The following is a 72,089-nucleotide window of genomic DNA, read 5'->3' as shown; positions in this document are numbered from 1 at the left end:
CGCTTTTAAGCGAGAACACCAGCATTTCATTCTCTCGGAGGTGCACACCATCGCAATCGGCGTGGTCTTCCCTATACTCTTGACATTTTTTAGGAAGAGAATTTTATAGAGGTACGCAATACGCCGAAAGGGGAAGCTGTGGCCCATCTCAAATTAAAATGGTTTGGCAATACTGTGGCAAAACAGTATTTACTAGAATAGAAGGAAAAATTATTAGAATGACTTCAATGCAATTTAATATACTTATTTACGCAGCACAGCACATCAACACCTTTCATGCATTTCTGCATCAGGTTTTGGAGACCGCTAAGGGAAATACAATGTTTAGGAAGATAACACTTTCTTAAAAATCAGAGCGCAAGAACACTGTCGCATCTGTGAGATCTGTTATTAGATAACCCTGATATGAAGTGCGAACAAAAATACCATCTGCAAAAATAGTAATTACTTACTGTGTACAAACTACACTGCTTATTCCACGTAACGCATGCTGTGTCTCGACAACATCGAGTTGTTCCTTTCACGTAACCAAGTACCATCAGTGTAGTCAGCTCTCGGTGATATTGAGCGTGACGTTAAAAGTAGGGTTATCGGAACTTCTTTAGGATTAGTGAAATTACTTTTACCTGGACAAGATATTTTGGTTTCGAAGTTGTTTGAAACAATGGATCAGAAGAAATGAACATGTCAGCCTGTTATATGTTAAATGAACGGCTATTGCTACATAGTGAATGAATAAATGAATAAACCTTTATTTGAAACGGTGAGTTAGTTGGCAGTCGAGGTGGGAGGGTCCCTTATTCCAGCAACCCTCTGGCTTGGATCGCCCTCCGGGCCCGGGCGACGAGTACATAAGGAATAATTTTTCCGCAGCTAAAGGAAAACTTATGTGACCTTATTACAAAATATGAAGCTCTCACCAGCAAACGCTGTCCTTGAAAAACTTCGCAAAGGCAATTTCAAGAAACCACACAGCAGTTCAGTCATTGCAAATGTAACAGAGGAATATTTTTCTGCGTTTCAAGTTTAAGCATGGATTGAATGAATCCTGCATTTCTGGAGTATAATTACAATGAAATTGCGCAAAATGTTTTAGCACTGTACGCAGATTACTTCCGGTGCTGTTCTCGCTTGGGACCATGGATTGTGTATATATAATTTTCGAGCAAGAAATGTTAATCATGTTTAAATGTTCAACTCACACTTGAAGTCCCTGAATGGCCCAGGTGCTAACGGGGTATCCCGTTTCACCTTTACAATGACCATACTTAAATCCACTTACGCGATTCTACCACCAACGGATGCATCTGGTCACCAATAGCAACTTCAGATTAAAGCTGCTTAAACTAATGTACTCTTGTCTCTTTTTTAATTATCAGGTGACCGCTTGCACTTATCCGTGTGCCATGACTTCTGCAATAACAGATCAACATGTTTTCTTTCTTCATGAGCCAAATTGGACGCCATGCATGGTAAGGATTGGTCTTGAAGTTGTTAATATATTTATGGTAATAATTGGTATAAAGAAACAGAATCGAGATACAACCGTCGACACCAGTGCAGTTGACTTCTCTGTGTTTGCTCGAAGCATCCGGTTATCAAAATATTGCTTTTTCTGAAATATTACCGCTCGCAAAATCCAGATACACCAATATCCAGAAGCAGCTTTGTAATAGCCCTAAAACGCCGCTTGCAATTTCCAAGGCACTGAGACAACGTAAAATCATCGTATGTTTTCCACTACACTGGCAACGTTTCTGCTCCCAGCCCTCCTGATCACGTGTAATCTGCGAATTGTAGGTGTAAGAATTCATGAAATAGTTCCCTCTGTTCTTTTTTTAGGCCCTGTCTACCTCCTTGTGGGCGATGATATACTGTAGCAGGTGAAACAACAATATGGAAAAGCAATCACAAGTAAACAGCAGGACACGTTTAAAAGTTAAGATGTGTTGCAGCTTTAACGTACATGCACAGGTACCAGTAAAATGTGAATTTGCAGTAAAATGGCAAACGTGGCACTTCCCATTTGCGGTATTGCAAACGCCTATAAATGAAAACGCGGTTCAGCCCCTACTCTGCATTGCCTAATGATTGCAAGCGACACGATGCGTTCCATGCGTTGCGCCCTTGGCCCAGGAGCATCTCTCTATTCGCAGCATGAGTTGCACACCGCCGACGGAACGTCAAGGTCACTACATATGTGCTTCACGTTACATGTCAGCCAAGTGTCTTCCCGAGTGTCACCGCTAACAAGCCCGTGCATGCTGAATGCATTTCAGTACCATGACCTTGTTGCATTCATGCGAGGCAGGCACCAGAACATGACAGTATGAATATAAAATTCTTTCAGCGCTTGGAAAGTTTCGGATTATTTCTTTATTTAGTTGGTTATCCTGCACGGTATAAGGACAGACCACGCAGGAGCCATGCATATAAATGCTGTGAGTAATAGCCAGTCCACAAGTGGCCAAATCAGGCAGGAATATTGCGGATTTGTTTATGCATTCAGCACCACTATGTGCTGCTGTAGGTCGCCAGCTATATAGCGTCCTGTTATCGTGCAGGAGATCGCGGGTTTGATTACCAGCCACTGCGCCTGCGTTTTAATAAGATCTTCGGCGTCTCTTCTTGAGTGGTGTGTGCACGTTAAAGAAACTTACGTGGTCAAAATTAATCCGGCGCTCTCCACTTCAGCGTATCGTGTGGTTCGCGTGTTGCTGTGAGACGTGAAATCGCGACAGTCAGTATTAAATACCGCATAGATGTGGTCTGTCTGAAATGACCACTGATTCGACTATTTGACTCCAATGTTGCTCCACTGGGTGCAAAGGCCTAGGCGTGTGAAGAGCGGGGGTTACTGAAACTGGCTGTTCTTCAGGAGCTTTCCGTAGATCCGAAATTAAGGAGCTGTTGAAACATTGGCGCATAAGTTTTGTGCTACTTGTCAGGTGCTTTAGTGCGGCTCGCGAACAGCTGGACGAAATACATGTATTCGTTGCAGGAAATAACCAGCGCCTCTACAATGTAGCGATTCATTTAACTCGATTATATTGCATAATTATCATCGACTGATGACGACTGGCAGATATAGATAATAACGCAGGACCAAGTGCCGCTCACGGTATTATGAAGCACAAATATAAAACTAGTTATGGATAGAATTGTTACCTATGCGCAGCCCAAGCTGTCGATCTGTTCTTGGTAACCTGTAATTTTTCTGTCATGTATGGCATTCTTTTTATATTTTTTGCCAGCCCCAATCTCTTCTTCTTCTTTATGGGGTTTTACGTGCCAAAAGCAGTTCTGATTAGGAGGCACGCCGTAGTGGAGGGCTCCGGCTTAATTTTGACCACCTGGGGTTCTTTATCGTGCACTACAACGCAAGCACACGGGCGTTTTTGCATTTCGCCTCCATCGAAATGCGGCCGCCGTCGCCGGGATTCGATCCCGCGACCTCGTGCTCAGCAGCGCAACGCCTTAGCTGACTGAGCCACCCCGGCGGGTCTCGTATCACATAAGCTTTGGTTTAAGAACCAACACTTCCTGTGTCTCTTTTTCTGCCATAGCGCCACAAGCAAAGATGCACTTATTTATGGCATATTTTGTTAAGGTTAAAATAATTCATCTTATATTTCAGGTGAAACTGTCTGCCAAACCAGATAAGAGACTTACGCTTGAGTTTATTTGAAAGTGTTCAGTGGATTCAGCAGTATCCAAAAAACCGCACGGGACAATTGATCACTGAATACCCATGTTCACGCTGAGATAAAGTTCACATACATTTCCTATATTTGAGCTAATCTACTACGAAATAAAACTTACCTCAACGTTTCCATCTTGTTTCCCCAAACGACTGTGTTTAATGACAACGCTACATCGATCCGCCGTAGCTGACAGCTAATGCCACATATGCTGGTAAATTGGAAGTACCATGAAATATGTTGAAAAAAATATCAGTTGAAATATGTCTCTTATGCCAGTTGACGTATTGTTATGATTATTCACTTGGAACAATCGCGTAATCTGTACTGCAAGGTCTGCTCGCGATTTTTATTGCCAATTTTTATCGTCTTTTATTCCAGTATGGCTATTGCTTCGATGGACACTGCCACACAGAAGAGAATCATCATGCATGAAGCGCAAAAGCGGTCACTCAAGCCATTCTTCGCAGGATTGTATTTAGGAGACGCTGGGAGAAGCACGAGCGAGACGACTTTATAGGTTCCATAGAATCTTTGGCAGGCGTTAATTCAGTGGCGCAATCAGATGACAATGGTGAAAATGTTTGTCTGGCGTCAAAGGTCTTCAACAGCTGCAAGAGTCTTTGGTACACTTGAGCCGTGGATTTAGTCAGTCATGCTGGTGGTGGTTGCAGTGGATTGTGTTCGTGTTCTGACCAATACGTAAATACTCTAGTCATTTCCGCTGGAAAAATGTTCTTTTCTGCCCATACTTACTTCTGTTATAAAGTCAAGAGTATGATGTTGAACTGCCTGTGTATTAAATTTCTGACTTCTATAAGCACTGCTGAAGGACAGTGATTTCCACGTATGGTTCCACGTAGATGGACATAAAAAATTGAGGCGACACTTAAGGCTGCTTACGTGTAGGAACCCTTACAAAAATGAGTTTAGACTGTCTGTAGAATGTTTATAGACTACTTGTAGACAACTTTGCCTTTTTATAGATTTGTTCTTTTGTTGATAAATAATCTATAGACTGTCTATAGACAAAATTGATAAGATTTTATTTTTTTTGTCTACTCACATTCTCTAGACAGTTATAGAAAAAAGTCGATAAGATGTTTGTTTTTCTTGTCTACTTCCTCTCTATAGACTAGCTATAGAAAAAAGTCGATACAGTTTTTATTTATTCTTGTCTATTGTCTAGATGTCTAGACAAATTGAAAGATTTTTATTTCTTTTTGTCTACTCCCATTCTAGTCGGTCTACAGAAAAATTGATAAGTTGTCTGTTTATTTTGTCTACTTCCTATCTATAGACTATCTTATAGAAAAAAGTCGATACATCTATTTATTCTTATATTCATTGTCTATAGACTGTCCATAGACAAAGTTAACAATTTTTGTTTCTTTTTGTCTACTCCCATTCTATAGTGTCTACAGAAAAAAGTCGATAAGATGTTTGTTTATTTTTGTCTACTTCCTCTCTATAGACAACCTATAGAAAAAAATTCGATACGGTCTCTATTTATTCTTGTCCATTCATTGTCTATACACCAAAATTAATAAGATTTTTATTTCTTTTTGTCTACTTCCATTCTATAGTCGGTCTATATACAGAAACAAGTCGATAATTTGTTTGTTTCTTATTGTGATCTTCCGCTCTATAGACTACGTATAGACCAAAGTCGATACCGTGTCTATTTATTCTTGTTCATTCTGTGTCTAAGGACTGTCTATAGGCGACAATCGATAACGTGCTGATTATTTTTGTATACGCCCGGTTACCGATTTTCTATAGGCGAAAGTTGATAAGGTGTCTTCTTTTATCTATTCCCCATCTATAAATTCAGTCTAGACAAAAGTCGTTAAATGGTGTTTTTTGTCTATATTAGCGGTCTATACACCATTTATACGCAAAAGTTTTTCTGTTTGCTATTTCTTTAGCCGATTGCCAGTTTATAGAATGTCTACAGAGAAAAGCAATAAAGGTCACCATGGCATCTCTATCGTTGAATTACGCAGTTCTTAATTGTAATCTCTGTCGTTGAATTACGCAGTTCTTAATTATTATTTTACCAGATAATTAGGTGTTTAAGAGTCTGCTCGCCGAGTTTCATCCAGTATTGCACTGGTTTTTAACATGTAACCTCTGGGCCCGGACCCTATAGTTAGTCGGGAATGCATCCCCGACGATAATTCTTCCTTGCGAACCACACGAAGGCGGAATATATACTTCTATGTGATTGAAATTATTCTTTAATGGTTTCCCATATCCCTCCCCCCCCCCCCCCGATGAAGGCTATAGGGTGGGACATCACCAAAGATCATGTTAACTCGAGCGAACAGACCGTATACCGATTGCGGTAAGCTGTGAGATGAACTAAGGACAGCCGATATTGTACAGTCTTATTGCTCCCGTTTACTTGCCGCCTATAGAAAAGTCGTTAAAACTCGGCCCAACCCGTGTACGCTGAACCTAGTGGAGGTACAGGCGGATAATAGGAGCTACGTTTGATGTAAGCCACTGGGATTGCATATACTGCTGACATTTCTTTAAAGCCTTTTTGTAGAGTTTTTATAGACACGGTGTATAACTTCCTCATTTGTTCACCACATTATATGACCTCCGTAGTCGCTCTCGGCAATCCTAAGACAGTCTTTACAGTTGTTTTTCATTGCATTGCTTTTGGGGCAGGAAAATAAAGAAAACAAACTGCCCATCCAATCTGTAAATAGAGGTTATGAATGCCAGTTTTAGCAAGAAGCGGATTACAAACAGGCATCATGCTAACAGCACAGAGACTTGTAATGTGTATAGCTGACAACACAGAATTTGCTACTGTGCGATGAACCGATGTCGCGCATGTGGTGTGCGCCTTATGTGTCGTCTGATTCTCAGGTACTCTTTAGGTTCTCCCCATATCTAGGCTGCATCACTAATATCGGGTGGTTTTTCGCAGACTGATATCCGCGCTATAAATTCATTAAAGTTTCCCGTTCACTTACAATGTGCGCCAGATACTCTGAGCCCACCCAGTCCTTTCCAGGCGATATATGCTTCTGCGGCCGAGCATATGCGTACGTCATTAGTGTATTGATTGCTTTGACATATCACCGGAACAGACAAATGTGCACTAACATGTGCGCAGGTATCCCATTTGGCGGTACGTTGGAAGCTATGCTAGAAATGCACTGCATTACTTATCGTCGTTGGCCATAATGCTAGCGCCTGACGTGCGTGCTAACGGTTTTTACAAACACTGCGTTCATCCAAATGTGCGCTCTTGCTCCATGCGATAGCCCACAGCATTTGTAATACAGCGCGCCAAGGCATTTCCTTCTTCCATGGAAAGAACTGAAAAATGGAAGGTAAAAGCAACCGGTTTCGCGCGCATGGAACGGAGAGAGAGAGCGCGCGCGACAATAAAAAAAAAAAAAAAGAAAAGAGAAGGGCAAAGGCGCTCCGGTTTCTCGGAGCACGTACGCCGTCGGCGATGTCAGCGCCTGCGCATGCGCAGCGGCAGCAACGGCGGCGCGCCATCTCTCCGCGTCGATTTGAATTCTCAACGGCTGCGCCAGGCAAGTCAACGCTTGTTGCTGCTGCTGAGCTGCCTGCACCTTTGCGTCTGTGTATTCGTCTCGACTTTGTGGCATCACACGTCAACTACACTGAACGGTAAGTTCGTCACTAGCTCATGACTAGGTGAGCGTATTTCGTAGCGCGAACCGGCTGCATGTAATGTAGGCGACTCGGGGTACTGTCGATTTGTCGTTTGGTTTGTAAACGCGCTCGGGTTCTCGATTCTACTATAGGGAATGTTTAACGGCAAGCGATCGCTCGCGCTTGTTCATTTTACCGTCATTGTCAATGTCCGTTAAAAAGGAAATACAGCATGTTTAACGTGAATACTGAGCAGAAATAAGCGCGGATTGTGTGTGAAGCGGCGTACTGTGGGCAGGTCTCGTTTTGTGGCGCTCGATCGGCGGCCATAAACGCTGCGCTGCCTGTCTAATAAAACTCATCTAAAGCGCTTTATGTATATACCTCGAAATTGTGCTAGAGTGACGAATTGTCTAAAAGAGACCTACAGTTTAATAAATGCTAGCGTACTCAGATGAAAGGCCGTGTTTGCGGGTCATGCATCAGCAGCGTGTGCTGCCGTTTTCGTAAGTCAAAAGTAGGAGTATTTATGGGGTTCCTGGCAACCAGTATAAATATATATAACCGCAAAAGCTTTCAGAGCAGGAAACTTGCGATAAGCCCAGTCAATCGCAGCTTCGCAACTTAACCGAAAGAATTGGAGAACAACAAATTAGTGACTCGGGGAAGCACCCTTTACACGTTTGAAACTGAAGCCATTGGTTTGAGGAGAGTTTGAATATTTTCTGTGCTGTGCTCGTGTTGCCATGAATTACGAACTTGGACAAGCCCTAGTCAGCTTTATTAAACAAGTGCTTCAATTCAGATGAATCTAATAGTGCATTCGAAGTGACTGACGTGTTATTCGTTATAATTACAATTATGTACTGGCAGTAATTTGTCAAGCATTAAACCACAATATTTTATTGCCCCTAAACTGCGGGTGTCATAGACTGCCAGGGAATTTTCATGAAAACAGCCAGGGAAAGCTTGGAAAAACATCAGGGAAATTGAAAATGTCAACATAGGTATGCTGTCTTGTTATTTCCATACAATGTTTCCAGAGAATCGCTGTCTTAAACATATTTTGAAGCATTTCACCTCCCAAAAAATTACAAATTGGTACGATTTTCTGAAAAAGAAATGAAAGGGAAGCATGCTGACATGGCATTTCTTACTCAATCTTTTTGCATTACGTAAGTGTCCTGAACCTCGAAACTCTAGAAAAATACTCTAGAAATGTTATCGAGCGCCTTCAATTATTTACTGTGATAGCATTCATTGTAATGACATTTTCAGTTTTGTTTCCCAGGAGGTGCATATGTATCGTGCCACAACACAGAAAGTGCTCACGGGGTATTTCTGGTGCTCATGGGTATTCCTAACTTGCAACCGTGTCAGCATTCCCAAAAGATATGATTATCTATAGGAAACTACGTGACCTTATCGACACAATCAATCCATCTGCCTTCTATTGAAGTTATGGCCAATGATGTATCAGTTAAGAGTACGAGAAAGACATTTAAGTGTGTATTAAGGAAAATAAATTACAATCTTTGGCATGATACGTTCAATACTCCAGTCACTCTTCTGAGCATGTCATTCCGCGCGGGTGTATTTAATTACCAACCAAAAAATGTAAGCAGTCCAACTGGGTAGCCTAGTTTCAGCAATTAATACAGAGGTCATTTGGGTTAATTAAGTTCATTAATGTGTCATATGGCCTTGTCATAAAATGTAACATACTGTTTCTGGCACCAGCAGCAATTGTAACAGTTTAATTGTTCATCATACGGTAGAGCGAAACATTATGCGATGGTACTGTTTTGTACTGACAAGCAGCCATTAGGCATACTTAAACCGTATTAAGGATTGACTTAAGTGGTTTGAGCGAATATATTAAGCTGCTTAATGAACGTATAAATAATACACATTTGTTAGTTTTGCCTCACATTGTTGTATCTACATATTTGCAGCATGCACCGGCAGCACCTTCGGAACGGCTTACACGAAGGTCAAGGCCAGCCTGGCAACCATGCTTGCCAAGGGGAAGCAGCTGTAAATATGTAATATTCTCTTTTGATGATAGCATAAGACATGTATTTTAATAAATTAATGTATTATATCGTTCAATAAAAAACAGTTAATTCAATATCGGTGCACTTGTTTTCTTTGTTGCGCTGCATGAGTCTGCACTAGTGGAATTGCTTGAAATATTTGTGTCTGCAACATATGAGTGCAGCTGGTTCAGGATCATTAATAATCTATTAACATGAATGCATAAATGCAGATGGGAAGCAACAGCTGCACATGCATAATATACGTTGAAAATTTTGTTCCTGCCATATGTAAAAAAATTTTTAACTAACTTGCAGATAGTAGATTTCATTCAAGCGAATGCATTGCATGCGACTAAACTTTCTTCAATGTGCAATTACACAAATGCTCATGCAGCTTTACATAATGATTCACGGCTGCATACATTTTAGATTTTTGACTGCTTCCATCTGCATGCATGCTTTTCTATGTACAGTTTCCCTATCTATGTTCCCATATGCATACTGGGTACAATAAATTTTTGTAGACATTTCCAATAAACTGCTTATTAGCAAACCCCAGCAGCGAGTGTTTTAGAATAACATTGCCTGCCGAAACATAATTGGCAAAATGTGGTGTATTATCTAGTATATATGGTGTCCCACTAATTTTAGCCAAGCTGGTCAAGGAAAATGAAAGGTTAAAAAACAACACGGTGCAAGATATATGATCATAAAAAGACCTACAGGTCACTTCTGATTCACGGCCGAATGCACGCCATAGGTCTTAAAATTGTATCTTACTGCAGCGTCTTTTCTTAATATTATTTTTCATTGAACAGCTTCACTAAATTTAAGTTAGCTGGGACACCCTGTAAAATTCTAAGGCTGAAGTCTTTAGATTTAGCTATAGACTGATCTACAGGAACTCTCTGTAGGCAGACTGTACCACATTCTACAAAAAGTGTAAGGGCATAAGTCCATATACAGACTATACTGGTATAGGAATAGTTTATAGTCTATAGACATTTCATAGACATGTCTACAAAAGTAAAACTACATAAGCCTATAGACTTTTGCCTATAGACACTCTGCAGACATTGTCTACAAAATGAATTTTTATTGATCTATAGATCGTCTATAGTCAGTCTATAGAATCAGACATTTTGTAGACTAGTCTACAAAAGTGTATGGCCATAAGTCCATATATTGTCTTTAGACTGGTCTATAGGAATAGTCTATAGATAGTCTATAGACGTTTGCAGATAATTTATAGACATGTATACAAAAGTAAACTAAATAAGCCTATAGACTTTTGTCTGTAGACATTCTGCAGACATTTGTCTACAAAAGTGAATTTTCATTGATCTATAGACCGTCTATAGTCAGTCTATAGACTCAGACATTTTGTAGACTAGTCTACAAAAAGTGTACTGACATAAGTCCATAGACTGTCTATGGACTGGTTTATAGGAATAGTCTATGGATAGTCTATAGACATCTGTCTATAGACATTTTATGGACTTACTTCTACAAAAGCATAACTATATAAGCCTATAGACATTTGTCTATAGACATTCTACAGACATTTGTCTACAAAAGTGAAACTTCATTGATCTATAGAAAGTCTATAGTCAGTCTATAGACTCAGACATTTTGTAGACTAGTCTACAATTAGTGTATGGCCATAAGTTCATAGACTGTCTGTAGACTAGTCTAAAGAAATGTCTACAAAAGTCTGTTGACTTCATAGACAGATGTCTACAAACTTTATATAGACTTTCTACAAAAAATTTTGTAAGGGAATGAGAAAGGATTGCAGTTCCTTTGGTGAAACGTTTTTGATTGATGTCTTCGACATGCATTAAAGTTCTTTCTGCTGATTCGGTGTGAGGTTTTGCGTATACGTTTGCCACAGATCGGAAACATTCAGACCATTTTGCTGCAGAACGATTTCCTTTATTTCGAGCTGTGCGATCCACTATGTCTAATGTCTAGTGGTACGTCTGTCGTGATTATGTCATATCCCTCATCATTATGTTTAACAGTTGCAGCAGAGACAGACGCTTCAGAGTGCATCGCAGTAGAGACAGCACAGATGAAATCTGAGTAGCCAGTGATGCGCGGGAGCCAGCTCGCTCAATCTATACACTCATAACGCGGCGTCACCTCGCCCCATTGTCTGCTCCGTCACGTGGTCAGTGACGCACGCGCTAGGCCACACCTTAAGTTACCCAGATTGCTGCGACGTGACGTGTGCAACGCACGCACTAGGAACGCCTTTAGTCAGCCAGAACCATGGGGTGCAATGGCGTCGTGGAAGCGTGGTCGTCTTGTGCCCTGGAGGCCGGGTTCGATTCCCACCCAGACGCAAAAGTACCAAATTTTAATTTCAAAGACATTAATTTACTTTGTTTACAGGACCTCCCGTAAAAATACGACCTCAATCAAGCATTCTTTATTTGTTTTCATCAAGGCGAAATCCTTACATGGCTGATGTGTCGAAAATTTGACCGTCCGGAAAATTCAATGGCAGCGAAATTCAATGGCAAAAATTAGGGATCGAACCCACGAGCTTTAGTGTAAAACAAAGCTGATTAAGGTAGAGTTAATTTGGTACTTTCGCTACCATCGCTTGGTCACGCCGGAATGTCTGCCTCATGGGACATATGATGCTTTCACATTAAAAAGAAAGCGATAAGTTCTTCACATTTTGGGATCGGCAGGAGCAGATTTACTGTCTCTTCGACCACCTTCTCTTTTCTAACGTGCCCTTGAGCCGGAGCGCGCGAGCGTTTTCTGTTTCACAACCATCAAAACGAGGCACCTGTAGCTTGGAATCGAACCCGCGACATGGTGCTTGCCAGCAGAACGCCCTAGCCACCATGGCGGGAGTGGGAGCAGATTAGAATTACACCGAATGACTGAGAATGTGTTGAAACTGACTGACTGTTTAAGACTTTAACAATATAAATTCACTGGCTGTATTTTACAATGACAGCTTTGATTGGGCGGTGAGCGTCAGCCACATAAGAACCTACCAATATATAACGGAGATCTAAAGATGCGCGCGTCACGTGCCCCTTTTCCTTGTTTCTTCGCGACAGCTCGCGCTTTGAGAAGCTGATGATGATGTGTGGCGTTTTATGGCGCAAGGGCCAGTTATGACCAAAGAGCGCCATGCCAGTGTTTGTGAGTGTGCAGTGGAGCGATGAATTCTGAGAAGTAGATGAAGCGTGGCTGTAAAGGGGCCTAAAATAATCCCTGTAAAGTGCGTAAAATATAAATGTACTAAAATCATGGCAATGACTCATGAGTGTACTATGAAATGAAGAATGCACTGAGAAAGAATGACACGGTATTTAAAATATTTAGGATGCAGTAATTGGCAAGAAGCACTACTGCCTATACAGAGCCCTTGAACCACAAGGGCCTGGAGGCATGTGAAATAAAAGTGGTCGCAGTTTCACCTGAAAGGCGAAGCATGAATTGCGATAGCAAACTTGTAGAGAGCTATACGGAGTAATGATATTAGCTTTATCAGCTGTATAAACTTGGACATGCAGCAGCATCGGCAACACGCAGAACTGTTGTCGACGCCATCGGCGTTTTGCCCGCGTTCGCTCAAAATGCGTGCGGCGTTGGTGACTGTTGCCGGAGCCTGTGATATAGATAGGCACTGCGTGCCGCAGCTAAACGTCGCCTCCCTTCCCTCCCCCTCCCCCACGGCTTCTCGCGCGTCGGAAGAAGGTGCGTTTGCTCTACATATATGGTGATCGTAAAGGAGAAAAGAGACGCCTACTTCTGCAGCCCTTAAGCAAGCACGGCGCGGAACGCGCGTTTGTTCTCCGCCGTGCGTTCACTCCCCGTGAAAGACGCGCCCCTCGCGCCCTTTCACTCGCACATACAGCGTTCGGCGCGCGGCGCGACGATTTCTTCTCCAAATGACGTCATACGGAACCTCACGGCGACGGCGACGGCGACGGCTACGGCGACGGCGACGCCGACGGCAGAAATCTGCTTTTGAGTGTCCATATAATTGCTATCGCAATAAAAACTACTATCACAGCGGCATCCTCTGGAGAGAGGATGCGCTACGACCTTAATGGGCCAATAACATGCAGGACCACATCGTTCAAGAAATCGATGACTGCTTTGGCGTTAAAAAGCGGTTCTTCACCAAGAAACATGATGGGATAAAGAGGCACATGATACCGGTACGCTTGAGGAAAATATTTCTTTCTCTCTGTTTCGGCTTCCCGACACTCCACGAGGACATTGATGACGGTCAGCCTCTCACCACATCAACCACAGGTTGGCGGTTCATCACCGGTAAGCAAAAATTGTGGGTGCCATATGTATGTCCTATTCTTAAACGACAGAACAGGACATCAGTGCGTCGTGTTTTCGTTACGAGGGGCCAGAAACCTAACTGTGGTTTTGATGATATATGGGGTTTAACGGCGCAAGGGCCAATAATGGCCAAAGAGCGCCGGGCCAGTGTTAATGAGTTTAAATTGATGCGATGGATTACGAGTGGTGGATATGACGTGGCTGTAAAGGGGCCTAAAATTGTCGCTGTAAAGTGCATAAAATCTACAGGTAATAAGATTATGGGAATGACTAATGGCGTGTGCTATGAACATTGAATATGCTTTGCAAATAAATATTACTATTTCCAAAATATGTCCGATGCGAAAATTGGCATGAAGCACTATTGCCTCAACAGAACCCTTGGACATAAAGGCCTGGAGACATGTGCTATACTAAACACTATCGCAACAGCATCCTCTGGCGGGAGGATGTGCTACGAATATCTAGGGCTAATTACATGTAGTACCACGTCATTCAAGAAACCTAGGACTGCTTTGGTATTAAAAATCGGTTCTTTGCCAAGAAACATATTGGGATGGATAGGGATATGGTATCGGTATGCAAGAGGAAAATGTTTCCTTCTCTCTGTTTCGGCTTCCCGGCACTCCAGGAGGACATGGAGGACGGTCAGCCTCTCCCCACATCTACCACAGGTTGGTGGTTCATCACCTGTCAACAAAAAACTGTGGGTTGCGTACGTGTGTCCTATTCTCAGCCGACTGAATAGGACGTCAGTTCGCCGTGTTTTCGTTACGGGGGGCCAGAAACCTAACTGTGGTTTAATCAAGTGAAGCTTATTACTTGTTTCAGCATCCCACAAGCGTTGCCAGTGGCTTCGCAGTTTCTTTCGCAGGAAAGGTTTCAGATCTGTTACAGGGACAGCAGCTGTAGGGTTAATAGCGTGTGATGTTATTGACGTAGCCATTCGGTCAGCTAGCACATTACCCTCAATGCTTCTATGGCCAGGCACCCAGCATATAATGACATACTGGTTACATAAATACGCCTGACAGAGAACAGAATAGAGCTCAGTAAGTACAGGATTTTTTTGTTTACCGAGTGACATCAATGCTTTTACGACGCTTAGGGAGTCCGTAAATATAATTGCCTTTTGAAGTTTTGATTTCCTTATATGCTTCACAGCCGACAACAGTGCATGGGCCTCAGCCGTAAAAATACTCGTTTCCGGGTGGAGTACACCGGATTCCGAGAAGGATGGGCCAACGGCTGCATAAGACACCCCGGCATGTGACTTGGAGGCGTCAGTGTAAAGCTCTGTACACGAGTACTTGTATTGAAGCTCTAAGAAATGCATTTTAATGTGTGCCTCTGGTGCGTGTTTAGTGACCTCTACAAACGATGTATCGCAATCTATGAGTTGCCACTGCCACGGCGGTAACAGTTTCACTGGAGCCATAGGACGATGATCAAGCAGCGGAACACCCATTTCCTCACTGAGGTTCCTCACACGCAAGGAGAATGGCTTTCTCGCTGCAGGTCGATTATGGAAGAGTGTGGCAGCAGTAACGTCATTTATGGTTGAATAAGAAGGATGTTCATTGTTTGCTTGTACTTTCAGAAAATATGTGAAACTGCGATATGAACGCTGCAGATGGAGTGACCACTGGTTAGACTCTACATAGAGGCTTTGGATCGGACTTGTTCGGAAAGCACCGGTCGCGAGGCGGATACCCAGATGGTGAACGGGATCTAGTATTTTTAATGCACTTGGCGTTGCAGAATTAAATTATAGACCCGTAGTCAAGCCGGGAGAGGACAAGACTCCTATACAAGTTAAGCAAACATTTTCGATCACTGCCCCATGTTGTGCGGGACAGAAGTTTTAGAACGTTCATTGTCTCAGGCATTTTGTCCTCAGATACTTAATATGAGGAATAAATGTAAGCTTGGAATCTAAAATGATTCCTAAAAACTTATGCTCGCTGCTCAAAGAGAGCGCATCTCCTTTGATTTGTATACTTGGGACAGGCGTTACGCCTCTCTTATTTGTAAAGAGTATGCAAGTGCTTTTCTGAGCGTTAACATTAAACCATTCTCCTCCGCCCATTTGGACAATCTGTTAATTCCCAGCCGTACCTGTCGTTCGCAGATGGCAATATTACATGACTTAAAGGCTATCTGCACATCGTCGACATAAATGGAATAAAACATTGTGCGTGGGATGACTGTACGCAGCGAATTCATTTTTACAATAAATAGTGTGCAGCTAAGCACACCGCCCTGCGGCACACCAGTTTCTTGTGTGAATGACCTAGACAAAGCTCTGCCCACCCTTACGCGAAATGTGCGATTAGTGAGGTAACTTTCGATTGTGTTAAGCATATTGCCACGAACACCCATTGCCGAAAGATCTCGGAGAATTCCAAAGCGCCATGTGGTGTCGTAAGCTTTCTCTAGGTCTAGAAATACAGACAGACAGAACTGCTTATGTATGAAAGCATCTCTAATATATGCCTCAATGCGGACAAGGTGGTCTGTAGTAGACATACCTTCTCGAAAACCACACTGGAAGGTGTCCAAAATTTTGTTATTTTCTAGGAAGCATATTAGGCGCCGGTTTATCATTTTTTCATACAGCTTGCACAGGCAGCTTGTTAGAGCTATTGGCCTGTAGCTGCTGGCCAAGGACGGGTCTTTGCCTTGTTTAAGTATGGGGATGATTATGGCTTCCTTCCATGAAGACGGAATACAGCCAGCCGCCCACATGGCATTAAAAAGAGACAAGTGTTTTCAGTGTTTCGGGGTGTAAGTACCTAATCATTTCGTACATGATACGATCCCCACCTGGCGCTGAGTTGTTGCAACAAGCGAGAGATGCTTGAAGCTCGGCTAAAGTAAATGGGGAATTGTAGGCCTCACTCGATGAGCCTTTGCGATTTAGGGGCCGCCGCTCTTCGCGTTCTTTGATTCTCAGGAATGTTTCGGTATAGTGCGATGCACTTGACACATATTCAAAATGTTCGCCTAGACAATCCGCCTGATCTTCGAGGCTATCACCTTGTGTACTTACTAAGGGTAGGGGATGCGACTCCCGACCTGTTAGTTTATTTACCCGATTCCAGACTTTTCTTTCATCGGTGTACGAATTTATACTGGTGATGTACCTATCCCAACTTTCCCTCTTTGCACGTCGACGTGTTCTCCTACCTTGTGATTTTATCTGTTTAAAATTAATGAGGTTTTCAGCAGTTGGAGAATTGCGAAGCAATCTCCAAGCTTTGTTTTGATTTTTGCGCGCTTTCCGACATTCGTCGTTCCACCATGGGATGCGACGCTTATTAGCTAATCCGCTAGTTTGCTTAATACATTTAGCTGCAGCGCTAATAATGAAACCTGTTAGGTATGCAACAGCGTCTTCTACATTAAAAACAGCAATTTCATCTCCGCCTAAATACGTAAGCTCTCGGAACATTTCCCAGTCGGCCGAGTCCATGTTCCATCGAGGAAAATGTGGCGAGCATGTATCTTGTTTTGTTAAGTTTAGCATAACTGGGAAATGGTCGCTCCCAAAGGGGTTCCTGAGAACAGACCACTCCAGATACGGAATTAGAGTACTCGAGACTATACTTAAATCAATGGCTGAGTATGTGTTATGTGTAACGCTGTAATAAGTTGGCTCTTTCTTGTTAAGTATAGATGCACCTGAAGAAAACAGAAAATTTTCTATAAGGCGTCCTCGCGCATCTAAACGAGAGTCGCCCCATAAGGGGCTATGAGCGTTCACATCACCGACAACTATGTATGGCGGAGGAAGTTCATCAATGAAGCTTTGAAACTGTGTCTTGGAAAGTTGATAACAAGGAGGGACGTAAATCGAACTAATTGTGACTAGCTTACCGAACAGTATTGCTCGGACAGCAACTGCCTCAAGGGAAGTTCGGAGGTTCAATTGCTGACAGGCAACACCTTTATCTACTATTATAGCGACACCGCCCGACGAGGCGGTAGCGTCGTCGCGGTCCTTGCGAAAAATGGCATAGTGCCTTAAAAAGTTTGTGTGCTCTGCTTTGAGATGCGTCTCCTGGACACACAGCACCCTCGGACTATATTTAAGAAGGAGCTCTTTGACATCATCAAGGTTATGAAGGAGACCCCTAACGTTCCATTGTAATATTTGCGTGTTCATATTGAAAAGGAGTTTGTGCTGTGTGTTCAGAAGATGAAGACTAGCTCACGGTGCCCTTTCCAGGCGCCGTGACGCGAGGTTTCTCTTTTCTGGAGCGGTCGAGAGATTCCCGCCGCTCCTTAGGCGCAAGTGGCGCCGTCTGGCTAGTTGTATCCATAGCCTCTTGTGAGGCGCTGGACATGCGCTCTTGCGAGCGGTTGGTGTGTCGTGACGGCCTCGTCTCGTGGGACGAGACCCTTGAGGCCACCAGCCCGGAGGTCGATGGCCCCTTGTTCTGAGATGGCGGAGCAGCACTAGCTGCAGCCGCCGAGGGGGCGGATGGCGTCACCGCCGGCTCACTGTGTGTGGGCCTGACAGCCGCCGGAGGCCGTTGTGGCGCTGCCCCCTGACGCGCCACTTCGGCAAAGCTATTCTTCGGCAGGTAGGACACCCGCCTTCGCGCTTCTCTGAATGATATGTTCTCTTTGACTTTGATCGTTACTATTTCTTTCTCCTTCTTCCAAGATGGACAGGAACGCGAATACGCGGCGTGCTCCCCATCACAATTTACACAGTGTGGCGCGTTCTCACAAGATTCAGATGGATGTTCATCGGCACATTTGGCACAGGTTATTCGGCCTCGGCAGTTCTGAGAACTGTGGCCAAACCTCTGGCATTTGAAGCAGCGGAGGGGATTTGGGATATAGGGCCTGACTCGGATCTTTACATAGCCTGTCTCGATAATCTCGGGAAGTACACTTGAGCCGAATGTTAGGATTAGATGCTTGGTTTGAATCTCTTTACCATCACGCCTTATCTTAATTCTTTTCACATTGATGACATTCTGGTCACTCCATCCCTCCAAAAGTTCAGTCTCAGTTAGCTCCATTAGATCATCATCGGAGATGACACCACGAATGGTGTTCATAGAACGGTGTGGGGTGACACTCACTGGAATGGCCCCGAAAGACACAAGATTGAGTAGCTTTTCGTATTGCAGTTTATCACGGAGTTCAGAAGTAGATCACCGCTTGCCAATTTGGAAACTTTGTAGCCTGGGCCAAAAGCCTCCATCAGTGATTTCGCAACCAGAAAAGGTGAGACTATTCTTGCTGACTTTTCTGCTTTCTCGGAATGTATAACATGAAATCTTGGGAAATTATCAACTTGGCGGCCAAAAAACTTAAAAACTTCTTCGGTGCGCCCTCGTTTATGAGGGCGATCAGGGAGTCGGGGGAATGACGAAAAAGCCATAAAGGTAACGATGATTTCGGCAGCTATGCCAGCCACCACCACCGAGCCCAACAAGGGGACGCTACGAGACCCGAAGGAGACGCAGACGCCAGCTGTACATAGCCACTATAACCTAATATAATAGACCCAAGGTTGGATAGATTACACCAGGTTAACCCTTGCTGCCTGGAAAATTGGAAGTAAAACGAAGCGAAGAGAAGACAGGAGAGATTGAAAGTGAGAGAGAAAGACGAAGGTTGGAGGGAGAGAGACAGGAAAAGGCAACTACCGATTTCCCCCGGGTGGGTCAGCCCGGGGGTGCCGTCTACGTGAAGCCGAGGCCAAAGGGGTGTGTTGCCTCCGCCGAGGGGCCATAAAGGTCCAAGCACTCAGCATTGGCTCAACCCCCAGGATCCCCTTTTCCCCGGACACGGCTAAGCCACGCACGGTTAAGCGTGGGAGGGTCCGACCCCCATGTGCTCGGGTCCGTGGTGTCGCAACCCACCAAACGCCTGCTTGCGCAGACGCCCCTGCGGGGAACTGTGGTTTTATCAAGTGAAGCTTGTTATTTTTTGCATCCCACAAGCGTTGCCAGTGGCTTCGCAGTTTCTTTCGCAGGAAAGGCTTCAAATCTGTTGCAGGAACAGCAGCTGTAGGGAGATGTAATGCCTGAGATGTAACTGATGTGGCCATTTGGTCTGCTCGAACATTAGCCTCAATGCCTCTATGGCCCGGCAACCAGCATATAATCACATGCTGGTTAGATATATACGCTTTACACAGAATGGAATAGAGCTCATTAAGTACAGGGTTTTTGTGTTTACAGAGTGATTGCAATGCTTTCACAACAGTTTGCGAGTCTGTAAATATGATAGTCTTTCTAAGTTTGATTTCATTATATACTTCACAGCCGATAATATTTCATAGGCCTCAGCCGTAAAGATACTTGTCTCCGGGTGCAGTACACAGGATTCCGAAACGATGGACCGATGGCTGCATAAGATAACCCGGCATGTGACTTGGAAGTGTCTGTGTAAAACTCGGTACACGGGTATTTAGATTGGAGTTCTAAGAAATGAATTCGAATGTGTGCCTCTGTCGCGTGTTTAGTGACCTCTACGAACGATGTGTCACATTCTATCAGCTGCCACTGCCACGGCGGCAATAGTTTCGCTAGAGCCATAGGACATTGTTCAAGCAGCGGAACACCCATTTCCTCATGAGGTTCCTCACACGCAAAGAGAACGGCTTTCTCGCTGCAGGTCGGTTACGGAAGAGTGTGGCAGCGGTCACATCGTTTATTGTTGAATAAGAGGGATGTTCAATGTTCGCTTGAACTTTTAGAAATATGTAAAACTGCTGTATGACCGCTGCAGATGAAGCGACCACTCATTCGATTCTACGTAGAGGCTCTGGATAGGACTTGTCCTGAAAGCACCAGTCGCGAGACGGATACCCAAGTGCTGAACGGGGTCTAGTATTATTAACGCACTTGGCGTTGCAGAAATATAAATTATTGACCCGTAATCAGGGCGTGAGAGGACAAGACTTTTATACAAGTTAAGCAAACACTTTCGATCACTACCCCAAGTCGTACGCGACAGAAGCTTTAAAAGGTTCATTGTATTCAGGCATTTTGCCTTCATATGCTTAAGATGAGGAATAAATGTGAGTTTACAGTCTAAAATGATTCCTAAAAACTTGTGCTCGCTGCTCACAGAGAGCGCATCTCCTTTGATTGCAATACTTAGGACTGGCGTTACGCCTCTCTTGTTAGTAAAGAGTAGGCAAGTGCTCTTCTGGGCATTTACTTTGAAACCATTTTCATCAGCCCATTTGGACAATGTGTTATTCCAAGCTGCACTTGTCGTTCGCAGATGGCTATATTGCGTGACTTGAAGGCTATTTGCACATCGTCGACATAAATGGAATAAGACATTGTGCGTGGAATGACTGTGTGCAGGGAATTCATTTTTTCTATAAATAGTGTGCAACTAAGCACGCCTCCCTGTGGCACACCGGTCTCTTGGGTGAATGACTTAGACAGAGCGTTACCCACTCTACGCGGAAAGTGCGATTAGATAGGTAACTTTCGATTGTGTTAACATGTTGCCACGGACACCCATCGCGGAAAGATCTCTGAGAATGCCGTAGTGCCATGTCGTGTCGTAAGCTTTTTCTAGGTCGAGAAACACTGAGAGGCAGAACTGTTTATGTATAAAAGCATCCCTGATATAAGACTCAATGCGAACAAGGTGGTCTGTTGTGGACATACCTTCCCTGAAACCACATTGCAAGGGGTCTAGTTGTTTGTTATATTCAAGGAAACAGATTAAGCGCTTGTTTATCAATTTTTCAAATAGTTTGCACAGGCAGCTTGTTAGCGCTATGGCCTCTAGCTGCTGGCTAGGGATGTGTCTTTGTCTCTTTGCACGGGGAATATAGCTTCCTTCCACGAGGACGGGATATACCCATCCGCACACATGGCATTGAAAAGATACAGGAGTGTTTTCAGAGTTTCAGGATGTACGTACTTAATCATTTCATATATGACACGATCCCCGCCTGGCGCCGAGTCATTGCAGCAAGCGAGGGATGCCTTAGTTCAGTTAAAGTAATGGATATTGTAGGCCTCACTCGAACCTTTACGTTTAAGGGGCTGTCGCTCTTCGCGTTCTTGAACTCAGAAATGCTTGTGTGTAGTGGGACGCACTGGATACATGTTCGAAGTGTTCGCCCAGACAATCTGCCTGGTCTTCCAGGCTCTCACCATGGGTACTAACTAACGGTAATGGGTGTACCTCCCGGCCTTTTAATTTATTTACTCGATTCCACACTTTTGTCTCATCCGTGTAGGAATTTATACTGGAGATGTACTTCTCCCAACTCTCCCTTTTAGCACGTCGACGTGTTCTTCTACCCTAGGACTTTATTTGTTTGAAACTAATCAAATTTTCAGCAGTTGGGGAGTCGCGAAGTCGTCCCCAAGCTTTGCTTTGATTTTTCCGTGCTTGTTTACATTCTTCATTCCACCACGGGATGCGACGTTTATTCGCTAGTCCATTAGTTTGACGGATGCATTTCGTGGCAGCGTTAATTATAAAGCCTGTAATATACGCCACAGCGTCTTCTATATTAAAGGAGGCAATATCATCCGTGCTTGAATACGTAAGTTCTCGGAAACGTTCCCAGTCAGCGGTGTCAACCTTCCATCTGGGAATGTGTGGTGAGCTTATATCTTGTCTTGTTAAGTTTAATATAATAGGGAAGTGGTCGCTCCCAAAAGGGTTCTTGAGAACGGACCACTCGAGGTACGGCATTAGTGTGCTCGATACTATAGTTAACTCTGTGGAGGAGCATGTATTATGCGCCACACTGTAGTATGTTGGCTCTTTCCCATTAAGTATACATGCTCCTGAGGAAAAGAGAAAGTTTTCGATTAGGCGACCTCTCGCATCGCAACGAAAGTCTCCCCACAATGAGTTATGTGCGTTTAAATCTCCGACAACTATGTATGGAGCCGGAAGTTCATCTATGTAGTTTTGAAATTCGGTTTTGTTAAGGTGATAACTGGCAGGGATGTATATAGAGCTGATAGTGACTAGCTTGTCAAACAGCACCCCTTGGACAGCAACTGCCTCTAGGGGCGTACGAAGTTTTATTTCCCGGCAGGCAACAACTCTGTCAACTATGATGGCTACACCACCGGATGACACGACAGTGTCCTCGCGGTCTTTGCGAAAAATAGCATATTGTCTGAGCAAATTTGTTTGTGTATGTTTGAGGTGTGTTTCTTGAACACACAGCACCCTGGGACTAAACTTGCGGAGGAGTTCTTTAACGTCGTCAAGATTTTGGAGGAGACCTCTGACGTTCCAATGAATTATTTGAGTGCCCATATTAATAAGAGTTTGGAACTCTTTTTAATATGGGCACTCAAATAATTCATTGGAACGTCAGAGGTCTCCTCCAAAATCACGATGATGAAGAGGTAGAACAGTTTATGAAGATGTGGAATTGGCAATGAGAAAGGTGCAAACTCAGTATACTGTAGTCATGGGCGACTTCAATGCAAAAGTGGGCAAAAAGCAGGTTGGCGAGCAAGCAATTGGAAACTACGACATCGATTCTAGGAATGCAAGAGGAGAGATGTTGGTGGAATTCGCGGAAAGGAATAGGCTCCGAATAATGAATACATTCTTCAGGAAGCGCACCAACAGAAAGTGGACCTGGAAAAGCCCTAATGGAGAAACAAGAAATGAAATAGATTTCATACTCTCTGCTGATCCAAGCATAGTGCAGGATGTAGAATTGTCAGGTAAGGTAAAGTGCAGTGACCATAGGTTAGTGAGGTCTAGGATTTCTCTCAATTTGAAGAGAGAAAGAGTGAAATTAGTCAAGAGGAATCAGGCCAACCTAGACGCAATAAGGGTGAAAGCAGACCAATTCAGGCTGGTGCTCGCAAACAAATATGCAGCTTTAGAACAGGAAGATGAAGATAACATAGAGCTAATGAATGAAACCGTAACTAGGCTGATCTCAGAAGCAGCAATTGAAGTGGGAGGTAAGGCACCAAAGCAACCTGTAGGGAAGCTCTCCCAAGAAACAAAGGACCTAATAAAGAAACAACAAAACATGAAAGTGTCCAACTCAAGAGATCAGATAGAATTCGCTGAACTGTCAAAACTGATCAACAAGAAGAAAGTAAGGGATATTCGAAATTATAACGTGGGAAAAATTGAGGAAGCCGTAAAATATGGATGCAGCCTGAAATCCGTAAGAATAAAACTAGGCACAGGACAAGACAAGATGTATGCACTGAAAGATAAGCATGGTAATATCATCAGCAATTTCGATGACATAGTAAAAGCAGCAGAAGAATTCGATACTGACCTGTACAGTAGCCAAAACAGCCAAGCTACTTTCATTCGAAATAGTGATGAACCGGATACAGAAGCTCCTTCTATAACTAGCGATGAAGTTAGAAGGGCCTTGAAGGACATGACCAGGGGAAAAGCGCCTGGAGAAGATGGAATAACTGTAGATTTAATCAAAGATGGAGGAGATATCATGCTTCAAAAGCTTGCGGCCCTTTATACGCAATGCCTCACAACTTCAAGTGTACCAGAGAGCTGGAAGAACGCCAACATTATACTTATCCATAAGAAGTGAGACGTTAAAGAATTGAAGAATTACAGAAGCATTAGCTTGCTTTCAGTATTGTATAAAATATTCACCAAGATAATTTCCAATAGAATCAGGACAACACTTTACTTCAGTCAACCAAGAGAACAGGCTGGCTTCAGGAAGGGATATTCTACGATAGACCATATCCATGCCATCAATCAGGTAATCGAGAAATCTGCGGAGTACAATCAACCTCTCTCTATGGCTTTCATAGATTATGAAAAGGCATTCGATTCAGTAGAGATACCAGCAGTCATAGAGGCATTGCGTAATCAAGGAGTAGAGGAGGCATACGTGAATATCTTAGCAATATATACAAGGATTCCACAGCTACCTTGGTTCTCCACAAGAACAGTAGAAAGATACCTATCAAGAAAGGGGTCAGGCAAGGAGACAATCTCTCCAATGCTATGCACTGCATGCTCAGAAGAAGTATTCAAGCTCTTAGACTGGGAAGGATTAGGAGTGAGGATCGACGGCGAATATCTCAGCAACCTTCGGTTTGCAGATGACATTGTCCTATTGAGCAACAATGGAGAGGAATTACAACAAATGATAGAGGACCTTCATCGAGAAAGTGCAAGAATTGGGTTGAAGATGAATATGCAGAAGACAAAGATAATGTTCAATAGCCTGGCAAGGGAACAAGAATTCAGGATCGCCAGTCAGCCTCTAGAGTCTGTAAAGGAATATGTTTATCTAGGTCAATTACTCACAGGGGACCCTGATCATGAGAAAGAAATTTACAGAAGAATAAAATTGGGTTGGAGTGCATACGGCAGGCATTGCCAAATCCTGACTGGGAGCTTACCACTGCCGTTGAAAAGAAAAGTGTACAATCATTGCATTCTACCGGTGCTAACATATGGGGCAGGAACTTGGAGGTTAACATAGAAGCTCGAGAACAAGTTAAGGACCGCACAAAGAGCGATGGAACGAAAAATCTTAGGAGTAACGTTAAGATACAGGAAGAGAGCGGTGAGGATCAGAGAACAAACGGGGGTAGACGATATTCTAGTTGACATTAAACGGGAAGAAATGGAGCTGGGCAGGCCATGTAATGCGTAAGATGGATAACCGGTGGACCATTAGGGTTACAGAATGGATACCAAGAGAAGGGAAGCGCAGTCGAGGACGGCAGGAAGTCATGTGGGATGATGAGGTTAGGAAATTCGCAGGCGCAATTTGGAATACGCTAGCGCAAGACAGGGGTAATTGGAGATCGCAGGAAGAGGCCTTCGTCCTGCAGTGGACATAAATATAGGCTGATGATGATGATGATCATGATGATGATGATTAAAAAGAGTTTTGTGCTGTGTGTTTAAGAAAAGAAAGTTAGCTTACAGAACCCTTTAGAGGCCCTGTAATGCGGGATTTCTCTTTTTTGGAGCGGTCGAGAGATTCTCGCCGCTCCTTAGGCGCTGGCTGCGCCGTCCGGCTAGAAGATGTGTCTATCGGCTCTTGCGGCGCGCTGGACACCCGCTCTTGAGAGCGGTTTGTTCGCGTTGAAGGCCTCGTCTCAAGAGACGAGACCCTTGAGGCCACCAGCCCGGAGGTCGATTGCCCCTTCTTCTGAGATGGCGGAGCAGCACTAGCTGCAGCCGCGAGGGGGCGGATGGCGTCACCGCTGGCTCACTACGCGTGTGCCAGACAGCCGCCGAAAGTCGTGGTGGTGCAGCCCCTGACGCACCACTTCGGCAAGTGGTTTCTGGCTGGTAGGACACCTGCCGACATGCTCTTTGAATGAAATGTTTTCTTTGACTTTAATTGTGGACAATTTCCTTTTCCTTTTTCCAGGATGGGAGGACGCTAGTATGCGGCGTGTTCCCATCACAGTTAACACAGTGGAGAGAGTTTTCACAAGATTCAGAAGTGTGTTCGTGTGCACTGCATTTTGCACAAATTTGCCCACCTCGGCAGTTCTGTGAGCTGTGCCCAAATGGCTGGCACTTAAAACATCTCAGAGGATTTGGCACATATGGCCTAACACGAAGTTTGATGTACCCGGCCTCGATGGACTCGGGCAGAACACTTGAATTGAAGGTGAGTATCAGGTGCTTGGTCTGGATTTCTTTTCCGTCACGCCTCATCTTAATTCGCTTAACGTTGATAACATTCTGTTCACTGAAGCCCTCCCAGAGTTCAGCTTCTGTGAGTTCCAACAAATCGTCGTCTCAGACAACGCCACGGGTGGTGTTCATGTTGCGGTGCGGGGTTACAGTTACTTTTTCCCCAAAGGACACTAGATTAGGCAGCTTTTCATATTGCTTCTGATCATGGAGCTCCAAGAGGAGATCACCACTGACCATCCTCGATGCCTTATAACCTGGCCCAAGAGTCTCAGTTAGGGATTTAGAGACTAGGAAAGGAGAGATTGTTCGTACTTGTTTTCCTGCTTTTTCAGAGTGAATTACATGGAATCGTGGGAAGCTCTGTCTTTGTCCAAAGAATTGGAACACGTCTTCGGTGCGCCCTCGTTTCAGACGGCGATCAGGGAGTGATGGGGAGTAATTAGCCATAAGGATATATGGATTTTTCGGCAGCAACGCCAGCCACCCACCACGGAGCCCAACAAGGGCTCCGTGGTGGCCTGTACACAGGTCCTGCAGACGCCAGCCGTACGTCACCACTATAACCGAATATGAAATAACCTAGGTTGGCTACTCAGACAGGGTTAACCCTCGCTGCCAAGAAGATCGAAAGTAATACAGAAGGGAGTAGAAGACAGGAAAGATGAAAAGGCGAGAGAAAGACGAAGGTTGGAGAGAGAGACAGGAAAAGGCAACTACCGACTTCCCCCGGGTGGGTCAGTCCGGGGTGCCGTCTACGTGAAGCCGAGGCCAAAGGGGTGTTTCTCCGCCGAGGGGCCTTCAAGGTCCAAACACTCAGCGTTGGCTCAACCCCCAGGATACCCCTTTCCCGGACACGGCTAAGCCGCACACGGTTGGACGCGGGAGGGTCCAACCCTCGCATGCTCGGGTACGTGGTGGCGAAACTCACCAAACGCCTGCTTGCGCAGACGCCCCTGCGGGGTTGAGAAGCTGTGTTAGAGAGGACGACCTCCGGAGCGGCGCATATTCACCAGCTCTTCTTCGTGGCAGCTAACACTACGTAGGGACTGTGCGACGCTTTACCGCCTTCATGAACAGCCATGTGTAGAACAGCTTTTAAAGTTTCATTGCTGGAGTGCAAATGTGATCATTGTATTAAAAGGCCCCTAAACCACCCAGAGGTCGAAATTTAGTTGTGGTGTTGCAGTTGTGCACGACTCTAGAACCAACCGTAGTCGCGAGAATTTTCCGAAATGGTGCCGTAATAGCGGAGTTACACGCGTTTGATGATCGAAACACGGCCCTCGCTCGTTTCGCTCTTTCCTTCGCTACTCTCTTCGTCGGCTGGTCTCTCCTCCTCACCGAGCGCTCCTCCAAATGTCACGTGACATACATCATCGCCAACGCGCAGTCCATTTCCGGTTAAGGCACGTCCACGCTAGCGGCAAATATACCGATGGCGAACCGGCCTCCAGTGCCATAGAACGTCTACCGCGCGAGAGGTGTCCAAAGTAGACAGCAGTTCGGCCTGCGCACCGCCCGCAGCACGATCAACGGGCCAATCGACAACCGCGAAGCTGCGCGCCTCCGCCACCGGCGACGAAAACAGCTGCAGCTCTGCTGCAGTGCACGGCTACCGACGGGAGACGACCGGCTCGGCTGTGCTCGCATCGCAGCCGAAGGCGCCGCTAATATCAGCGTATTTTTCTTCTTTGTGTACAATTATTGCGAAGAGCGATAACAACGATAAGAAAATATTGCGCCTTGTGAGCGTCGGTAATTCATTGCGAAGCGCCGTCCGCTTAAGCTTTGAAGGGAACCGGAAAATTCCTGCGACGATTCGGCGCCGTCGAGCCATCAGCGGCGGTGAGGCTGCCGCACAAATGAGTCCCGGTCTCATCCTCTCTACGTACGGCAAGGAAATCTCGCCGTTCGCGAGCAAAACCGCTGTCGAACGGCGGCCCGCGAATGGCAAACGGCGTGCGGTGAGTTACCGTGCCGGTAACGTGCTACCCGCTGTGGCTACCCACTGTGGCTGCCGTGCCGGCCCGTGTTCATGCGAAGCGCGCCGCTATGTACCCTGTGTTGCGCGCACCTCTAAAAGGCCAACACTGTCACACTCTGTTCGCGCAGATAATCACACCGGTAAGCACGATTGTTGGATGGAACGCGAGTGATTTGGCACTTCCCTTGCGGGCTGTAATTACCGATTCGCAAGGGCACACAAGCGAGCAACACGACGAGGAAGAGCACCGAGCGCGCGCACCTGCTAGCAGACAAACCGGAAGTCGTAGGTCCTTGTTCGACCAATGGGCGTCGTAACCGCAGTTGACATCACCAGATGCACCCTGCTGACATCGTGACGAACGCTGGGGATACCGGAAAGGCCAGGAGAGGAGGACGGCATCGTTTTCTTTATTTCGTAGCGCGCCCGCGTCGCGCAGCGCTGCCGCGTTTGGCATTGTTGATCATGACGGCATTCTGAACTCGATGCGCTTGTTTACTTGAAATGTTCAAAAAATATCTGAGGTGGTTTAGGGGCCCTTTAAGGTACAACATATGAAACATGCGTAGGTTTTTAGACCACGGCTTTTAAGCGCCCGTAGCCGCATTGAGCGTCGGCGTGCCTCATCGTTATTTCTCGCCGAGCGAACGAGCGCAGCGAAGGATGAAAGAGTGAGCGCGCAGCGCAGCTGGGGATGAAAGACTGCGAGAGCGAAGAAGCACGAAGAGAGAAGCGGAGAAGGAGGGTGTAGTGGAAGCATGATGAGGAAAGCGGAGGAGGGGAGTATGGCGAAAGGGTGAGGAGGAAGGCGGAGTGCCGGTGGCGACCAGGCACGCGGCCAGGGCGGAAACAAAGCGCTGGCGTAGGTTTCGGCCCAGTGCACATGCGACGTCACCTGCGGCGCCGCCGCTAAAGCATGCGTTCCGCGCGAGTTATGCATTCCCGTGTTCAAGCTCTCTTTCTGAACAATGAGCGACACAGCCGGGGGAAATGCATTGTCTGCTGCTGCTGCCATATAGTTATTGTAACCAACTCTAGAGGAAAAGCCCCCCGTAGCGCCCATGTATTGAAATCGGGAAGCGCAAGGGCGCTGCCATGTTGCTGCCGTATGCATGCGCAGACGACCTGATGCGATTCAGACGAGGCGCGCAATCAACTTGATCCCGAGCCTCCGTCAGTATGGTTTCACCATCTAGTTAAGGCGCCCGCAAATCCAGCCTTTTAGACACTGTAAATTTTACATCAAGTTTTCTAAATAACCATCCAATTTTTCTGACAAAAATACGCAATGAACTTGAAACGTTGTCCGTGCCTACGTGTAAGTGCTTGCTTTTTCTTGTAAGTACGTGTAAGGCTTCCGGTTTACCGCCCGGCTTTTCCACTAGAATTAGTATACTAACTCTATGGCTGCTGCTAAACGAGCTGCCCGAGCAGAGTCTCAGCGCTGCCGCCGAGAGGACGCCTTGGTGCAGAATCAAATTATTTCCTATAATATATCACGAATTCAAAACACCGAAGCAGCTGTGCTTAAATGTCGCATTAGGGAGTGTCGTCATCGTCGGTTACTGTTTTGTTTTGCTTAATAAATGCAAGTGATTGTAGATGCATGTGAGCTTATAACGTAGTAGTTTATGACATCGCAATCAGTAAGTATTTCTCTCGCTTACGGTCGTCCAGTACCTTTGTGGAACCTACCAATCGACGCGTCGTAAGGTCACGGTGAGAGTTGACACCGTCAAACACGTAGGTGTTCGTCCAACGCAAGCAGGGTGCTTCACGTGCTAATACATTGTGTAATCCAAAACTATTCTGTGTAGCCACGCTACCAGCAAATAGCTTCGCCTAACATAGATTCCCACAGAACGAGGGGTCGGCTTGATTTTATGTCCCGAGATTTTTTTTTTTTTTTGATGTGATATTTTCTTAGGTCTCCTTCGCTGATGCTACTCAGCTTGGATCCTTGATCGCGCCGAGTGACTAATTATTGTCATTGCGTATCTGCAGCGCCCTGTGCGGAAATAACCAAGGACAAAACGAATGTGAAACATTTGTTGGAAATCAGGACTCCTTCTTAGACTTCGATGGTTCTCAAACATCTTGTGTGACTTTCTCAGATTTCGTTTACTTATGTATTACGCTGGAGTTTTTAAAGCTCTTTGTTATCTCTTGTTTTGATGACCGTTCGCGCTTCAGTACGCCACGCACAGTCGATACAAATTGTTATGTTGCAGTGAGGCGTGAACAACGCAGTATATGAATCACGAAACTAACATTGTATTAGGTGAACCTGTGCCCAAAAAATCACCGAGGATTACGATACTAGCCTATGCGAAATTTCAGCGTAGCTTTATACGCATTTTGAATACCCGATATATTGAGGCGTCGCACTGACCGCACCTACTGGTGGATCCGTGACGTGCGGCGCTATACATAGACCTGTCACACAGTTGCCGCTTTCCGAAAACTGCAGCTTATGTAACCGTAATCTTTACCGGTAAACGCTTGCGGCGAACGCTATGCGCGAAGGCGAACTTTCTGGCGGTTTTTTTGCTGTCCCCCCGCACAGGTGCCGCGAAATTTGAGCGCAGCTGCTTCATCCTTCGCTGCGCTGGTTCACTCGGTTACGAGGGACGCCGAGGATCAACGCAGGAACGAGTGTCTAATAGCTGCGCTCTAAAGAAGCAAGCGGCACTCGAAGCACAGCGATAGCGGAGAGCTGTCGGCGATCATCGAAATCTGATGAGTGGCTCAAGACAACACCACCTAGATAGCACAAGACCTGTTCACTCCAATACATGACGTCATGCTACCTGACCCGACTGCCATAGAATCCAATGGAGACGCTGAACAGTGATTTTGACGTCACCGCTCTCGTCACGCCAGCCTTGGCAATGTAAATTACGGGCCATGTAGCATGACGTCATGTATCGGAGTGAACAGGCTTTGTGCTATCTAGGTGGGGTTGCTCAAGCTCTAAGGATTTTATACTTAACTCCTCGGAGCTTCTAACATAGTTGCTGGTGCCCACGTGTCTTCGAGGGGCTCCAGGCCGACTAACCGCCGTCGTCTCCCGCATCTGAAGAAACCACGAGCCTCTGGTTTCAAATAAATGTTCTGTCCTCCTCCTCCATGAAGTACTACAAAATTTGCGCGCGCGTTCCAGAAGACTTGGTGACAACAAACAATGGATAGTACGATCGAAAAAATGAAATAACCTTCCGATACATTCCTGCGCGTCCTGCGCCAAGCAATAACGTCGAACATTTCTTTGCCGGTGAAAAGCGGTCACCAGAGAAAGACAAACAAATGCACGTGTCGACGCCCCCCTCTTAAAGGGCATCGACCCGATGCTACAAAAACCACAGCTAGAACTAAATCACACTTAGTAATGAAAAAGGCAAGGGTTACGTGTTTGTAAAATAAAACTTGAAGGCGAAAGCCTGCCAGCTGTGGAGGAAGACGACGAGGACGAACGCGGGAGCACTAGCACGAGTGCGAGGGGCAGTAGCGACGGAACTGTGAAGGTCGTACTAAGCTATCTGCTTCTGTACAGGTTACGTTTTTCACCGGTGATACCCAAGCTCGGACGCAAGGTTGGCGTGGACCAAGCTGCGCCTGCGTGCTGACGTGCGCCTGCGTGCTACTGCTGCGTCCTACCACGTCACGAGCTGCAGTCTACAAGAGGAGCCTTTCCGTCAACGGCTGCTTCACTTGGCAGTAGCGACGGAACTGTGAAGGTCGTACTAAGCTATCTGCTTCTGTACAGGTTACGTTTTTCACCGGTGATACCCAAGCTCGGACGCAAGGTTGGCGTGGACCAAGCTGCGCCTGCGTGCTACTGCTGCGTCCTACCACGTCACGAGCTGCAGTCTACAAGAGGAGCCTTTCCGTCAACGGCTGCTTCACTTGGCAGTAGCGACGGAACTGTGAAGGTCGTACTAAGCTATCTGCTTCTGTACAGGTCAGTAAATAGGCGCATTGCATTTCTTGCAATTTCTAGTGTCAAGTGTTCCCTCGCTACTGCCAAGTTGTCAATTGTACCTCTGTGTTTTGCTGCATCTGTCTCTCATTTCCATTCCTCGGTTACAAAGTGACTGATTTGTTATGGCAAAAATGAAAGAGGAAGTAAGGATTGAATGCCAGAGGCTCAGGGAGGAAATGCAGCAGGAAATTAAAATGTTCCGCGAGTCTGTGGAAAGAGATTTCAGGAATGAAATTCGAGAATTGAAAACCGAGCAAAGGAGCATGACGAAAAGCATCGACTATGCTCATGACACAATAGAGGAGTTGAAGAAAAAGCTGGACGAAGCTCTCGCAAAAACACTCAACTGGAAACTGAAAATACTGCTCTGCACCTGGAAAATGCGACCCTGAAAAGCTCTTTGAATGATCTAAAGCATAGGGTAACTAGCTGTGAGCAATATTCTAGGAATGTCAATTTGGAGATACAAGGTGTCATCAAGAATGAAAATGAATCTGTCAATGACCTGCTGTGCAAACTTGGTACAGCCATCGGTGAGCCAATTGCCAGAGAAGACATGGAAGCATGTCACCGCGTGCCAAGTAGAACGGAGAATAAAAGCCACATTGTTGTTCAGTTCAAGTCTCGCGTAAAGCGCGATGATGTACTAAAGAAAGCCAAGAAGGCGCGCCTTACTAATGCGGACTTGGGCATAAGTAGTTCTACACCTGTTTCACCGCCAGTGTACGTCAATGAGCATCTTTGCCCGACGCTAAAAGGTTGCTAGCACTTGCGGTGAAAAAGAAATATGAAATGAAGTGGAAATCAGTGTGGTCTTTTAATGGTAAGATATTGGCTAGACAGTCCGACGCTACACCTGTTGTGCACATACCAAGTGTGCACGACATCGATAAGATTTTTGTAAGACAGACCGGTTCTTTGCTTGCGTAAGTTGAGAAGGAGTACCGCGCTTGCTTGTATTTCTAGTCGTTCTACTTTTATTTCTGATATGGATTATCTGGAGCTTGCCTTTCCCCAATGCGTCAGCTCACGTCACCCAACAAGTGACTCAGTGCTACACATTAATACAAGATCATTGAACCACAAGAAAGACGATGTCGCATTTCTTCTTGACCAATTCCAATTAACGTTTAGCGCTATAATGCTGACTGAAACTTGGGACAGAAATGATGATCAGGCCTTCAGTTTGGACAGTTACAATGCATTCTCGCTTAATCGGCCAAACAAACGAGGCGGGGTGTGGCACTGCTTGTTACGATGAAAAAGAATTGCCATGTCGTCCCTCAATTTACTGTAGTAACTGATGACTATGAAATACTAACGATTCGATGTAAGCATGAGCTGATTTCTGTACTTTATCGACCACCAAATGGAAGTATTGCCAGTTTCTTGCTGTTCTATGAAACTTTTTTGGAATTTGTATGCAATAACAACTTACACCTGGTTTCTGCAGGAGATTTCAATATTAATATGATGGAAGAAAGCAATGCCACCCGTGATCTAAACACCCTGTTACATTCCACTGGCTTTACCAACTTAATTACTACGCCAACTCGTATTACATGCTCAACTGCATCGGTACTTGATCTCATTGTGACAAATATTGACACCGTAACCTACAGCGCAGGTACTGTCATATCTGATATTAGTGACCACTGCCCTGTCTTTCTAAATTATTATAACGAACCACTGGATAGAAATTCACGACAGGAACTACTCATTACTCAGCAAATTACCCCTCAGTATTGAATCATTCAAAATTGATATAATGAATCAAAGCTGGTCATCTGTATACGAAAAAAAACAGCAAATGACGCTTACGATGACTTCATGAAGCTTTTTATGTGCATTTACGCAAAGCATTTTCCGTTCAAAACGTTTACACCAGCAAAAAAGGCCAAAAAGCCTTGGGTCACTCGCGAGCATCTGAAAATGATAAAAAGTAAAAATATCTGCTATCATTCATTCTTGCGCACGCGCCGTATAGAAGTGTTGAAAGAATTTAAGAAGCTTCGAAATCGAATAAATGCTGAACTTAGACGTGCCAAGGAAGCCTATTATCGTCGTCTTTTCGAAAATACTAGTCGACAGCGACCTAACGCTACATGGAAACTCATCAATAATATACTCGGCCGCGAAAATAAGAACGCCCAACCTGAATCCTTAACACTTGACGGTCGCAAATTAACCGGCTATCACTTGCAAATCACATGAACAACCACTTTATAAATGCAGTTTCTGCATGTAATGACCATGTAGGTATGATTATCGGATGCGGTAATGTGAAGCAGAGCATCTTTCTTGACCCAACTGATAAAACTGAAGTACATCACACTTTTATGTGCTTAAATAATACTAAATCACTCGATGCCGATAATTTGCAGATCCTTCCAATAAGCATGTTTTACACTTAATCACAGAAGTTCTTGCATATATATTTAACTTAATTATGAATCTGGTGTTTTTCCAGAAGCTATGAAAAGAGCTAGAGTATCAGTCATATTTAAAGGAGGAGATCGAAATATAGTAAATAATTACAGACCTATTTCTGTCCTTCCTGTCTTTTCTAAATGCCTAGAAAAAATTATCTTTGCTCGAATAACGCAGTTTTTCAATAAGGTTAATGTTCTAACAGATGCGCAATTCGGCTTTAGAAGCGGCAGGTCTACTGAAACTGCACTACTGACATTGAAAGAAGGTATAGCTCATCACATTAAAAAAAACGAATTCACACTCGGTATTTTTTTGGATTTCAGTAAAGCCTTTGATTCCCTTCACCATAGTATTCTTTTGCGCAAACTAGAATCATATGGCATTCGTGGTATTTGCATATCTCTGCTTCAATCTTACCTTCAAAATAGATGCCAGAGTGTTCACATCAACAAATGTAGCTCGTCATTCTTGCCTCTCACCTGCGGTGTACCGCAAGGGTATTTTGGGTCCCCTAATGTTCAATGTTTATATCAATGATATTGTAAACATAGGTACAACAGTTAAATATGTAATATACGCGGATGATTCAACAATATTTATCTCTGATATTAACTTGCATCATTTAATATCCAAAGCGAACGACGTGCTTTCGGAGATTTCCTCGTGGTCAAAAATGAATCGACTCAAGATCAATCCAAATAAAACTAAAGCTGTTATATTTCGTGCTAAAAATAAGACCGTCGCTACTCACCATCCCTTAATTCTTGATTCACAGCGAATAGATATTGTTGATACGCATAAAATACTTGGGGTTTACTTTTCATCGAATTTAAATTGGGATGCCCACGTAAACTACCTCTGTAGAAAAATCTCGTCTGTAACAGGAGTCGTGTCTCGCTGCCGTAATCTGCTGCCGCTCAAGGCTAAACTTCAATATACCACGCATTGTTTAACTCACATTTAAATTATTGTACGTTGATATGGGGCACAACAACTAAAACAAACATAAATAAAGTTCTTGTTCTACAAAAAAAGATAATCCGCTACATTGGAAACATTGAACGTTTGGGAACCACCTGCAAAGCGTTTGAAGAATTCAATATAATACGGGCTGACAACATTTACCCATATCGATTGTTGAACACACTCTACTTCTCCAACAAAGAACTCTTAAAATTCATTACGGCCTTATCATGTCTAGAGCGTCGTGTTATTACGGTGCCCACAAGAAACACCCATATTTGGTCTGTACCTCGGTTTCGTACAACCTATAAGTACCAAACTTTGGCATACAACGTCCCTACAATACTAAACACATATGCAAACACAACCAGTTGGAGTAAAAAACAGTTACGTTCATACTTTTGTTCTATTGTGTGCTAGAAGACGATTAATTATCTGTAAATGATATCGACTAAACTGTTTGAACTATGAATATATATTATTTCTTTTTGTACATTTGTGTGACTGATATATTGTTACTTGTAAATTTCCCTATCCATTTTTTGTGCATTGAAATTTTAGGTGCATTTGTGTGATTTATGTATATGTTCTGTAATCTGCTTGTTTTCACTTACCTTTGTCACGGCGTATCCACCATCTCAACCTGCGCACCTTGTACAGCAGCTGCCATGTAACGGTCACCTGGGCCCTGTCAAGCCGTTTCACGGCTTTTAGCCCAGCGGACCTTCCAGCTTATTGTCTGGTAAATAAAGTTGAATTTGAGTTTGAAGTATAGGAACGCTGGCATGATCAGCGGCATCGGAGCCAGCTGTGGAAGAAGACGATGACGACGAACGCGCGAGCATTGGCACGAGCGCGTCTCTGTGACCACGTGACGTGTACAATCAGGCACGCACTAGGTACATCTTTAGTAAGCCACAACCCTGGAGCGAGCCGGTGTCTATTGTTTCCTCTGTAAAACAGGGTTGTCCGTTATCGCCACTTCTATTTGCCCTTTATATAGAGCCATTGTGTATAAGCATTCTAAAATGCAGTGACATTCATGGCTTTACCATTTTGGGCATGGAACTCAAAGTATTGGCTTACGCAGATGATCTTGCCTTTTTCTGCTCAGACAAACCGGGCTACACAAGGTGCTATCATTCACTGAAAATTTTGGTATGGCTTCTAGTGCCCAGATAAATTGGTCAAAAAAGCTCAACTCTTTGGTTTGGTTTATGGGGATGTACGCCGACTCAATATACTGGTATAGAATGGACAATCGTACCACCTAAATACCTTGGTGTGCCTTTTGATGCATACAAGCTTTGTGCACATTCCTGGCGGGAACGTGTACCGGTACTTCAACGCCATGCGGATACCTACACCGCCTTTCTATATTTGGTATGGCGGCGGCTTGTGATTGTTCCTGGCTACAAAATATTTTTTGTACTGCAGATACTTTATTGTGCCCAGACTTATATTCAACGATTTCATAGAATATGCGCTACTTTTGTGTGGTCCTCTACCTTTGAGCCTATGAGATGAGATAATATCTTTAGACCCGTATGCGCTGGCGGACTTGGCCTAGTGCATCCATTTGTGCGACAGATTGTTTGGCGTTTCTTATTTTTTCGAATACCTTACACCCAGTATTCTATCGTTGATACAAGTTAACTTAGTCGATGCATTACCTAATGTGGTAGTTTCACTGCAATATTCTGAACGACCGTGTTTGTGGGGTTTTTGTATGAGTATTTTCGCTGTGCTCTTCTTGGTTTGATTTTCTACTGAGTATCTCTGCACACTGTCCACCGAACAACTGTATAAAGATTTGATATCAATGATTTTCCCACCTCCCCTTTACCGTCCTACATTCTCCAGTTTCCAGGGAATGACGCACTTAAACGAGTCCGCAAGATGCCGTTATCCCCATGTAAAAAATGTTTTTCTTTAAATTACACAGTGAAACATTACCTGTGAAAACTTGGTGGCGCCAAAGATGAATATTTGCATACACTGTGAATTGCCGGCTTTGTTATGTACTTGAGACTATAGAGCATTGCTTCATAAGTTCTAAAGACGCAATATTTTGGGATGCGCTCCAAAGAACTGTGAAGAAAGACTTCATTTTGAATCACCATACCACCCGATATTGATTGCACCCCACAGAGAAGACGTGCCTTTTGATATGTTTTTCTTAATTGAACTACTTAGCTTATAGAAGACACGCATGTTGGACCGAACGCTCAACCTGTCTTTCGTCGAAATTTCACTAAGGTCAAATGATTGGTCACTTGAAAGATAGTATGACTTGAGAGTGTTTCAACCGGACTAGTAACACCTCTTTTACGTTGCTTGTCGTTGCCACCTTTTTAAGTTCAAAGCTACTTGTAGTTATTTCTGTGTGCAGGGTGTGCTAAACGAGATTTGAGGCCCTTTCTAGGCCATGAATATGAGATGTGTTGGCTAGTGCTTGCACGTTTTCCCATATAGTATTCTTCGCGCGTATACATGATGCAATAAATACCATTAAAGAAAAAAGCAGTCGTGGCTTCAGGGAAGCGTGTTCGTCTCACACCTCAGAGACCCGGGTTCGATTCCAACGCAGAAAAAATTTACCGAATTTTCTTTTCAACGCCACTAATTCATATTGTTTACAGAAATCTCCCTGAAAATGTGACGTCAATCCAAGCATCTTTAAAAGTGTTATTGCAATGGCCGCAAAGAGAAATTTTTTCGGCACTGCACAGTTCTGCAAGATCACCGCAAGGTCACTGCAAGGTCACCGCCAACATAGCCACCTAAGACTTTCGCGTAAAAAATAAAGAACAAATAATGCTCCGGAGTTCATAAATTCATGATTTACGAGTACTGTGCTTCAGATCTCAGACATAGCTGGAGTGTGTCAGTAAAATAATACAAAATACAATCAACATGTCACTTGTAAAGGAACTTCCTGTACGAAACGCTCATGTGGCAATTGCCGGAAATAAGTACGAGTATGCAGGTTACTCTAAAATTCAATGGTAAATGGTAACAGAGAAAATTTGCAGCTGTCTATGTAAGATCAGAGGGGAGCAATATTCAAATGATCAGCTCTTCGTGTTCTACACGCTCAGGGGCTAACAAACGTCACAGGTACGTCAACAAAAATAGGAGCATGTACAATTTCGTGCAACATTATAATCATTTCACACGAGCGTCTATGTGTGAACGGCTCAAGCGAAATCAGGCCAGTATGCAGAGGAGGCGAGAAATTGGGATCACATTGATTACAAATAAATCTAACAGCTTTCTCCTGCACAGTCTCAAGCTTTGATACTTCATATGTGCATTGATGTGCCACAGAGGCATATTCTAGAGCGGACGTCACAAGGTATTTATATGCTGCTAGCTTACATCCCTTTGTTGCTGTTTTAGTAATCTTTTCAATTAACCGAGTCTCTTTAGTGCCCTGGAACAAATTAAATCAAGGTGAATTGTGCAATTTTAGGTTGGAAGAAAACGTTACGAAGAAATAATGCTTTGGAGTATTCAACAAAAATGGCGTCAATCTGCCACGAATATTAAGCGTAGTGGTAATGCGGTGAGTGAATTGAATTAGCTGCGTAACCGTGGAGAAACCTGATCTAAAACTCTGCTGAAGATGTGACAGGATGTAGTTGTCATTCAGGTACTGTATAATATGCGTATCAAATATGTGTTCTAGTAGTTTATAACAGATAGATACTAAAGAAATTGGTCTAAAATTGATAAATTAGCCTATTGCCAGGTTGGTGTATTGGTGTAAGTTGAGCAACCTTACAGACACAACGAACAGTTTGTAAATTGATAAATTCCTGGAAAATAATTGTCAGATACCGCGCACAGTATTCGAGTATCTCTTTAGGAACGTGCTTGAATGTTATCTGGTCCTGCACTTTTTCGGTATCAATATTTAACAAGAGGTTGTGAACTCCGCTGAACGTTATCTGTAGTTTTGGACAATATGCTGACGCACTATCACAATGCAAAATAGGGATAATGCCGTTATCGTGAAAAACTCAAATTTAAAATAAGTATTGAAGACTTCAGAGATCATGGCAGCATTAGAGCACGACTGTCCATACCGAATTTGGGTTGGACATAGGAGGAACAACTGCTTTCCAGAATTTGGATGGGTTTTATTTAGGAATGCCGTCAGATTTTGTTGAAGTAGCAGCTCTAGTATTCTGCGTTTTAGTCTAAAGAATGTTTTGAAGTGATGTTAGCATTGAGTGTTGTCGGACTTGCTCAGTACGGGAGCTAGGGTGAAAGCGCTTTATCCGGCAAATCAACTGTATAATCTCTCTAGCATACCATGGCGGTTCGGGTTTCACTTTACCATTTTTTGCATACAAACTTAGATATGCACTCTTTGACAATGTTGTGGAACATTTCAACAGCATTCGTCTGTTCTTATGCCACCCTTAGCAACTAGTGTTAGTCGAATGCTTGACGACGACGAAAAGCAGTCCTTGTATTGCTGGAGGTGGCCCTTGGCTGTGTTGTTTATGCCTTGGAAGACTCGGATTAATATCGAAGGCTATTTAAATAACATGGACCATTATTGTATGTTCGGCTGGACCAGAGAGGACCAACGCATCACTGACTGCTTTAACGTCCTCCATGCATGCATCTTCTTGCCCTTGTTCAGGTGTTTTAATTACATCAGGTGTTTGAATCTCACCATTACATGCGCATTTCCTCCGAGCAAAGGCACGATTCCTCCTACGACACCTATTTCACGATACTGCTGCTGTTTGTCTCTCTCAATGATGCCTTCCATGTCTCTCGTGTCTTCTGTTCCGACTGGCACGAGCTGGAATAGTGCTTTTTCTTCCTGCACGCTCAAGGTCTGGCTACTCAGACTCCTATTAAGTGGTGTCGCTTGCTTTGTTGACAACATTATTGACTTGGATCGTAAGTACATGGTTGCGCTGTGTTTGCTTATGAAACTTATGCCGAGGATTACATCCCGTGAGGATTGTGGCAAGATAGCCAACGTCGCAGAGTAAGTCTGGGTACGCAATGTAACCCTCGCTGCGCGTATTCCAGTCGGCGTTATCAGGTTTCCTCCAGCTGTCCGCATAGGCGCGCCTTCCCATGCAGTCTTAACTTTCGTTAACTTGAAGCGAAGCCTTCACTCGTGACGGAGTAGTCGGCTATTGTGTCGACTAAAGCGGTGACTTTGTGGCCGTCGAGAGGCACGTCGAAGTGGGTGGTTCTTCGTCTTGCGCTACGGTTAGGTTGCAGCTTCAGATCACGGCTGCGTCGCATTGTCCCATTGTTGTTACGTGTCGTTGTCAGGTCTTCGGTAGGTGGCATAATCTTCGGCTTCGTCTTGATGGCGGCGTGTCATTGCTACGTCGTCGAGAAGAATGTTGAATCATCGTCGTCAGCGGCGAAGGATCTTCGGCATTTCGACGAATAGCAATCGCACCTCCATCGGCTGTTGCTTTTAGTTTTCCGGATGCGGGCTAACTGACCGCCCTGGGTTGGGGCAGTGTACAATGAGCCAGGCGACGGCAAACGAAAAGGTTGTCTCTGTTTATGTCTCTACTGCAGCCAGGTAGCGGGAAATGTTATGTGGTCGTTCGCCCAGCTGTGGACGCGGCGCATTGACGGCGAACCCACATAGACTCACCTCACGGAATGGGCACCGGCGGTACAGGAGGCCTGCTTTTGCGCACTGATAGCAGAGAGGACCATGGTCGGGACTGTGCCAAAGTTCAGCCTTTCTCGGAATGCTGCGCAGGCGACGGGTGGTCATGCTGGTGGTGGCGGACAACGGAACTGCGGCATTACCAGGTCCTGGCATGGGCGTGAACGTGACGGCGAGCGACGGCGCCGTGGGTCATCGCATCCGGCTGCCGCGATTCAGGCTTTCCAACTGGCTTCTGGATCTCCTCTCGGACGATGTCAGCAACTGAGGCTACTTGAGGCAGCGTCCAAATGAATATCCTGCGCAGAGCTTCGCGTACAGGGCTCTTTTGGTCTCTCGGAGCTAGTCAGAGCCTATAAAGCTTGAATTTCTCTCTTCGGTGAAAGCACCACGCGGTTATAGGGCCGACTGCGCATTTCCAGCATCCTTTCCATGCCCGTGGCTTCCCGCGGAAATTCTGCGACGGTCCCGGGTAGATTGAGAATAAACGCGGCAAAGAGTTCTTGCTTCAGACCACGAATGAGAAAACGAACGTTGTCGCCCTCAGACATTTTGGGGCCGGCATGGCGGGAAAGGCGGGTCATCTCTTCCGCCAATGTGGTAGTGCTCTCATTGGGCAGTTATGTCGGACTTCTAGCAAGGCTTCGGCCCTTTCTTTCCGCACGACACTCGTGAAGGTGTTCCAGAATGTGTAGCGAAATGGGTCCCATGTGGTCAGGGTTGACTCTCTCGATTCTCAAACCATGTCCGAGCGGCGTCCTCCAATGAAAAGTTGACATGGCGCAGCTTGTCGTCGTAGTTTCAATTGTTGAACGTTGCGACCCTTTCGTACGTTTCCAGCCAGCATTCCGAGGATTCGAACGATGGTCCGCGGAAGGTTGTTTGCTCCTGGGCTGTTGCAGAACGATGGGGGACGCTGGGGCTGTCGTTGTGGCTGTCGACTTGGCCTTGAATAATGGTCGTTTCATAAAGACGACCATATTCCTTTAGCAATCCTTTCAGCCTGCGGCTAGCTCACTGATCCGTGGTGACGTTGGTGCAGTCTTTGCGGTTAGAGCGTTGATCACGGCTTTGCGGGGGAGTCCAGTACATGCACCCAGTAGCACCTCCACCAGATGTCACGTCCTGGTGAGGGTGAAGAACGCAGCATAGGAAAACAGTGAATCAGGAAACTAACATTTTATTGGGTGAACCTATGCCTAGAAATGCAAGTGACACTCGAAGCACAGCGATAGCGGCGAGCACTGTGGCGATTGTCAAACTCTGACCAGCAGGTCAAGCGCATCTGCTTTTATGCATTACTCGCCGAAGGTTCCAGCGTAATTGCTGGTGCCCACGTGTCTTCCAGAGAGTACTACGCAATTCGCGTAGTAGCGCATGTAATCAGTTAGCTGAAGGGTTGGTGACAAGAGACAGTGGGTAGAGCCATCGATAACATGCGATAAACTTTCCATGCATGCAGGCGCTGCCTGCGAGGAACGATAACGTTTTAACATTTGTTAGCCGATGAACAGCGATCACCGGAGAAAGATAAACAAGCACACGTGTCACTGTTAGCAACTTATTTCTATCATTGATTCTAGAAATACACTTATCTTCGCAGAGGGACCCCGAGTATTGGAGCATGTGCGAACTATTTTGCTCAAAATTCCTAAATTGAGCAGAATGAGCTTGCCGCAATCCTGCGGAAATAAGAAATAGTGAACTGGGAATGTGAGCACGTTACTGCAGAATGAGAAAATGTCGAGAAACAGACTGTTCTGCAGCAGGGAAGCTTAAATTCATACATTTGTTCTTGTCCAAAATAATAATACAAAGAGGTAATGTGAAATTTCCAAAGCTATTGTGTATGGTTTACAAAATGTCAAAATCAACTTTTTCCATCTGATTGCAGTTCCAAGAATTATTTCAACATCTTACGTGATTCTCGATAATCTGGTGCCCTCGCTGGTGCACTTAAGCCCGCGACAAGCTGTCGATTTCGAGGCCAACCAAAACAATGAAATGCGGTAGCACCTTAATTATTCAATGCGTAAGCATTTTGGCGAGAACCCCAACAAAAACTCTCCGTTCCGTGACCCCTTATATCTGAAAGAAAAACCCATAATTCGTCAAGTTAACACGTATCATCGTTATAATGATCTAATAATAATGATTGGTAGCGCTCAAAGAAAAAAAACTGGCGACGTCGCCATGTCAAGGTCGCAAAAAAGGAAAATGAAGACGTTAATACATGTAATGATTAAAATAATGCAATAGCACATAATTGGTAGCGGTAAAATAAATGACGTTGCCGTCACCGCATCAAGGTTGTAACAGAAAGGGGAAATAAAAAAGCTCTGGTGTAAAACAAAAACCCGGTTGTGATGGCGTTTCACATCAGTTAATACGATATGGCTGCAAACTAAATGCATAATTGGTCAAGTTAACACACGTAATGGTTATAATATTGTAAAAGTAGATAATTGGCAGCGATGGCTAGAGTTGCATAACCTAGCTAAAGAAACTCGCAGTTTCGCCCAAAAGCCTAAGCACTGATTGCGATAGCAAATTAGTAAAGAGCTATACGAAGCAAAGATAGTAGTTTGATGGGCCATATAAATTGTACACATTCGCTTACTAGCTAAATAGACAAGGACGGTGTCACGCGCGCACAGTTAAACCTGAACGCATCTCGCTCAATGACCGCGAAAACTGGCTGTGAAAACGTCGGAGTGAGCGTTGAGCAGCCCTTGAGCAGCAGCAGCGGGCAAATTGACCTTCGCGCTGTCTCTCGTCTCACTTCAACGCGAACTAAACGTCGAAAGCACAGCGTATACGAAGCTACCGGCACTCGGCGCATGCACTTTGTCCCCATCGCAGATCGCTTTCAAGATGAGGCCCGCGCGGGCGCGCACTTCGCCCACATCGCCGATCGCCATCGTCGTGCCTCGCGCGCGATAGAAGACCGCGCGCTTGCGGCCTGCCTTCCTCCCTCGCGTGCGCTACATTGAGCCGCCATTGCTGGTTCACCCTCGCAGGCTATCACTTGCACGCACGGCGCGCGGCGACGATTTTATCGCCGTTGGACTTTATGCGGAACCTCACAACTACGGCGACGACGACGGCGAGGCCAACGACAGAAATGCGCTTGGAGTGTCCATATAATTCGGAACACTAAGTAAGCAAAATCGAAGCAGCAGCTGATTCAAGGAATTCTTACGCATTAAAAGCCAATTCTCAGAATTTCAGCAACACTTTTTTTATGCCAGTAAGGCATGAAATATACTCATAATAGCAGTCGATGCGTCCAAACTCCTCTTTCCTGGACGTTTTTGTTTGATCCACTGAAACGTTTGAGCGCAATAATTTTGGAGCTCGTCTAGTAAATCTGCACAATCAAGACATGGTTGGCTACACGTGGCTGTCCAAACACCGAATATGAACATATTTAAGCAACACTTGGATTCATTCAGCACCACTGCAAAAGGCTGGACCTCAGTGCATCGGCCATTCACTTCTTTATCTCTTTCGCACCTTGCAAGTGCGTTCCATAATCTCTATTTCAGTGTTGTAGATAAGAAGGCGAAAGAGTCAAAATACCGGGAGCAGAAAAGGTGATGTAAAATATCGTTGTCATCCCATTTTATCAGGAAGTGCTGCGCGCTCAGTGCTATGTGGCCAAGATCTCAGCCAATAGTGGTAGGGATTTTTCGCGGCGTCGTCCTCACGGAAAAGAAAAACCTTGAGCAATTGAAGCGAAATCTGCATACATTATTTGGTATCACGCATACAACATATAACACAGCATTCGTTTCAGTAAAGAACAAGCCCGTAACAAGCATCCAAGTGACATAATTGATGATAAGGCGCTCCTCCTAACAATGCGAAGCTCGTAGCGCCCCGCAAACGCTTCCCGGAAACGATTACTGTTGCGCAAGCTGCCGCGGCGATGGCAGCTTGCGACGTGGGGAGTGACACTGAGTAGCACTGACAATTTGGCGAGTTGGTACAGATGCATGGCTTCAGAACGGCGCAACAAGGAAGACGAAAAGACGAAAGATTACACGAACATAACTTAGAGTGACGTCACTAGCCTTTCCTATATAAAAGAACCAGCCTAGCAACTGATTTCATGTTGTCGCAGCTCCGCTATGGGTAGACAACGCACAGTTAGGACTCCCGATGAGCAAGCCTGAACACGAGGAGTGGCAAAGGGTAACGGCAATGCGACTAGCGGCCCTGTGCTGACAAAATGGATGAACTTCGTTCCCAAGAGGCCCAGTGCAAACGCCAAGTCAGGGGGGCCCGAGTATTCTTGTTCAAGGAGTTCAGCACAAGTGACAAGCCAGGCAGGATGAGGATGTCCGCGCCAGGGAAGCCGAGCGCAAGCGTTTCATACCCGCATCATAAGTTCTAGTAGCGGTTTTCAATAGCTTCGCTGGACATCCAATATCGTAGTGCCAGCATGGCGAGTCATTTTTTCCTTTAAACTGCATCGCACTGCCGCTTCGACACTTGACTGCTAAAATGAATGTCTATGGGCTGACCTTGCAAACTGAACCAAAAATTTGCAAGTTTTATGATATAGATGAAATTCTAAGTAAGCCCGAAGCTTTATGCACACACGTTGCCTTTTGACGTCCGCCATCTGAGAGCCGATGCAGATGGCGACCTACGCTCAAATAGAGGATAGCAGTGGAGCAGACAAAATTTCACACAAGGACGCCGCTTCGTCAACAGCAGTCTGCCAAGCAGCGTCATTACGTAAACATTTGTCTAGCTGAGACTGTATAGTGCGAGTACATGTACGCGTTAGTATCAGCTGCCTTTTCCGAATCGTAAAAAATTTTTTGCTGCTTTTAGGCTAACCTTCTTATATTACAAATTCATCTAAAATGGAGGAATACCATACATAGCAATAAACACCGTCGTCATATACCATAAACATGCCTCGAAAGCTCTACAAACAGCCTCATAGTGTTGAGCAACCCTTTAACATTTCGCAAATCATGACGAAAATTGCCATAATGTGTTCCCCAAGTACGAAGAAAGCAAAGGAGCCATTCTCCTCTCTTTCTTTCATTTATGTAACTCTGCACAACCTACTCATCAATTAGGGAATACGCGGCGATTTCAAGCTAATAACATTAGCTTAAAAGACTTTAAAAGTACCGGCTTTGTTTTTGCATCAAACAGGGCATGCCCGGGGGGACATCTCAAAGCGAAGTATCACTTCTTTCATACGGGTTCCATTTTTAGTCTCTAAAACAATGCACAGGGAACAATGACAGGAGTAAGAGTTGTTTCTCGCTCTCATTCGTCCTTGAAGAAAAAATAGGCAACCCCTCTGTCAGGGGTCTGGGGTCTATTTATTATTGCATGTGAACCTGCACGCAGAATTCTCTGAAACCTGTATCGATGGCTGCTATCCAGTATATGTTAACTGCTTTGTACATTATGATCGGTAAGCTGGTGCAGAACTCTTCTGCTTTATTTCGTATCAAACTAGAAATTTTCTTTCCTGAACACCGTTCTTCAACGCCTCGTTCGGGACAGGACGCCCGCATTTTACCTTCTGCATATGCCTAAAATCTCGAGCTTAAACGAGAAGCTGATTGCCACCGGGTCTTTTCGACGTTAACGCTAAAGATTTACCGTAGAACTGCTGCAAGTGGGGCGAGTCGAAATGAATTGACTGCAACTAATGCGCAACGCAGACGAGAACAGGAGTAGTGAAATAATGGCAAAAACGCAACGCTATCACAACAAAAGGAACGTTTTGGCACAGGCGCCACCTTTAAAAAAACGAAAATTACAGTCACGTGACATTACGGCAAAGCAAACATCTCCGGGACATCACATATGCCCGACGAATAATCACGATGCGGTAAAGAAACGACTGTTAGGAGGTTAAGATCAACTTAAAAAGGCAACTTTTTTGGTCATGGCAATAGATTGCTGGCTCACGCATTCGTAACCTCTTTTGTGATTGTGGAATTCTTCCATAATTTCTCTGTATCTTTATTTTTATGTCTAAGCAGAATGCTATTTTTTCATATGTCGCACTGTACTTAAATGACAAGCAGTGTTGACCTAAATGGGAATAGCGGCGCGTGACTAGTCGCGGGCTCTTATTGCATGCCTTCGCGGGCTTCTTTCAGGCTTGGAAAAAAAGCAACAGAAAACTGTGTCAGGAATACTTGAGGATCATGTACACTTTTCTCATTAGCACTTTTGCTCTGAACATAATATTTATTGAAGTTGAACAATTCATAGCTAATAATGTAATCAAGCGAAAAACGAAGGCCTGACTTCCTCCAAGCAATGGCCAACAACTTTACCAGCTACGTGGCACTTACATATTTCTAAATTTGCAAACAATTTACCTGAGGCACTTGGTATATAATAATGATGCTGTGAAGTAACGGCTGCATGTATTGAAATAATATGACCTCATGAGTGCGTGATCTAATATTTTGTTTCTAGAGCCCGTAGCTGCCCTTAACTGAAGAATGTTTTTTGTTCTCTCGATGTGGTAAATCTTGCACAGTAAATAATTACAAGAATAACTGTGGTTATAAGCTTTACTGACAACAAAATTCATTTTTGCCTTTTTAACGAAAGACATGATCTCCTTCATTATAAAGAATTTAGTTATTAGGTATAACACTTGCTCCTGGTCTTAACGGGCGGGAACACATGCCCCATACTTATTCAGGCGCTACGCGAAGCGGGTTACTTTAAACGAACAATGAAATATTTCACCAGAGAATGTCATTTAACCTTATAGAAAACTTCAGTCACGTCAGTTATTGAAGGTTTATTTAGTTACATATTTGTCTATTTATTGTACATATTGTATCCCGGTTAGGCTATAGCAGCAGTGAACATTCAGACACACACACACGCATTGAATCCTAAGGATGCGAAAAGAACTGAAACCACACAGCGTACTAAATTAATACAAAATAAAAATGCAAGCCACGAAACAAACTTGACTAAGAACAATGTAATACGCGTAAGCTGCCTCGTCGTACATTTCCTTTGCTACGCTAGAAAGTTTACAAATTCTGACAGTGAAAATCACCGAGTTGTACCAGGTAATGAATTGCACTGATCGACTGTGCCTGCAAAAACATTGATTGATCCCTCCTTTAGAGGAATTGGTCATAACTATGAAGTGAAACGTGTATTCTAAGAAACGTGTATTCTAAGAAGCTGCAAATTCACGAATACATGTCCATAAATGTGCACAAACTTTCAATAATTAGTTTCGCGAGAAAGCCAAAGCAAAAAATTGCTGACTCTCCCGTAATCGCGAGTAGATGCAAGCATGAAATGGCTACCATATATGGCGTCTCTCGCTGCCTGCCTGTGGTGCCGCCACCTTCAACCGCGTTTCCTCTTGCAACAATCCGACGCGCTCAGCTTGTGCCGCCACTTTTGTTCTTGTCGCATCAAAGTGGTCGGCTGCATATGAGCGGCCTGAGGTCTCCTGTATCTGCCTTTTGAACATCGCCATTCGAAATGACAAATAAAACTTATGCGTAATAGAAGTTACAGTTTCAGTGACATTGCGAAGAACATTAGGAAGAACTCAGAAACAATATGTTGGTAACTGTTTGGAAAGTAACTAGCCTATGTAATGCGTTCCAGTACAAGGGTACCACATTTGTTAAGTTTTGACTGGTTTCCCGGATGATCTCGTTTTGTTCTCGCAACTTGTGTGTGCTTCGGGTGTCATTCATTAATCCGAGGCTGACATTTATGATTTTGCATGTACACTGTCGTAGTGTTTTTGATGTGTGGCAAAGTCAATGTCATGCAGACGCAATTTACTATTTTGTTTGCTCATCTGTTCTCTTTACATCAAGTACGATGTATTGCATGTGTGGTACGTTTATTGTACTCTACGTTCATACAACAGTTGTGCGCGTGCCTACGGGTAAATAAATTTTCTTGTCAACTTGCCGGCATGTTCTCGTTTTGAGTGCCCGGATAACGACTCTGGCTTTTGGTTCAAGGTCGCCGACAACGGGACCTAAAAACAATTCATGCTAAAAAGCAGCGAAAGCAAGCACGCGACGCCTATGCTGCTGTGTAGTGTTAGCAGCACTCCGAAGTCTACCAGGCGCCATAACGCCGTGTTTAGTGCTCCGGCGGCAAAGCACTCGTGCATCTGTGCATATGATCAAAGGCGAGTAGACGCACGAAAACAGCGTCATCGAGTGCGAGTGGTGATGACGCTCATTGGGGATCACCTTGGAAAAAGTGCAAGCAAGGCGCCAGCAAAGGCGTCAACAGTAGACGTAGATTAAATTTGACCGCCAGACACTTCCAAGCACTACCATCTTTACTACCGTTATAGGTGCCGATGGCCATGTTTTTGATGTAATTCACTTATAACACAAATTATCCGTAAACATCCTCATTGACAGAAATATACGTCATCAGGAAAACAATTCCTTTAATTTGTCCCCCCGTGTCAATTCCTCTCGCGTGTCAGAATTGTTTCCTGTAACCTAAGTAAGGAACTTGCTTCAAAAAGAACCGTTCTATTTAGAGTGTAAATTGGTTCACAAGGCACTGATTCTGCATAACCGCACCACGTCTGGCGACGCCACAGCTGCATGTGCTTTTATGGCTTCAAATATCTTGAGTATTTCGTCCTCATTGTTATTTGTGGCAAAGTGGACGAATTTGTACTTCTGTCCTAAATCCAACTCTCCATACTACGCGTTTCCTTGCACTATTTGCGGTTAATCACGTTGTCTGATTCAATATTACGCGTTTTTAAGCCGCTTGTATTGAGTATGTTTCAAGCGTATAGGCAGAGTTGTAGCAATTGAATGTGGGTCCGGCTTTAATATTTATAATGCTTCAGCAATCAGCAAAGCTGTGATTTTGTACCTTTCGATTTGTGTTGAGAGCAAAATATTAAAAGCGTATTCCATCTTCAGGCGTGCTACCTGACATCCACGCCTGGGGCACTCATCAGGGGCCGTGTAAACGCCACATTCTTAATGGCAAGGTAGGTTACTAAAATTTTTCACATTAGTATACGTACGAGAGAGGAGCGTTTGGAACACAAATACGCACCACATAGCTGGCTGTGTACAGTTCAAATTTTAGAGAATTCAAGCTTATTCGGTATTTCGGTGTGCGCACCAGATTACCGGACGCTGGTAGTGACTTCTTGTGGCGCTTATGCCTTATGTAGTATTTTTCGACGAGTGTTCCTGTCGAAAAAACATTAAAAAAGACAACGTGTTCACGATTACGCCACTGCCGGAAATGGACACCAGCAGCGAAGAAAAATAGACCTAGTTACTGCAATATTAGCTCTGTGTTTATCTAGTTGAGCTTTACAACACCAGGTTGCGCCACCAATCCAGCCACTTACACTGGTAACCCGGTTCTCCGTTGCCTATACCGGAATACTGTGCACGATGAAACTCTATAATGTTGGTGTCTTTCGGTTTCAACCGGAATAAAAAGAATCGCAAGTCATAAGCTGAATTTTCTCTCCCTAATTCCCGTTTTAACCCAGGAAAGTCAGTAAAAGCAAATTTACCAGAGAGCGGGCAGTCAACAACGGGCAGCCAACACCGATTCACGAAGCTTAGAAGATGCTAAGGTCAACTGCCGCCCAGAAACTCTTTACTTCATTCTTGCTTACGTTCATTTTGCCTTTCACTGCCCCGAAAACGAGAGGCGGGGAGGAGAGGTACAAAGAAGGGGCAAGGCGAGTGCTGTTCCAGGTCCTTGCTGTATCTACCTGGTCGGTTTGAAGCGAAGCTTCCTATGCGAACGATCCCGGACGTCACTGCTGCTGCTGTCTTGCCAGATAGCCTTCACGCTCGACAGCAGACTTATAACGATACGGTTGTATGTAGGCGTCGGTTCATTTATACCGCCGCTAGAGATGTACGAGAGATTGATTCCGTTCCCTAAAGAGTTACACTGTAAAACAATAAATGGCACAGTCACCACAAAATATTATGCACCATGAAATTTGAAAAAAGGTTAATTATCCGCCGCCTCACACCTTGCTGGTATTTTCATTTCGGGCCTCGACTAGAATATGCTAACAGCATTGTCGTATTCAGTTTTACTGGCTACTGTGACAGGCTGCTCGAAAATGGAACGTTTCCTAGGATCCCATGGTCCGTAAACTTTTGTTGTTGACTGTACGTAAATGTTGTGAGCGCCTTCAGTTTCAAATGCCTTTATAACAAGCGATGCCTTCGGTGCCTTCTATTCAGGGGTTCGGCGCGTCTGCTCCGTCGGCGTTTGACCGAGTAAGATGGGACGGTCTTGAAAAACCTACCGATCGTAGCGATAGTGAAATCCTCGTTCGCGCGCGTCATGTGGGCTGCGTGGTGGATATCTTTAGGTCTTGCTGATTTTCCGGGCAGGCACACAACCATTATGCTGCAAAGCGCGTTGCAGAATATGAACAGTCTAATAGCATTCATTTTACCGCTTCATGAAAGATCCGCTTAACGTTGGTTTCAAATTTGCGCTGAGTGGAATATTTTTCAGCAGCAGTGGTTGTTGTTGGCGTGTACCGCAGACTTCCGTTGCACGCATGCAAAGCAAAATTACGTCATCGCATGAAATGGTGCAACCTGACCTGCCCGCTTCAGTCCAATCGGGTGGATGTTTCTAAACTGTCTGTCCCCATCGCGGCAAGTTAATGGTGTTGTTGACGCTTTATTTCACCTCGACAGAAAAGTGCAGGCGTTGTTTCGGCTGTCTTCTTGAGATTCGTTCTCGATATCGAGGAATGAAGGCGTAGCTGATTGTCACACATCATATACAGGCACATCGAGATGTCACTAGAGCGGAATGGTGGCGCCATCTTTCAGTGCTGCTGCAAAACGCGCATCGTCTCTGAGAAACACGCCGCTTGGTTATAGATGGCGCCGCTGTTCAGTTGCAGAGAAATCGGCATCCTTTGACACTACCCATACTTGCCACAGCCTAGGACTGGCTTTGCTTCATGTAGAATATGTCAGCGTAAATGCTCCCCTCGCTCTTGCATCAACGCTGGTACGAGTGAAATCGGTTTTACCGCAGCGGTGGTTTTTCACGAGTTATCTCACAATCTTGGCTTTCACGGAAATACGTGCTCGCCCGACATGGCTGAAAGCAGGACAGGACACACATATTAAGTCAAGATATGCGTATAGCCACTTAAACAACCGCTGCAGGCGCGCCAGTCACCGGCTCTGTCATACGGAATTACGCAATGAAACGACAAAATCAATTTAAATACATCGACCACAACAAACATGCACCTTCCAGCGCATCAATACTTATTAAATCACGCACGGTTGTCAACGCAAAAACTCACTGAACTGTCACTCTTCTGGACTAGAACACTGGGCAGGACCAGGGACTCCAGGGAGGACGTATGATATTTCTTCGTAGCATGTCTGATGCATTTTCCTCCATGGTTCTGCGCTCTGTAAGAGACCGCAATATGGGCGCCGCTGAACAATGCGGGAATCGTCAGTCTGCATGTGGTGAGTAGCGGCGGTAGTCGTACTGAGGACGAGCGAATTGACATCGAACCAGGAGCGGTCTTTGTTCAATACGTCTAAGAGATATTGGCGCTGGGCAGGTGTCAGGTCAGGGCTTATGGTTGCCGACAATGGTATGGAGGAGGCTCTGCTTGGCGGCGATCTTGAATTTGATGGCACTAGCTGTCAAAAGGGCGTCAATACTTTTATTCTTTCTGCCTTTATATAGCAACTATTTTCTCCCGTTTGCAAGCACAGACTTTTCCCTCCAAGATAGCACTTGCTTTTGCGTAACCGAGTTGCTGGTAGCATTCGTCGCCAAACGTCAACTAGATCTTTGAGACGCAAGTGCTGTTGATTTAGACCTTTACGGAATTTCATGCTTTATACGCTGTGGTCGGGGTGGCACTGTGTCGTGTCTGTGGACGGTATCCGCTGCGCGTCTCTTCTCGCGTGGCGCTGGAATGCACCCTTCTTAGTAGATTTCGGAGCCATATATTGGTAATCACTTGTGACTATTTTCGCGGTTTTTATATGGGACTTGGTGATTGCCGCGTCTGCAGTTACACAGTATTGCTCAGAAATAGTAGCTGTAATTTTTTTCACTGCTTTTTGTAGGACCTCACGACCTCCATCTTCTTCTTTCTGGGGTTTAACGTGACAAAACCAGTTCTGATTATGAGGCACGCCGTAGTGGAGGGCTCCGGCATAATTGTGACCACCTAGCGTTCTTTAACGTGTACTACAACGCAAGCACACGGGTGTTTTTGCATTTCGCCTCCATCGAAATGCGGCGCCGCGGCCGCGATCTCAAGACCTCTATATTGTTACAAATGAAGTCTAAGTTGGTGTGGGAAGAAATTGTTATATTACAAAGAAGTTCAAGTTCAAGTTCATTTATTTACCACATACATGGAGTTTCACGTAAGTGATTCGGACGAGGGAAAAAAAGCTGCATTAAAAACAGCTTGACTAGCCCCACGTCCCCGGTTCACTATGGCAGCATGGCCAGTGAATGAAAAGTACTTTTCAACATCGGTGTCAAATGAGAACACACATGATATCCACAGAAAATATTTACAAAAAGTGAAATTTAACTATCAACCTATTTAACGCAGCATGCTTAAAACAGAAGTGTTACAGAGTGCGCGAACATTTTCATAAGAAATCTTGAATTTATTTAATGTCTTCGGCAAGCAATAACCTAATGTTTGAAAGCCATAGTTTGTGCGCAACCGTGGCACATACCATTGTTCCGAGTGTCTGTTTTGGTGCGAAGAAGGATTTAGTTGTAAGTTAGCTACACTGTGTATATAATCGCGAGTTTTCACAATATCACATCTAAAGGAAAGTAATAAAGTGTATTCATATAGCACGTTCAATTTAATTACTATATATTTAACAAATAGTTCTAAAGTGTGCATTATATGGTAGGTTTGCAACAGAACGTAGGGCCTTTTTTTGTAGGATAACAAAATTATTTATGGATTGCTGTGTTCCGTTACCCCAAATTAAGTTACAATAACGTAGATGTGTTGACAAGAGTGCCGTAAATATCGAAAGCTTTTGAGGAACTGACAATATAAGCTGACATTTTCTCAGTACGCCCAAGACCTTGCAAAGTTTGTTTTGTAAAAGTTACGTATGGTGATCCCATTTCACATATTCGTGAAACATTACACCTAGAGATTTTGCCGTAGAAGAAAATTCAATTTTATTATTATTCAACATGAGATTATAAGAAAATGGGCTCATAAAGCGGGGATTTAGAGCGAAAAAGAACAGATGTAGTTTTTGAGCAGTTAATTTGTAAAGAATTGTTAAGTGTCCAGCCACATATTTATCTAATGTCATCTTTATCTAAGTTGTAATCTTAGTACTATAAGGGCAGTCTAGAATAAAGTTATCTTTACTTTTGACATTAGTTTTTAACAACAAAAGGAGAAGAAGAAGAACTTAAACTTTATTATCAAATCAATAAGATTTGAGTCCGGCGTATTTTTGTGGGTCTGGGCACTCGCCGCGGACGCGGTTCCGAGACCTTGACTCGAAGCGGCTTCCTCGGCTCGCTGGCTGTACAAAAGGAGAACAATTGCGTATAAGCTTGTGAAAACTTTGAAGTGACTGCTTCTGCTATAGAGGGCATTATTTGATGCACAACTAAAGCAACAGATTGTTATGATTTCATAGGAGGTAACGCGAAACGCTCAGTGGCAAATGCTGTCAAAAAAATGAGACAATTTCAGTACACTACTCCAACGCGTAAAGCATTTCAGTGAGCCTTCACTAACCCATGCAGAGTATTAATTGTAATCAAACGCCAATTTTTCTACATTCTCGAAGAATGCCTTCAATTTACCTGAGTACACGTTCCGGAAACAAATATTTAAGCAAAATGCGTAGAAATTTTCTCCGCGGCATTCCCGTTTCATCATCTGTCCATCTGTCGGGATTGCTGGGTTTAAAAATAAAGTTTCAAGCACAAAAGAAGATATAGGCATGGTATTAATGTTTAATTTACACGTTTGAATAGTGAATTCTTAACATCTCAAAAAGCATTCATTTTCCGTAAATCCAGACCCCTCGTCACTCCACTCGTCTGGCCTTACTAATTACCGATCTAGCCGGACACCGATTACGGCTTCTTGTGCAGGCAAATCTGTAAAGGTATCCTCTCTATCTGCATGTCAGGTGACTGCTTGCGCATTTCCATGCTACATGCCTCCAGCTACCGAACATCACCACTTGGTCCTTCTTAATGAGCAAGATGGAACACCATGCATGGTAAGGTTGCTACTTCAAATTACGAATTGGTAAAAATTTGTATCAAGGAAACAGAACGAACTATCTAACCAATTCGGATATGTGCTGCATACTAGAAGCATGCGTTCATTAATAAATTGTGCTTTCTAAGATAATCAAGTTCACCAAGCTCAGATCAGCCAGTGTGCGCAAACTCTTGGTCATATTTCAAAAGCATTGCAGGCACTTTTCAAGGTATTCAGGCAACGTAAGCCAATTGAATGATTACCACCGTATGCAATAAACACGGGTAATGGGGATCATGAGGGTTTTAAATAAGAAAGCAGGAGTACAGAATAGGAAGCTAGAAAAAGTGGTGATGTGCAGATGCTAATGTTGCCACCTCATATTGATAAGGGCAGTAGAGAACACGTTTGTCTCCGGGTGGAAAGCGGTGGAGATCTTATACTGCGTACAGCCCGAGTGCAGATTGTCAGGCACTCTGGACAATTACCAGCCTCCGTCAGTTACTGCCGAGAAGCACTGTGTTTGACAGCGCTTCTCGGCAGTAACTGGTTACATTAGTAGTAAAACACTTGCTGTGGTACGTAGTGCCTGTGGCTACAGCAAGCGCATATGCCGCACGTAGGAGCAACAGGTCATTGTCCGGACCGCGCTCCTGACTTGCAATATTGGATGCATGTGCGGTTCTACCAGCTCTTGCTTGACTTTATGCACGAAGCAAACTTGTTCGTATACGTGTGGCGCCATATTGCATTTATTTAATAAGTTATGCTTAAGGGCAACCTTCCAAAAAAAAGGTCGGCAACATTTGCTGCACAGCAAGTCTGGAGCCCTTTTGTAAACAATACCGCTTGCCATAGTATAGTTCCGACAGCCATCGAGAGCGCCAATTCCGCATCTATGTCGTTCAAAAACTGCATGACTGCAGTCGCTGCGCAAACAGCTGACCGTCTCTACCAGCCGCGTTTGCGTTCCTTCAGTATGTGGCTCCTTCAAGAAAACTTGAGGTCTGGGCTACGGAGATGTACTTCATATCGAAGAGCATTGGTTTGCTGCTTTGTCTTGCTGCTACAATCTATTCCTTTAGGAAGAGGGCAGTCTACGACTATTTCTGGGACCTTTCAGTTTTTTTTTTCGACATAATAATTTGTGTATAGTACGCAGAACCAATTTAACGTGGTGGGTTCTCCCAGTTTTATTGAATTGGTGTGACACACAGGCGAGGCGGGTGCGGCTCAAAAAATGTGCCCTATAGCAAAGACCTAATGATGAAAAAACGTAGAATTGGAGATAATTTTTTTCTTTTGTGTGTGTGAAGAGGTGGGGGGTGCAATATTACGCACAATCAGTGTGTACACATGATTTTGAGATGGGGACTTTTGACGTTGCATGACAGATAAGTGCGCGGGGCATGAAAATTTTGAAACAAATGTCGAACACTAATGCTTGAAGCGAAAAAGAAAAATTGTGATAGCTTCACGTTATAGCGCCCCTGCATTCCATTAGCTGCCGCGGCTGCATTGTATTTTTGAGACTCAAAAACAAGAATCTACACTTGTCAGCATGCACGAGGACTTTGAGTGCCCGGAAAGACTTTGTCATTATTGGTTAGTTCGCTTTGTATATACTGTAGTCCGCAAAGTACGGAACAAGCGAAGGGCAAGTAAAGAAATGGAATGAATAGCTTATCGTGCACCAATGACGAATGCATGAGCCGCTAAGGCAAAAATGGAAACTTTCATCACCGCCTTCTCAATTATTGACTTGTACAAAGAACGATATTTTGGTAAAGCGTCATGTGCAAGAAATTAGAATTTCAAGATTTATGGCAGTCTACTTCCTACTGCTCACGTACAAATTGCACAATTGATAACACTGCTGCTTCAACGTATGCGGAAACGATAACTGATAGCTGACTTCGAAAAGCACATTCGATTTTATGCATTTTATTCTAACATTTACCATACCATGGACATACCATAGGCGGGTGTTAATAACACCCGCCTGAGTTCCTGGTTCGTATAAGTTTACGTCCACCGCAGGCCAAGTACCCATGACGTGTTGTAGCAGCCAAATTGCCCCTTGAAGATTTCCAATTCGGCGCATTCTCGACCATCGACCATTTCTCTGCGGTTCAGTGGACGCGTACCCGGTACACAAAAGGTCTACGGAACTTTCTCGATACTCATGTAATACCTCCACAGTCGGGTCTTTAAGGTACTAAAGCGAAAGGGAATGAGTAAATGGGTTGATTGAACGAAATGAATAGGGCCTATATTATGCATGGATTCCTTCATTCGATTGTAATAGTTTCTCTTCAATCAGCGTTCACGACCCACCGATTCTGGTGACAACGCAGATGGGAGCGGCATTCGCATTTACGTTTACTAAGCTCTAAAATGAAACAAATTATCGCTAGAATGGTTACTCACCCCTCCTCCTACACTTTTTTTCTGTCACATATGACACTTTCTTTTGTGACACCCAATCTGGCATCCCTTAAAACCTTTTGACCTAACCGACATTATTTTTTCGCCACAAAAAATGACACATTCGTTTGTGCCATATCGTGTTAAGGCTAAAACAATTAAGCTGATACTTGACGTTAAAACGCATACCGAAGCCTAAAAGGATACTTTCGCTTGCAGCTTCCTTGAAAGCTTTCATTACATGCGGACGTATCTGAAAACGTGTACGGGGCTTGGTCAAGGAATATGCATTATCCTGCGCGATCAGACACTAATACAATTGCAATATATGAAATACTATACTGCAATTTAAACTCGCCTTTACGTTTCTGCTTTCTTTGTGAGAACTTTTGTCGGTATACCGCAGCGTAGTCGACGGCTCAATCTATTCATGCGCGGATGGAAAGAATCTCTTAACTAGGAAACATTGTCAGCTAAAGAATTATATTTTTGTTATGCTGGTCGTCGTAGTGTTACAATGAAGAACCTAGAATAATCGTGCAATCGGTACTACCCGTACCGTTCACAAATTTATTGACTACTTTTTCGTCTTCTATTCCAGCATGGCTACTGCTTTAATGGTCAGTGCCTTACAGAAGAAGGTCATCATGGTCTCAAGCGCTGGAAGCGGTCTGTGAGGTCATTCGCAACGGGGTATGTTCTAGGAAGAACCGTGGGAAGAGCGCAAGGCCGTCGACTTAGTAGGCGGCGTGGATTGACGGGCCGGCGCTGAATCCGGTGACGCCGTCTCACTACTATTGCCTGAAAGATTATCAGGTATAATTAAACAGAGGTCGTCATCCGGTGTGAGAACCATTTGGTCTGCGTCAAGTCTGAGCCTTAGTGAAAATTGAGCAGCTGTTGGTTGCATATATACGTTTGTAAATTCACTTATACATAAGCATACTGGTAAACAGCACCGAAAATTACATTCCTTCTCCACGCGGCCTCCTGTCATGTAGTCCCAGCTGTATGCTGAACTGTATGTGCATTTTACCGTATCAGAAAGATTATAATGAAATCTATGAGCACTGCGGAATGAGAGCACATACAGGTAGGATGCCTTGTAATAAAGATGCACCGAAATAAACACATTCTTCACCTCCATGGACTGCGGAGCAGATCGATTGACTGATTTGTGGCATCTAGTGCCCCGAAGCAATAATAGACAGTGTAAGACAGCGCAAGAGTACACTCTCTGAACAGTGCGCATGTGCAGAATGCAACACGAACGGTACGTGGCCGCCACGTACGCACGCCTCCGATTCTTGCGCGCGTACACGTGGAGGGCCACGCATGCTGCTCTCGCTGATCTCGTTTGTTCGGGTCAGCGCGAGACTCGTTGTTTTCGCAAAATGGCGGTTACTTTGGTGTAGTCAGACTAGGGATCCGACTAGCAGGTTTGGATTGGCTTGGCTCGACTGTACACAACGCGCACTTTTCTTTTTTTCGCCGCAGCGGTTGGCCTATGGTTGGTCGGGATTTTTCGCGGCGTCGTCCACACGGGAAAAAAAGCCTTGTGCGATTGAACCTAAACGTGCATACCTTCTTTGGTATAACGCGTACATCATACAGCACAGCATTCTTTTCAATAAGAGCAAGCAGAAAATAAGCATCCAAACCACATATTCATGATAAGGCGCTCCTGGTAACAATGCGAAGCAGATGGCGGACCCGCATACGTTTCCCGGTAAATATTTCTGTGCGCAAGCTGCCGCGGCGACGGCAGCTTGCGACGGGGGATTGACGTCACTAACCTTTCGTATATTAAAGAACCACCCTAGCAACTGATTTCATTGTTGTTGCAGCACCCATATGGCTAGCACGCATAGCTATGACTTCGAAACCTGTCGGACGAACGCATTGAAGTCACAGGATACACTGGGGTCACTCGTGCAAAGCGGTGTGATGAATGAGCCGGCGGTGTAGCCATTTATGCAATGAACATTTGCCTTTATATACTTACGGTCCCAAATTCTCTAGCCAGAGGCCAATGCCACAGACTGAGCTGATGTATGTGGTGTGAAGACCAGTGACGGAATGCTAATCTCCACAGTCCAGAAAAGCCCTGGAACATCCAAAACAGACATGGGAACTTCTTTCGAAAGCACTTTGCATGGTTGAGACAAGAACGCACACATCAGTGTGGTTACCGTCGGCGACTTTATTGTTGACATAGCGAAACCCGACAAGGACTGGTTTCTTGTTTGTCAAGGACAACCTTGGACTCGCATGCTCCAACGATCCCAATCAACCAACCACGCGGTACATATCGTGTTGGATTTGGTTTTGGCCACGAATGTACCGAAAGTGATCGCGGTACACATCGCGGTGTACCACAGCGACCACCAAGTGCTGTCACTACTTACATTACTATAAAGAATGAGCATACTGCAAAGCTTACAGCGAATAAGGAGTGTTGTATAGTGGTGGTTTTCAACAGCTTCGCTGGAAATCCATTTTCAAAAGGCCGGTATGGCGAGTCACTTTCTTTTTCTTCAAAATGGCGCAGCCGGTTCCTTGTCATGACGCGAGATGCCACGTTGCGCAAAGCGCTCGCGTGCTTGTACGTATCGCCATCGTGCAATACTAAAACTATCTAATGACGCTATGAGAGGTCAGCAGTGCGGTAGACATTTCGTTGGGAAAATATGTTCTCACAATATTTTTGAGCATGCATTTTTTGAGTGCCTGAGCATCGTTCGAAGATTATGTTTGAATCAAGGACAAATAAAGAAGGAAATAAACTGCTCAGATAATTACTGGATTTCATGGGTGAGGAAACTTTTTTCTGTTCTATTTAGAGAAGTCGTGCTCTTGATATTCGCACGATATTATAGCAAGTTATACTTTTGGCTGTATATATTGTCGAACTAAAACGGCTAATGCAAGACATCGATGACGTTTTCTTCAGAAATATTTCCTTGTTCGCAATAACCATTTTACTGAAATTGGCGGTCTTAAGGCAATCGGCAGTATTTTATATATGCTTTGGTACGCAAGTAACACAGAAGGTATAAGAAAAGTGGTGCTAAAGTACAGAATATGGCACCTTATAGTCATGTGCACTAGTAAGTTGAACATTATTTTGGTTCATCTAAAAATACCAGTTTAGTGCACCTCATGCAGCAGATGTATGAACTTGTTTAACTTAGTATTATCGAAGCATTTTCAGGCTAATAAAGTTTTAATTCGGTGTTCATTTATTTCGACGTGATTAATTCGTAATAGCAATACACTTTTGTTGTAAGGCAGTCCTTCGCTGCTAATCCTAAGGCTGAATTATACGACGAGAAGGCGAATAAAAATATCGTAACAAGAAAAGAAGCAAAGCTTCTAAGCCGCCACCGAAAGCACCTGTCGCCAGCGAAGGATAACTCAACTCGTGACGTCTCCAACAACCGCGGTGACAACATCTTGTGCTTTTGTCAAGGTGGAACGAGAAACAAGCGACGCCTGAAACACCAGCTATGCGAGCAGCTGCGGTTTCCAGAGCACCATCCGAGCTATGAAGCTCGGCAAGACAACGGAGAACTCCAGCGGGCATAGTATTGCCGGACCTTTCAACAAATTCTATAAGTACCGGTATCTTATCAGGATGCTCTCTTACCTTACTCTATCATTGTAGTGAGATGATGATTGCGGACCGTCACGTTTGTTGACGTGCGGTGCGGTGAAGGATGGAGCCGTAGACGTTTAAGTTTGAAGATAACATAATACTATATTGTAAAATACTATACAAACAGAACGAGGCACACATCAAACAGTGACTAAAGTACATGTAACACATGCATGCTACGTCCCTACGCTACAAGGTTCTTGCTCACGTCCTCGTCGTCTTCAGTAGAAGGAGACCGTAGTGGGTCGACTTGCCGCGATGCTGGGTTAGTGGTGTGGCGGCTCGAACGTTGAGGAACGGCATGAGATCGGACGACCAGGAACAGTACTAGCCGGGAACAGTCTCGCGGGCAGGTAGTCGCCGCACAGGTCACCAACGTCCGCAGGAGCGCAACTGGTCAGGGGTTGCCCAGCGGTTCACCCGAGCAACCCTCTCGAAACCCTGGCTCTTCGAACGCCGTCTCCAACCCGCCTCTGCTGCGCTCGTGCCTTCTACCTCTTCTTTTTTTTTCTCCGCCGCGCCAACTCGTGCTCTCTCTTGTTTCCGCGACGCGCCGCACATCTAGTCAATGTCGTCGTCGTCGTCGTTTCACCACACTACCCCTCACCCAAGAAAGTTGTTCATCTTTAACCAACTTTGCTCTGAGGAGTGGGCTTGCAGAAGGAGAACTGGTTTCCCTAGCACTTATCGCACCCACTTGAAAGTACACAGACTGTTCGCACTGTTCATACATTTCTAAAGCACACGCACACGATACACAAAAAAAGTAACATCAACACATACATACGCAATAGTCGGTGTAATTTTTTAGGGACTACGAGACTCTGCTGAGGTATTCGGCGCCAATGTTATCACTCTGCCTTTGATATACTCGACAGTGAAGTCATACTCCATGACAAGCAAACTCCAGCGGAGCACTCTGTTATTGACATGCTTAGCGTAATTAATGTAGGAAAGTTTCGTCGTCCGTTCGCAAAACGAAACGCTTTCCGTAGAGGAACACGTGGAATTTTTGGATCGCCCATACAAGGGCGAGGCCTTCCTGTTCTATGGTGGAGTAGCGCGCCTCCCTGGGTAGTAGCTTCCTTGGTCAGTCTTAGTTGGCATTCTACAAGATGCGTCTTGCCAGGAACATCCGACAATATGTCTTGGAGTGCACGCATCGTATCTTTTGCTTGATCGCCTTGCTCTACTGGTAAGTCCGTGGCAATCTTTACGTTCTCGTACGTTTCTTTCTGCTTGAGTACAAGAAATGGAGGGTCGCTATTTTCAACACCTTCGCGAGTGTTGACCGCTGCAGCAGCTTGATGTCTTGCCGGCGGCAATGCCCCCCGCTCCTCGTACTTTTTAAGGAGATTGATGTGGAAGGTACCTTCTCGTGTGCCTAAGTCTACGACGAAGTCGATATTGCTTCTCTTGTCAATAATAGCAAATGGTCCCTTCCAGGTCAGTATTAGTTTGTTGTCGGATGGGAGCAGAAGTAACACTTTGTCTCCCACGGCAAGGTGTCGAACCTTCGCCTTCCTGTCATAATATTGTTTCTGGGTCACCTTCAACCTTCGAAGTGCCTCATGGGCAAGTTCGCACGTTCGGCGTAACCGTTCTTGCAGCTCCACAACGTAGCCGTACGTTGTTTTGTCTCGTCATGCAGTTGGCTTCCCGACCATAGCTCCTTGACGATTGCATCGTCCTCGTACGTAGCCTCCATATAGCATATCAAATGGCGAGAAACCCAAGCTTGCCTGACTTCCCTGTAGGCAAATAAAAGTGGGGCTAAGTATCGGTCCCAAACTTTCAGGCTTTCTTGGCACATGTTCCGGATCATTTGCTTTAACGTTCCGTTAAAGCGCTCCACTAGACCATTCGCCATTGGATGGTAAGGCGTGGTTGGTAGCTGTTTAAATGACAGCAGACGGCTTAACTCTTTTATGAGCTGCGAGGTGAATTGTGTACCTCGGTCGGTTACTATTTCTCGTGGAATTCCGACCCTGGAAAACATCTCAAGCAATTCCTCGCAATTCTTTCAGTGGTGATGCTTGGCAACGCAACCGCGTCTGGATGACGGGTTGCAAAGTCCACCATAGTTAGGCCATATCGATTACCACTGGCCGATTTGGGGGACAGGAGTCCAATGATATCGATTGCGACGCGCTGGAAAGGCGTATCGGTTATCGGCGCGTTTCTCAGAGGCACACGTCCTACAAGATGTTTTGGGACGGTCCTCTGACAAATGTCACAGGACTTCACAAACCGCGTGACTTCTGCTTGCACACCAGGCCAGTAGAATTCTTCCGAAACCCTATCCGCCGTCCTCCTTGCCCCTTGGTGACCGGGCAGTATGCCTTCGTGTGCGATCTTCAGGACGGATGCTCGAAGGTCCTTCGGAACAACCAGCTGTTCCACTTCTCTCTGTGTCGCAGACTTGTACCGCCGGTAGAGAAGGTCATTGACGATGACGAATATGGCAGTGGTTGACCGTGTCGTTTTAGTTTCGCCAACGTCCGCGAAGCAACTACTGAGGCTTCGGTCGTCTTTCTCCATTTTCGCGAATATTTCGGGACCCACGTCCAACGGGCTTGGCATGACTACTGGCAGCTTGGTGATTCTTTGCCACCCGATCGTGACACAGCAGCCACATCATCATCGAAAACAGGTTCGGTGTTGTCCTTGTAATGTAGACAGCCATCAGTACGTTTTTCAGGCTTTAGCGCGGCTTCGCTTCCAGGCAACTCGAGAGAGGGGCAGACGCCGTTGATATTGCCCAACACAACATCATACAGTGGCCGTTCCATGCATATGACAAGTACCATGCCCTTGTAGAACGGACAGTCGATATCAACTTCGGCTTCTGGAAGTTGTTGAGCGGAACTGTCTAATAAATAAACAGTCCGCGTTTTCCCAGTAAGTTTCTCGGCTGGAACAAGTGCGCGTTTTACGATGACAGTGTCGCAACCCGAATCTCTGAGCACGGTCACAGGTTGACCTTCCAGATAACCTTGCGCTGTTGGCATTCGTCCTGTTCGATGTTTCGGACCGACGAGGCTTTCCGCACCCGACCCAATCTTGTCACATCTAGTGTCTTCAATGTGTTGCAATTTGGCACTGTTCGCGCAGGGCGCTTTCTTGCGTTGTTTGGCCACGTTCATAACTGGAACACAAAGCCTCGTTGCGGTCCTTCGTGTTCTTGGGAAAGCTCTGTGGCTTCTTCCCTTTCACATTGTTCACGGACCTACTCCCTGTGGCTCCAGATTAGCAATCAGACGGCTTGTGGCCTCGTTTATTGCATATGAAGCAATGGGGCTTTCCTTGAGCGCTCGTTGGCTCTTTTGGCACCGTCCCGCTCTTCACATACGCGTTCTCTTCTCTGCCTCTAGCCAGGTGTGTCAGGCCTTGGGTTTCCAGATAATGATCCGCTGTTGCGGCCAAATTTCTCAAATCTTTACAACCTCGCTCCTTCAAAATTACCGAGAGCTTCTGGTCACATCGACGAAAAATTGTTACCAGACGACCCTGTCTCTCATGTCCTTTCGGTTTTGGCCAGTTCTTGCCAATGGTCAAAATAACCAAGTAGTCTGCCTGTAAATTGGCGTCCTGTTTTGCCATTTTGGGGTTTGGCCTCTCGGAACTTGAATCGGTAACCCTCTTCGGTATACCGGAACCTCTGAAGTAATGGTGACTTCAGCTTTGCAAAGTCAGTCGCATCTTCCGCAGACATGCGTCCGACAACAGTGAGAGCCTCCCCTGTTAGGCACAAACTCAGGGATAGACCGCACCTGTCACGAGCCCATCCTTGGTCAGTGGCTACTCGCTCGAACCTTTGAATATAAGCGTCGAGTTCATCCCGGCATTCATTGAAAGCTGAAATTAGCTTGTGCGGACTCCGAAAACGTTGACTGCTCGCGCTGCGTTCGCTTGGTTCAGCGGTGACTGCTTGACTAAGTTGTTGCGACTCTTGCACGCGTAGCCTTAGCTCAAGTAACTGGCGTTGTCGGGCTTGCGTCTCTAACTCCCTGTCGTGATCCTCCTTAGCAGCTTCACGCTGTAGCGTATATCTCTCGCTTTCTTTCTCGCGTTCCTTCTCTATCCACTGCTGGAGTGCCTTTCCTGACAGTCCTAACTCTTTACCACGACCTATCAGCTTTTCGGCATCCATCTTTAACCACCGCACATAAACAAAGTGAGACTCTCAAAAGGTGTTAAAGAGAGATTTGTCCTGTCGCACGGACGCCAGAAATGTAGAGCGATGATTGCGGACCGTCAGGTATGTTGACGTGCGGTGCGGTGAAGGATGGAGCCGTAGACGTTTAAGTTTGAAGATAACATATACTAGAACCAAGCACTCTGTAAAGTACTATACAAACAGAACGACGCACACATCAAACAGTGACTAAAGTACATGTAACACATGCATGCTATGTCCTTACGCTACAAGGTTCTTGCTCACGTCCTCGTCGTCTTCAGTAGAAGGAGACCGTGGTGGGACGACTTGGTCGCTGAGCAAGACGTAGTGGGTTGACTTGCCGCGACGCTGGGTTAGCGGTGGCGGCGGCTCGAACGTTGAGGAACGGCATGAGATCAGACGACCAGGAACAGTACTAGCCGGGAACAGTCTCGCGGGCAGGTAGTCGCCGCACAGGTCACCGACGTCCGCAGGAGCGCAACTGGTCAGAGGTTGCCCAGCGGTTCACCCCAGCAACCCTCTCGAACCCTGGCCTGGCTCTTCGAACGCCGTCTCCAACCCGCCTCTGCTGCGCTCGTGCCTTCTACTTCTTGTTTTTTTTTTCTCCGCCGCGCCACCTCGTGCTCTCTCTTCTTTCCGCGACGCGCCGCACATGTAGTCAATGCCGTCGTCGTCGTCGTTTCACCACAATCATATTTGTAACAATATTTCATTCTCCAGGCGAAAGACGATTACCATGTGCGATTGCTGCAGAATGCACAGCATGGACTCTCAGGTGCCGCCTACAGGCGATGTGCAGCCCAGTGTGATACGCATTTCCTGCGTTCCCTACTCCTTGCACAAACACTTGACCACCGCTGAATAAATTCATTGTTGCCGCCAGATTGCTGATCTGACGAACGAAATACGCGAAGTAGTTGTCAAGAGAAATATCAGTGAAACCGAAATCACTCCAGATGCAATTATTGTGTGAACAATTCTACATGATAAAAACGCCTTCAAGAGTGCTTTTCTCAACTAATTTCTCAGTGCTATCGCCATGACATGTCACTCGTTCTGAGAGATATAGGGACCCGAAGAATACACTGGGACAAAAAGTGACCTTTTTCATCTTTTTCAGCGCAGAGAAAGTGGGAGAAAACTTCAACTGTAAAACTACAGCAGTAATACTTGCCATTCTCTGCTATGTAGCATACCATTCTAGAAGTGACGACGACGTCGACAAGAAAAACGTAGCTAAGCGTTCAAGTGCCTTCAATATATGCTTTGAGTTTCGTTTTAAAAACGCAGCGTAGATAGTAAAGCGTAGCCGGATGCAGGGCGGCTCTCTGAGACCCGGACTAGCGTTTGGGACTCCGCAAAGCACGTGGAACCGTCAACATGGCGGCAAGGCCTCTTCACTAAGCAGCTGCTCTGGCCTATAACTTCTATGCTGCTGCCGCCAATGCCTTCCCCATCTAGAAGTGGTGAACAAAACTGGCCTTTGTTTGGAAAAGCTCATAACAAGCTGCGCAACAGACTCACGAGTAAACGTTTCCAAACGCTCGTTTACGTGCAAATTCGTATATAGAAGCAGCCGCTGCTAATTCTAATTCAAATGTGTCCTGTGAGAGTCACTTGGACACTGCGTGACCGTTTTCTAAATTGTCAGATTAGCAATCTCTTGCAATCTCTTCGTAATTATCACACGTATTTACCATAATTATTTTTATTGCACAAGTAGGAAACATAAGCTATGTTATATCAGTTTGAGTTTTCCTGAAACTTCCGAAATTTCATTAAAAAAAGAAAAAAAAACAGCAAACAGCTTTTTTTTTCCGGCACTTAATATTTCAGGAAATTTTGCATCCTATTCGCTCTCACTGGCAATAAGTCTCGCCGTTTCTCCAGCTATCTCGGACCGCGAGATTAGCACAGAATACTTATATGTGCGTTAAAACATTTGCAACAGAAACATAGATTAATAGCACCAGCCGAATTCGAACATGTTCAAATTATCCACAACTGAACATGAACATAAGGTTTCAAAGGACAGCTAACATACCTTACCTTCGCCAACAATCAGCAGTACACTCTAAGCAGATCAATTATTGTCGAAAATTATCGCAGGCAGAATGCCGTCCGTATTGCCATCAGTAACGTTCTTAGTCAAATTTCTGTGCAGAAATGACATATGGCAGTAACGTGCATTGGTAAGGCATTTTATTTCCCTTATGTTCCATGCATAGTGCGATGACCAGACGCTAATGAGGCGAAAAAAGGCAACTTTTTCACTACATATAAACATACCCTCCTGGACAATGTTCAGTGAGTAAGTTTCCTCCCATAATAATTGTTGACTTACAGCAGTCCAAACTAACGTAGTTTAATTGACGTGACAATTCGTTACACATACTAATCATACAAACCGGGAAGCTATATTCTGAACACGTTCAAGCATAATATTGTTGCGTCCAAGTGCGTGAAAGGGACGTGCGAATCAAAAGGAAGGAGGAAGATGAAAACGACCACTGTGCAGCGGCCATTCCTGCTGTTCGTAGCCTGCTGTTCCTGCTCTCCCACGCCTAAAATAAGCCCCTTTTCCCCGTGCTTGTAACGTATTGGTGGAGGTGCGGGGTACACCTCGTAACCACGGAGCCTACGCTGCTACAACTTCGCCCAAGCCGTCGACTTGCCGAACTTCCCCCACCCTCACCTGACATGCCTGAATACGCCTGCCAGATCCCCGACAGTTCTGACGGGGCTTCAAGGCCAGCACCTGGAGTTCCGTGGCAATACTACCGGGTGCCACTCACTTTCGGAGGAATAGCCGGAGAAGATGTCGACGAGTGGCTCAGGAAGTACCGAAGGGTGAGCCGGTCTAATGGTTGGAACTCGACCGCGCAGTTGTCCAATGTTGCGTTTTCTCTTACCGACACAGCGCTCGTATGGTATGAGAATCACGAAGTCACGCTCACTTCATGGGAGCTTTTCGTCGAGGAGCTCAGAGCGTGTTTTGGAGACTCTAGTGCAAAATAGAAACGCGCTGAACAGACGCTTTCGCAAAGGGCTCAAGTTCCTGGCGAAACCTGTACGACTTATATTGAAGAAGTGATAAAACTGCGTAAAATAGTCAACCCTCAAATGTCTGAAGATGACAATGTTGGACATTTGTTGAAAGGAGTAGCCGAAGACTTCTACAATTTTTTGATCGGTCAAGAAAGCTAGGATTCGGTGTCTGACGTCATTCGCCACTGCAGGACCTTTGAGACGCTGAAGATGCGACGGATAATACCGAAGTTTGGTCGCCTGGCTAATGTTACAACGGTGGCAAGTGTAGAGCCGAGCTCGTGTGTTCACCTTCCGTCAAGAACACGACAGATTGTTCGCGAAGAGTTGCTCTATTGGGAAGAGATTTACCGTCGCACACCCGGCATCACTGGTGCGTACTCACCACACGAGATGAGAAACACGGCCGTTTCGACCGCATGGCAACCGACGGTTCATGCAGCGACCGTTGAGTATAGGTCCACCCCACAAACGAAAGGGACCATGAGCTATCAAGATCATGACTACGACCAACGCCCTCGCCGTACGCACGCCTCCCGGCGCCTGATGCCTAGCCATGATGAATGTGACCCACCTGCTGGCTATGCAGTCGACAGCAACATGCATGACTACATGGAGGAACATAGAAATTTGCGGCCTCTGCCGGTGTGTTTCCAATGCGGTGTCGCGGGCCACATAGCGAGATTTCGCAATCGTCGCGCAACAACGTGGAATGGTCGATCCAGGTTTTCAACAAGGACCACACTTCCTGTGAGGACAACTAAACAGCCGTACACCACCTCTTGGTTAGCTGGCGCTCCTCCCGGCAACGATTACTGGCAGAAAAGCTTTCGGAGCCGCTCGCCGGCATCTGACAGGAGTTTGACGCCACCACCATCCTCTCGTACACCTCGTTTATGTCAATCTCCATCGCCAGTGCGTCGCTCCACCTTGTCTTCGCAACCGGAAAACTAGCGGGCGCGGCCGATGGGGGTGAGGTCAATCGACACGTGCTATCGACACAAATGCCCCATGCAGTTGCTATGATTAAGAACAAAGTGCATGTACTTGTTGATGGTGTTTCTACAATGGCTTTAGTAGATGCCGGAGCAACTGCATCCGTAATAAGTCTCGGTTTTAAAGGTCGGTTGGGGCGCAAAGTTGTATTTCGGTGGGATCAGGCTGCAACGTTCTGTGGAGTGAGCGGCGAGTCGTTACGCCCTGCTTGTGTGTGCACTGCTGAAGTGTCCTTGGCTGGTGGTTTTCGCGACGGAATTTGTAGTTACTTCCCGATCGACGCACGAGTTGATTTTGGGCATCAACTTTTTGGGACAGTGTTGTGCGACCGTCAATTGTCGCACGGGGGAAGTTTTCGTCGATGGCCATGTTTCGTCCGGGCTCTTAGAGGAGACTTGCAGTCAAGGTGAACTTCATGTATCTGCAGTTACTGTTGTGCCTGCGTCCACCTCTGTGTGCGTGCCAGTTGTATGTCGCGGTGAAGTTCCAGCCAGTTTCGATGCCTTCGTAGAGCTAATGCATCTAAATTGTGTGAAGAACGTTTTTGTCCCGCATTGTGCGGTGTCCATCGGCAACGGGCATGCTGGCTTGTGGACGACCAACGGCTCGGCAGAACCCGTCTTGCTTCCAGACGGCTGGAAACTCGCCTACTTTACAGAATACACGTCTTCGGCCGTAGCCGTACTAACAGACCCGCCGTACGTGTGAACCTGCTGACCTTCGCCACGTCTCAGACAAAAAGCTTCTGTCTATGATAAACAAGTCGCTCAGCACAAGGGAGCGCCATACCTTGGTGGATACGCTTTCTAAGCATCTGTGAGTGTTTGAGTTCGCGTAGCCGGACAAAGCTTTCTCGATTCCCGAGTCTCGAACACGCCATACCATCGATGCGGGATCTGCGCGACTGATCAGGCAAAAGCCTTATCGCGTCTCGCCTAACTAGCGCAAGATAATCGGGGAACAAGTGAGTGACATGATAAAAAATGGGACAATACAAGAGTCCTCGAGTCCTTGGGCAGCTCCGGTCATACTCGTCAGAAAGAAAGATGGTAACTGGAGATTTTGCGTCGATTATCGAAGAATAAACCCCGTGACTAAGAAGGATGTCTATCCACTGTCCCGCATTGATGATGCAATTGATTGCCTTAATTCGGACCTCTTTTTTCTTCAGTGGACCTACGCTCAGGATATTGGCAAATCCCGATGCATCTGACAGACAAGGAGAAAACAGCTTCTAAACCCGGATGGATTATTCGATTCAATGTGATGCCATTTGGGTTGTGCAATCCTCCAGCGACCTTTGAAAGGTTCATGGACACCATTCTGCGTGGGTTAAAGTGGAAATCTGTAGTGTTATTTGACGAAGTTGTTCTACTCAGGCGCACATTCAATGAGCACAATACGCGCTTGGATATTGTCCTCGACTGCATCAAAAACGCTGGCCTGGTTCTGAACTCCAAGAAATGTAACTTTGGTGACCGCCAAACCCTTGTGCTGGGTCATCTTGTTGACAAAGATGGTATCCGGCCTGGTCCCCTAAAGACGGTAGCTGTTGAGGCATTCAGTGCTCCGCCGTTAGTGAAGCAACTTAGTTTTCTGGGTCTTTGCTCTTACTTTCGCCAATTTATTCGTGGTTTTTCTGACGTCGCCTATCCTCTGACAAATCTGCTACAAGGACGCACGGTTTGAGTGGACACCCGAGTGCGATTCTGCATTTCGTCAGTTGAAGTTCCTGCTGACCTCCCGACCTATCCTTCGCCACTTCAATCCTGCTGCGCCGACAGAAATACACACAGATGCTAGTGGCGTTGGTCTGGGTGCCGTCTTGCTTTAACGCTATGACGACTGTCAGCACGTGATTGCTTATGCAAGCCGCTTGTTAAGCAAACCTGAACGCAATTACACGGTGACAGAGCAAGAATGCCTCGCTGTAATCTTTGCGGTTCAGCGATTTCGCTCTTACTTGTACGGACGCCCACTCCTAGTCGTCACAGACCACCATTCCCTGTGCTGGCTCGTGAACCTTCGCGACCCTTGTGGTCGTCTTGCGCCCTTGGCTTTGCGGTTGCAGGAATATGACTTCACTGTGTCCTACAAGAGTGGCCGAAAACAAGCTGACGCA

The 72,089-nt window shown here is 45.2% G+C and overlaps 2 long non-coding RNA genes across 2 annotated transcripts in view; both read left to right on the top strand.

Moving 5' to 3' along the window:
* LOC119435007 (uncharacterized) overlaps window positions 1–4,135 on the top strand; it is a 10,463-nt gene extending 6,328 nt beyond the window's left edge. The window contains exons 3-4 of the long non-coding RNA XR_005188730.2: window positions 1,380–1,472; window positions 4,083–4,135. This is a non-coding gene — a long non-coding RNA (uncharacterized LOC119435007). The remainder of the gene's footprint in view (window positions 1–1,379; window positions 1,473–4,082) is intronic.
* Window positions 4,136–55,545: 51,410 nt separating this feature from the next.
* Window positions 55,546–58,937, top strand: LOC125941817 (uncharacterized). The gene is made up of 2 exons (XR_007464632.1): window positions 55,546–55,674; window positions 58,687–58,937. It is a non-coding gene; the product is annotated as an uncharacterized LOC125941817 (long non-coding RNA).
* The last annotated feature ends 13,152 nt before the right edge of the window (window positions 58,938–72,089 follow it).

The sequence above is a fragment of the Dermacentor silvarum genome, unplaced genomic scaffold (assembly GCF_013339745.2).
Source record: "Dermacentor silvarum isolate Dsil-2018 unplaced genomic scaffold, BIME_Dsil_1.4 Seq374, whole genome shotgun sequence".
NCBI lineage: Eukaryota > Metazoa > Arthropoda > Arachnida > Ixodida > Ixodidae > Dermacentor > Dermacentor silvarum.
Note: the sequence above shows the minus strand (reverse complement) of the source record. Positions and strands in the feature narration are given on the sequence as shown.